Raw genomic sequence first — 72,089 nt, 5'->3', positions numbered from 1 at the left:
ACATCGAAAAAATACTCTCCGCGATGCCGTGAGAGTCTTGAGGACCTCAGCCAAACCAGTTTGCGGGTTTCGGATATAATATTCAGGTTTGATTTGCATCTCTAATCAAAACTGATCATTGCTTGTGACGAGTTATTATGTCTGGTTACCAAATAATATCAAATAATAAATGTAGAGTAGCAGCTTTGATACTGTGACCAGGATTCGCACCAATTTGCCATTACGCACTTGGCTATCGTCAGGTTTTGCTACCAGTGATTCTACCTTTCGTGCTCTTCAAAATTCTGCCTTTTGAAATATTCTGCCTTGTGTGTACGGTCATAGAGTTCTGCCTTTCATGATTCTGCCTTTCGTGCTTCTGCCTTTTGTGATTCTGCTTTCTGTGGCGAACCCGTCACGGCACCATAAGCTAAACTTGAAACTCGATATGGTGTTTTGCATATAATGGCTTTACCGAGTTACAGCCGGTTATCTTAAATTTTTATAAATGTTCGTTATTACCGTATTTGATCGAAATTAATTTTTAATAAACAAATAACTTTTTGCAATCGAATAACTGTACTATTGAAAAATCACAATTTCAATGCATATAAAAATTGCTACACACTTAAAAAAAATCCAAACTGCTCATTTTCCCGAGCAAAAACGTTTATAATCCCCATCATGTTCTTGACTTTTCCATAGTCTATCATCAATGAATTACAAAGGTTACTGCCTTATTCCATCACTTGACAACCTAATTTTGATGGCAATGCCATGACATTACAGAACTTATTGGACATGTAACTATAAAGTAAAGTTCATAATCAACTGACAGTGGTTTGGCTAGCGTTAAATTTTATTTACATGCTCTTTGAAACTATGTCTTTCCTACATCTTAAAATTGCCTTCCGCCCTTTATTACGTTTTTGGCGGTTTTGTCCGATGCACCTGCATCAGAACCTTTAGCCATGTGCTGATTTAACACGTGTGCCGAGTATAAGTTAAAACGCAGTTAGCTTTGATCTCCTTACGACTGGCTTCATACCAGGCGTGAGGAGGTGAGTGGAGGTCTAAAAGCAAAGGTAATTTGTAGTCAGAACAGAAGTGCTTGGTTGCTACACATGAAAAAATAACAAACTTTAGTGTATCTCAGGTTCAAAGTTTGCTTGGGAAAAAGACAATTTGAGTAATTCTCGTTTGTCGTGCGCGTGACTGAAAGACAAGCAAACTATATATATTCCGATGTTCGGTATAGTTGTGCTGTTGGCTACCAAAAATTTGTTGTTAAGAATGAATAACAAATCCAGAAGAAATTATCAAGGTGTGTTTTTTGAGCGTTGGAGTAAATCTATTTTAACAAATAATAAGTTCGAATGAGAAAGGCTGGGTCTCACCGCTACCCAGTGGTCTTAACTCGAAAAATCGTGATCGTTTTAGATTTGACTGTGAAATATTGATTTTATGTACCCAGTGTCTTCAGCAAGTTTGTTTCATATAACAAGGCCTTAGAACATCTTTAACTGTTTCAACTATTACAGAAAAGTTATGAACAAAAAACTAATTTTGAGGACTGTTCCTCGTAAAACTCTATTTCGTCATGTCAGACGTACAGATAGAAGATTACAGTGTTCAGCAATTCTTTTTCTTATAGATTTTCCTACAACTTTGCTGAAGAAAGCAATCGGGTATTTTGAAAATAAAAAAAATAATTTTTTTATCTAACTACTAGGGGGATTGATCAAAAACCGAAAACGTGCGGGGGCCTAGTGTGGTTGGTAACGTCTCCGCCAACCACGCTCGACGCCTGGGTTCGAATCCCACCGCCGACATAGGTGTCGATGGTTGTGAGGTGGCGTGATCCACTCACAACCAACCCAGCTGGGTCTAGATTCAATTCTAGCCGACACCGGGAGATTTTCTGAGGCGAAAAATCTCTGGGATCACGCCTTTCATCGCATGAGGAAGTAAAGCCGTTGGCACCGGTCCGTTAATAAACGGGTCGTGAGTTAGGGTCCTGGGTGTGGAGTCGCCTCCCCGGGCGTCGGTGATTGGCCACAACAGTGGCGGAACTAGACCGACGGAAAATAAGCGAGAATAAAAAAAAAACCGAAAACGCCAAAAGAAAGGCCTTGTTATATGGAAAAAACTTGCTGAAGACACTGGGTACATAAAATCAATATTTCACAGTCAAATCTAAAACGATCACGATTTTTCGAGTTTAGACCACTCTGTGCGCTAGGTGGATTAATTTAAGTTTTATTCTGTCTTCCGAGGATATTTTTTGTTGCTGTTAGTTCGTGATACCTATCAGCGCTGGCCGTCCGGTAGTCTCAAAAGCAAACAAAAAATGAACACCGTGTGTCGATTCGGCATTATTTGGAGGATGTATTCAAGATTGCGAATGTAGAAAAGAGAAGAAGCTGTTTTGCCTTTCTCCTAGAAAGGTATAGCAATCACTGAAAAAACCAAAGGTATAAAAGTGCTCCAAAGGATCGAATCTCGTCAATCAATCAATTTAGTTCGACGAGCTGAGCATTTTCTGTGTGTGTGTGTGCGTGTGTGTGTGTGTGTGTATGTAACGGTCTACCAATCTCACTCGATTTACTCAGAGATGGCTGGACCGATTTTCATGAAACTAATTGCAAATGAAAGGTCTAGTTGCCCCATACGACCCTATTGAATTTCATTGTAATCGGACTTTTGGTTTCGAGGTTATGTATCAAAATGTGAGAATCACAAAACTTCATTATCTCAGAAACTTCACATTCGATTTGAACAATATTGGTATCAGAACGGGCTTGTTTTTTGAACCATTTGTAACATAATTTTTTAATGATTGGACATGTAGTTCAAAGGTTATGCAAAGAAACGCGTTTCAAAGACTGTTTAAACTCACTCACTCTCCTCAGAGATGGCTGGACCGATTTTCAAAAATTAGTGTCATATGGAAGGTCTTGTTGCCCCATAAGACCCAATTGAATTTTATTGTTATTGGACTGTATCTTTGTCCGTTATGTATAATAATGTGAAATTAGTCTATGAAAAGAAACATGTTTCTAAGACTACTTGAACTCACCCACTTTTCTCAGAGATAAATGGACCGATTTTCACGAAATAAGTTGCAATAGAAAGGTCTAGTTGCATGATAAGACCCTATTGAATTTTATTATAATCAAACTGTAACTTTGTCTGTAATATCGGACTGTAACTTTGTCTGTAATATCAAAATGTAAAAGTTATGAAACTCTATTATCGCAGAAACTACTCAACCGATTTGAACAAAATAGGTATCAAATGAACGGTCTTCAAAACCACCAACTAACAAATTTTATGATGGTTGAACATCAAGTGCAAAGGTTATAAAAAGAAACGTGTTCAGAAAACTTTTAAAATTCACTCGTTTTGCCAAAGATTGCTGGACTGATTTCAACAATCTTAGTTTCAAATTAATGGTTTAGTTGCTTTATCAATACCCAATTCATTTGATTATAACACTGGTTGACAAAGTCAAAAAAATGCTGCTCTGGGGCTCACAATAGTTGCCCTAGAAAGAAAAAAAAAACACAGGAATGGTTAAAAAGCTATAATTTTTCATTTTTTCTCAGTTTGACCTTCTGGGCCACACTTGTGTTGACCAGTGCAGTCGGACTTATATTTTAACCGTTAGGTGTTAAGTTATGAAAATATTGAAAATCTATTCTCTCAAAAATTACACGACTTATTTAAAGAAAACTAGTGTTAAACGGACAGGTTGATCCTCAAACTTACAAACAAACAAAACCCAAAGGCTGTTTAAAACTAGCTGCTTTGATCAAAGTTCGAAATTAAGAGTCATTATGATAGAAAGACTATTTATGTAGTACAAGAGCAAGATCGCGCCAAATGACCTATGGTCGCATATCGACCGTTTTTGATTTGAATGAAACTTTGCTCACGTATTTGGCTTAGCAAACTGAGCATCACAGATGGAGAGATATTTTACACCCATGAGTTACATTCTAAAAGGACGTATGCTTTTTGGCATAGGTTTTATTCGAAGCATTGTAGCCCAGAAACCATTGGTTGTATAGAAAAACTGTCTGAGAATGAGTTGTAGGGAATTAAAAATGCACCATACAAAAAAAATATATACAAATATATAAAAAAGAGTTGAATTTTTTTTTTATATTTTTTTTAAAGAAACTTGACGTTAATACGCAACTTTTTAAAAAAAGTCCAGGATGGAGAAATGAAAAATAATTTTTTTATGGTAGATTAATTTTTTTATAAAAATTCTAATCTAAACATTTTTCAAAATATTTGTATTCTGATGATTTTAAAAGATGCAGAGAGTCATTTTGAATCATAAAGCTCTTGGTAGTAAACATTCTAAAGGCATCGGTTTTCGAGTTATTTTAAATTTAAGCTCGAACAATTATTAATATTTCGAAAAATACACGTTTTTCTTAATTTGTCCATGGTTCTCCAGCAAAAACCTTACGTTCATTGGAATGCTTGATCAAAAATATACAATTCATTCTTTGAAAACAAAACGATTGGATAAATAACTCAAGCGCTAAACCTTAGTCTACCTACACGTTCCTACCTACAGAAGTGGTCATCTGGACTGAAAATGGGGTTTGAGGTCGGATTCTGACCACTGGGTATAATCCAGGTTTCAAGAACCCATATTGATTGGTATTTGGCCATTCATTGGATGCCTCTAGAAAACGATCAATAATATCAACTGTGTTAAAGAATTTAACACAGTATATGAGTACAAATCGATTATACCACAATCAAAAACAAAATCGCATCATATATTTGAAAGAATTTAATGTTATTTGAATGTATATGTGGTAATGTATGTTTATATGTGTCTGAATGTTATATTTTAAATGCTCGGTATAGTTGTACTGTTGGCTACCAAAAAATCGTTGTTTAGAATGAATAACAAATCCAGCAGAAATTATCAAGGTGTATTTTTAAGTGTTGCTGTAAATATATTTTAACAAAAAATGTAGCAAGTACACATATAATGTAAATATAGAGTTTTCTTTTCTTATATTACGGGTCTATTCTTTCATATAAATGTTTATTAATTATTTAGTTTGTTATTGTCATCGAATATAATTTTCAAAGTAGAGTTACAGTTTAAATTATTATTAATATTTTTGCAAAAGATCTTTGACTCAAACATCACGAGCAAGATCACGGTCAAAGTAGTAATTGACATAAAAACGCAAAGAATGAGATCCCCGGTGCTCGAGTTCTCTAATTGCCTTTCTCCACCCATGCCACCGACGCGACGAGATGCTTGACCTAGCCGAAAAAGTCCATTGACCTTTACGTCTGCTGAGAGAGACACTTTTGCGCTCTATCCTTTGGGCTGGGACTGGCTGGCGAGATGAAAAACGATCGCTGGAAGAGGATCATCTTTCCTAGACAAGACGTTCTGCTTCTCAGCGCGGTTGGACGATTTTCGCGATACTAATTTCCGGAAACGAAGTTACCGAGAGGCGGTTTGTCTAAGGACTTCAATGCTAAGACCTTTCACTTTCGTCTGACTAGTGGTAGAGGTAGGAGTGGTTTTCGGTATCAGTAGATCGGTCGTGATAGGAATAAAGTTTGAACAGGTGAATTAGGCATGAAAAACTTAAATTAGCTTTGTGACAATTACCCTTTCCGTAGATAGTCAGATTGTGCCCGTGTGAAAGGACGTGAATGAGGTAAGCCGCCCATTCTCGGCCGGAAGGCAATTTTCCTAAAAGGTGTGGCTATCTTTTATGTAACTAGCTACAATCAGCACGGCGCACTAGTGACACCCAACCACTTCGTCAGCAACCGTCAACCCACCGACAGTCGGACAGAGATCCGGCTAGCCAAAAGGCCGGAAGAGGGCCAACCAGACCACGTGTGCCCGGAACAACCACCTATAGGCCGATCAGAGATCGGCAACTGTAGCCATCGACAACCGTGAAGCAATAGATTGACCAAACGAGCGAATACACGAGCGACGAGCAGCAGAGGAAAAGGGATCCGCGTGGGCGGATCGGACTAATCGACGCCTGGAACAACGAGTAACGGACATGATTTATCCATGCGCATGCGATACTAAATACCTCCATAATTACACGAGGTTGATAAGCAAGCGAGTTTGCCAACCGCTTACCCCTAGCTAGAATGAAAAGATAAAGAGGAAAGGGAATAGGCAAATAGTCATGTGATAAAAGACATAAAGTAATAAATGTTGAACCATGGTTTGGAAAACAAATTAGAATAAAAGTTTTCATTTAGGGCAAGCCAATCGAGGTGTTCTGATGCGCTTTATCACAGTTCTCTGTTAGGTTTTTTCATGCTGTTCGGTCCGTTTACTTTCTCGTTTTCTCGTGAGTTTACTGGAGAGGCTGACTCCGATATCAGCCAAGGCAACTCCCGATTCGCTGATAGGCAGTCGAGTGGGAAGTTGAAGCTTTGCCAGGGATGAGAAAACCCCCTTGTGTAGTATTTGTGAGGTCTAAAACGTCATTTGTGAGGTCGTCGCGTCAGTCAGGTTTTCCGACGCAGGTAACTGCGGAGTACAGCGATAGTTTTGAGTCTGCCAACTTGCTTCCCCTCCCTAGGATAGGGATAAAAAAAAAGAACCTTCTCCCAAAGATCTCAGGCCGGGCAATCGTTAATCGTGGTAGGTAGTCTCTCGCATGAGAGTGGCGCTTAAGCCACCCACTTAGCACCGGGGTGCCGGCAGGCGGACCAGTTACAAAAATAAGTTCGAATGAGAAAGGTTGGGTCTCACCGCTAGTTGGATTAATTCTGGTTTTCTATGGACGTTCGTGTCAGCTTTGAAAAATTCTTTTCTAAAAAGACGCTTGAACTTTTTCAGTTACATGCTCTTCTTTTTGTGCGATCCTTCGCTCATTTTCAACTTGTATCTGCAGCATGTTCAATTTCAAGAACGGTTCAAAGCAGAGCGAATATGGAACGAGCTGCGTGCAACGTTGCTTCCGAAAAAGGACCGCCGCTCCGTCTTCCATGTCCGTCATACAATCGTCCGCCGGCATACACATACCATTTTTCGTTTGCGTTCATGATCGACCGAAAAAACAGTCAATCAGTTTTCAATATTCAGCACTATCGCAGCACGTTTAATTTACACGAAAGGTTCAAAACAGAACGAATATGCAACGGGCTGCGTGCAAGGTTGTTTCCGCGAAAGGAGCACCGCCTCGGTATTCGAGGCCGTTCGGGAAACTTTGTACAACGTTCTGTCTACATTACCATTCCGTCAATCAGTCTAAAGCATTCTTACATTTGAGGCGTAGCGAGAGAATTCCGAAATGATGCTTAACATTCGCATTGTTGTCAAATTTACGATTTGTGGTTGGAATAAGTTTTAAATATGTATTTCAAATAAATAGGGTATCGAACGTCTTCGTTAGTGATTTTCTTCGGCAGGTTTTCTGCAGCAATCTTATGCAAAAACCTGCCGATGTAAACCACTGACGAAGACGTTCGATACCCTAGCTCGCAACGTTTTGCCTTTCTCCTAGAAAGGTATAGCAATCACTGAAAAAAAACTAAAGGTATAAAAGTGCTCCAAAGGGCCGAATTTCGTATATCACTCGACTCAGTTCGACAAGCTGAGCATTTTCTGTATGTGTGTGTGTGTGTGTGTGTGTGTGTGTGTGTGTGTGTGTAACGCTCTCCCAATCTCACTCGATTTTTTCAGAGATGGCTGGACCGATTTCAATGAAATTAATTGCAAATGAAAGGTCTATTTGCCCCATAAGACCCTATTGAATTTTATTGTAATCTGATTTCTAGTTTGGAGGTTATGTATCAAAATGTAAAAACGAAACATCAATATCTCAGAAACTACGCAACCGATTTGAACAAAAATAGTTTCAAATAAACGGGCTACCTGAAAACCCTTAACTTTTGAATTTCATTAAGATTGAACATGTGGTTCAAAAGTTATGGAAAGAAACGTGTTCACGAGACTATTTAATCTCACTCATGTTTCTCAGAGATGGCTGAACCGATTTTCGTGATATCGGTGTCAAATGAAAGGTCTAGTTGCCTCATAAAACCCCAATGATTTTTTTTGCAACCGGACTAATACTTTGCCTGTTATGTTTAAAAATGTGAAATCCAGCTATGGAAAGTAAAATATTTACAAGACTACTTAAACTCACTCACTTTTCTCAGAGATGGCTGAACCGATTTTCACTAAATTAGTGTCAAATGAGAGGTCCAGCTGCCCCATAACACCCTATTAACTGTAATCCGACTGTAACTTCGTCTGTAATGTATCGAAATATGAAAATCACGAAACTTTATATCTCAGAAACTACACAACCGATTTGAACAATATTGATATCAGCTGAACGGGCTAGTTAAAGGTTAACTGATGAATTATGATTGAACAAGTGGTTTCATAATCCGGCTGCTCTTTACGTTCCCATTTCATTCGATTATAATCGAACTTGAGCAGCCGTTATACATTAAATTGTTAAAACAACGCGTCTATTATCTCAAAGATTACACGATTTATTCAACATAACTAGCGTCATACGAACGAGTTATCTCTTAAACTTACAAACAACTATCTTCATAACAACTTGATATGTGTTTCAAAAGTTATAGAACGAAAAAAAAATTCAAAGACTATTTCAAATTATACCTGCTGTGATCAATATACGTGGACTCAACATAATTTAAATGCGGTTTCGTACTATTTGAACGTTGCCGGTATCGCTCGTGATGAAATTGTTCGAATCTAAGAGTCATTTCTTTTATTTCGCTATTTCTTAAGCACTAACATTACGTCAAATTTCATATTTTATACATCAATTACAACATCAATATTTTAGAACCCAAAGAGTGAATATACTTTTATTGGATTGAAGCGTCCATGTAAATCTATTTACAAATGATAAGTTTGAATGAGAAAGACTAGGCCTGACCGCTAGGTGGATTAATTTAGGTTTTTTTGCATCCGTTGTTTTTGCCTTTCTCCTGGAAAGGTATAGCAATCACTGGAAAAATCTAAGGTATAAAAGTGCTCCAGAGGGTCGAATCTCGTATATCAATCGACTTAGTTCGACGAGCTGAGCATTTTCTGTATGTGTGTGTATGTATGTAACGGTCTCCCAACCTCACTTAATTTTCTCAGAGATGGCTGGACCGATTTTCATGAAACTAATTGCAAATGAAAGGTCTAGCTGCCTCATAGAACCCTATTCAATTTCATCGTAATCGGATTTTTAGTTTCGAGGCTATGTATCCAAATGTGAAAATCACAAAACTTCAATATCTCAGTAACTACACAACCGATTTGAACAAAATTGGTATCAAAGAACGGGTTTGTTTTTTGAACCATTTGTAAATTAACTTTTCAGTGTTTGAACATGTAATTCAAAAGTTATGCAAAGAAACGTGTTTCGAAGACTGTTTAATCTCACTCACTTTTCTCAGAGATGGCAAGACCGATTTTCACAGAATTAGTGTCATATGGAAGGTCTAGTTGCCCCATAAGACCCTATTGAATTTTATTGTAATAGGACTTTAACTTTGTTCGTTATGCATAATAATGTGAAATCAGGCTATGACAAAAACCTAATTTAATCCACCTAGCGGTCAGACCCAGCCTTTCTCATTCAAACTTTCATTTGTAGAAATAGATTTATATGAACGCTTAAAATAAAATATAATAACGAATAATGTGATATAATATTTATTTATTTATTTATTTATTTATTTATTTATTCTTCATCTGACTTTTTAGGTCTTAATGAAATGTGGCGGGGAAAAGCCCATTTGAGGAATTCCTTGCGAAACCCTCAAGTGCGCGTAAAAACCCCGCATCTTTTGATTTAACATTTACAAATCATGAATTAAGTCTAACAATGGCACATTAATACTACAAAGCTGACACTGACTAAGCTTAACTATAGTAAATCTAGAAGTTAAGGCTAACACATTATAACATTCGCTTAAGTCTATTTTTAAAAGTAACACTTGATTCATTGAAGTCAAACAATTCAAACACATTATTAAAGAGAAAGATAAATGTATATTCACTCTTTAGGTTCTAAAATATTGATGTTGTAGTCTATACATATAAAAATGCAATCCGGTCTTTCAGTCTGTATGAACCATATGCCTCGAAAACTAAACAACCGATCGACGTGAAAATTTGTATGTAGGAGTTTTTGGTGCCGATAAAGGTTCCTATGATAGTTTGAGACTCCTCCTTTTTCGATAAGGGAGGGGTCCAATACAAATGAAACATAAATTTCTACACAACTCAAGAATGAACCAAGAAAATGAAACCGAATTTGGCATGTGGATGTTTTAAGAGGTAACAAATATGTCCATAATAGTTGGACGCCCTTCCCTTTTCTGGAAGGGAGGGGTTCCATACAAATGAAACACAGATTTCTGCACATCTCGAGAACAAATCAACTATATGGAACCAAATTTGGCAGGTAAATGTTTTAGTGGAAAATATATGTTCATAATGTTTTGACACCACTCCTTCGTTTGGAAGAAAAGGATGCCATACAAATCAAACACAAATTTCTGCACATCTCGAGAGCCAACCAACTAAATGGAACCAAATTTGGCTGGTAAATGTTTTTAGAGGTAACAAATATGTGCATAATGATTTGACACCCCTACCTCTTCTATAAGGGAGTGGTCCCATACAAATGAAACACAAAGTTCGCACAGCTTAAGAACTAATCAAGAAAATACAACCAAATTTGGTATTTGAATGTTTTTAGAGGTAGCAAATATGTCCACAATGGTTCGACGCCCCTCCCTCTTCTGGAAGCACATGTTTCTGCACAAATTTCTGCACATCTCGCGAACTAATCAACTAAATGGAACCATATTTAGTAGGTGAGTGTTTTCAGTGGTAACAAATATGTTCCATAATCGACCTCAGGCAACAGTATGGATTGTAAGATGGCAACTTTCGGTTTCTGGAAAACAGCCAAAAATGGGCGATTTCACCCAATATAATAATATCCGGATCTAGAATGATACACAAGAGCTAAAATCGACCACAGATAGCATTTTGAATTGTAATATGGCGACTTTCGGTTTCTGAAAACAGCTGAAAATGACCAAATATCACCAAATATGAGTTTTTCTTTAACCAGTATCACGTTCCAAAAATTGTCTCCAAATGCCATTATGAAATCCAAAATGGCGACTTCCGGTTTCGGAAAAACAGCGACAAATGACCAAATACCACCCGGAATCGTAACGATGCACTGGAGCAACAAATCAACTTCAGACAACATTTTGAATTGTAAGATGGCAGCTTCCGGTTTCTAGAAAAGAGCCTGAAATGGCAATTCCCATTGAATATGAGTATCTCCGGAACCAGAAAGATGCACAGAAGCTAAAAACTGATCACAGACACAATCTTGAATTTTAAGATGGTGACTTCCGGTGTCTGGTACTAAATACCATTCAGTATGAATGTTTACGGAACCAGAATTACGCCCAGATGACAGAAATTGATTTCACAGGCAATTTTAAAGTCTAAAATGACTACTTTCGGTTTCTGAAAAACAGTCCCAATATGAGTATCTCCGGAGCCAGAATGTTGCAAGAAGCTAAAAATTGACTCAGACACCATTATGAATTTTAGGATGGCAACTTCTGGTTTCTGGAAAACAGCCAAAAATGGCCGATTTCCGTCTACCACCCAATTTGAATATATTCAGAATTAAAGCGATATACAGAAGCCAAAAGTCGAGTATGTTGTCATTTCGATAAAACCAATCATTTCAAGCGATTTGTTATTTGACTTTGGTCATATCCTATGGCCGATTCGTCGTGCATTTGCAAACTTTAAACACATCGCAAGAAATCAATGAATTTGGAACGTTCAAATAGTACGACAAGCAGGTATAGTTTTAAATAGTCTCTGAATTTCTTTTCTGTACATAACTTTTGAGCCACATATCAAATTGATATGAAGTTTGTTATTTGTAAGTTTGAGAGATGACTCTTTCGTATGACACTAGTTATGTTCAAATAAGTCATGTAATCTCTGAGATAATAGACTTTCGTTATTTTATCAACAATTTAATACGTAACGGTTGCTTAAGCTCGATTATAATCAAATGAAATGGGAACGTATAGGGCAGTCAAACTTTGAAACCACGTGTTCAATCATAATTCATCAGTTAACCTTTAACTAGCCCGCTCATCCGATAATAATATTGATCGAATCGGTTGTGTAGTTTCTGAGATAATGAAGTTTCGTGATTTTCACATTCCAATACATTACAGACGAAGTTACAGTTCGATTACAATAAAATTCAATAGGGTGTTATGAGGCAGCTAGTCTTATTATTTGACACTAATTTTGTGGAAATCGGGTCAGCAATCTCTGAGAAAAGTGATTGAGTCCAAGTAATCTTCGGAATATGTTCCTTTTCATAGCTGGATTTCACATTTTTGAACATAACAGGCAAAGTAATTGTCCGATTGCAAAACAAATCAATAGGGTCTTATGGGGCAACTAGACCTTCCATTGGACACTGATTTTATGAAAATCGGTTCAGCCATCTCTGAGAAACATGAGTGAGATTAAGTAGTCTTTAAAAAACGTTTCTTGTCATAACTTTTGAATCACAAGTTCAATCTTCATGAAATTTAAAAGTTAAGGGTATTTTAGGTAGCCCGTTCATTTGAAATCAATTTTGTTCAAATCGGTTGTGTAGTTTTCGAGATAATGATGTTTCATGATTTTTACATTTTGATACATAACCTCTAAACTAAAAATTCGATTACAATGAAATTTAATAGGGTCTTATGGGACAATTAGACCTTTTATTTGCAATTAGTTTCATGAAAATCGGTCCAGACATCTCTGAGAAAAGTGAGTGAGAATAAAAATCTGCACATACACACACATACATACACACACACACACACACACACACACACACACACACACATATGCAGAAAATGCTCAGCTCGTCGAGCTGAGTCGAGTGATATATGCCATTCGGCCCTTTGGAGCACTTTTATACTTTCGGTTTTGCAAGTGATTGCTATACCTTTCTAGGAGAAAGGCAAAAACAAACATTCGTGTATGGGAAACTAGACGGCAACGTTATAGTCACAGTATATTTTATCTGTCGGCTGTCTTCATTTTGCCAATACCAACACTGTCATAAAGGGGCGCTCTAGGATGTCATCAAATAACTGTCATCGCTCAGTATATTTTTCCCCTGACTGGGTCTCTATCGTTAACAAAGCAAACACTCACGGAACGCGACGAGAGACAGGACACAACACCTATTGTTCTTACAAAACATAAAAAAGGAATTTAATTTACCTTTTAAGTCGACCGGTTTCGGGCAGCGATCTTGCCCATCAGCTGGACGATGTCCGACTAGTTGCGCATAGTTGTTGTTGTTTCCTAGATATTACAATTTCACCACTGTTACAGCTTCGTCAGGTGGAAGAGGGAAAAGAGTATTGGGGGATCATCCTCTTTCATTAATGGATTGTCGGCGTTGGTGATGTACATTGATTCCCATGCGTTTAGGTTCGATGTTTTGCGTACATTTTTTAATAATTTAGCATTTTCCCAGTCGATGGCATGGTTTTGGGATATGGTGTGTGCTGCCACACTCGATTCATTAGCCCGATCGTTTTCAACTGCATTCTTATGCTCTCGCAGTCGCACTTTGAATTTTCGTCGTGTTTGGCCAATGTAAACCGCGGAGCAGTTTTTGCAGGGGATTTGGTAGATACCTGATTTTTCATCCTGGGGTACTTTGTCTTTTGAATTACACAACAGATCTTTCAAAGTGTTTTTACTTTTGTAAACAGCATAGAAGTCATGTTTCTGTAGTACGGATTGGACGGGGTTAGTTATTTTTGGATTTTTATGAGTGACTTTGAGGTAGCACTATCGACCGAGAAATACTTCCTTCGAGTGTGGAAACGCTATGTGGACGATATTTTTGCAGTCGTGAAAGAACGCTACCTAATACAAACACTCGAGTTGTTGAACTCCCGTCACAGAACGATAAAGTTTACGGTAGAGAAAGAAACCGATGGGTCACTGCCATTCTTGGATCTGACGATAAAGAGAAACGGAGATAACACACTGAAATTCTCAATATACCGAAAACCAACAGCCACAGACAGATACATAACATCCGACTCTAACCATTACGGCGCCCAGAAGCTAGCAGCATTCCATTCTATGGCACACCGCCTATACAACATACCGATGGACAGAGAAGATTTTGAAACCGAGAGAAACAGGATACATGAAGCTGCTGAGTTGAATGGGTATGACAAAGACTTCGTAAACAAAATTCTCCGAAAACACCAACGGAAAAAACACAGGCTAAATTGCACAACACTAAAACCGGAAAAAGAAGAACAGCATAGAATCAGCCTTCCATTTTATCCAAAAATAACTAACCCCGTCCAATCCGTACTACAGAAACATGACTTCTATGCTGTTTACAAAAGTAAAAACACTTTGAAAGATCTGTTGTGTAGTTCAAAAGACAAAGTACCCCCGGATGAAAAATCAGGTATCTACCAAATCCCCTGCAAAAACTGCTCCGCGGTTTACATTGGCCAAACACGACGAAAATTCAAAGTGCGACTGCGAGAGCATAAGAATGCAGTTGGAAACGATCAGGCTAATGAATCGAGTGTGGCAGCACACACCATATCCCAAAACCATGCCATCGACTGGGAAAATGCTAAATTATTAAAAAATATACGCAAAACATCGAACCTAAACGCATGGGAATCAATGTACATCACCAACGCCGACAATCCATCAATGAATGAGGATGATCCCCCAATACTCTTTTCCCTCTTCCACCTGACGTAGCTGTAACAGTGGTGAAATTGTAATATCTAGGAAACAACAACTACTATGCGCAACTATTCGGACATCGTCCAGCTGATGGGCAAGATCGCTGCCCGAAACCGGTCGACTTAAAAGGTAAATTAAATTCCTTTTTTATGTTTTGTAAGAACAATAAGTGTTGTAACCTGTCTCTCGTCGCGTTCCGTGAGTGTTATCGGGGTTCTTACGTTGGCACAAACCAATGAATATTGTGATATGAAGGCTACAACCTGGAAGTGTTTTCGCCTTTATGGCCGATAAGTTACGAAGAAAAGAAAGTTGTTGTTGGATATACAATTCCTCACAAAATATCAGAGAAGAGGTTTAATCTCCAAGTTTATTCAAATTAAACCGTGCGTGATAAGTGAATCTAGTGAGAAAGCCGTCAAAAGTGCTAGGAAGATTTGGCTGGCCGAAGAAATAAAATTCAAAGACAAAGCTCTATCCATAGCCGAAGAGCAGTTATATTCACTTCACTTAGAGCTGCTTAAGCAAACCGTCTACCATAATGCCACAGAGTGTATTGTTCATCAGTGTGTGGAGGGAAAGAAAGAGTGCTGGCAAACTATGATGTGTAGAACAAGTCGCAATCTCCGTTGGCACGTCATAGCTACGAAGAGAAGACACCGTAAAAAATTGTTGGCCCTCTCACAAACGCAAGTACCAAGAAAAGCAAAGCGATCCCCACAACACATCGATAATTTTGTCGTCAATTTATCGTCCACCCAACTCACACAGCCGGAGTTGGAGTTGTTGAACAAGGGATTGAATTTTGCTGTTTCCCCATCGTGCCCCCCTGTTGCCGATACAGTAAATAATATTGAAAGTGCCATTCAGTACAACAGTTCCGCATCTAAATCAGCAATTCGTCATGATGTTGAACGTTGTATGTCGAATGTAACACACGCACAGAAGAACGATAAACAGCTGAGTTTTGATGCGTGGTGTACGATACGCCAGCTTAAGGCCCGTGATTTTGTATACTCTCGTGCGGATAAGGGGAATGCAGTGGTGATCATGGATAAACAAGATTACGATGCTCGCGTAAATATATTTTTACAAATGATAAGTTTGAATGAGAAAGACTAGGCCTGACCGCTAGGTGGATTAATTTAGGTTTTTTTGTATCCGTTGTTTTTGCCTTTCTCCTGGAAAGGTATAGCAATCACTGGAAAAATCTAAGGTATAAAAGTGCTCCAGAGGGTCGAATCTCGTATATCAATCGACTTAGTTCGACGAGCTGAGCATTTTCTGTATGTGTGTGTGTATGTATGTAACGGTCTCCCAATCTCACTCAATTTTTTCAGAGATGGCTGAACCGATTTTCATGAAACTAATTGCAAATGAAAGGTCTAGCTGCCCCATAGAACCCTATTCAATTTCATCGTAATCGGATTTTTAGTTTCGAGGCTATGTATCAAAATGTGAAAATCACAAAACTTAAATATCTCAGTAACTACACAACCGATTTGAACAAAATTGGTATCAAAAGAACGGGTTTGTTTTTTGAACCATTTGTGAATTAACCTTTTCAGTGTTTGAACATGTAATTCAAAAGTTATGCAAAGAAACGTGTTTCGAAGACTGTTTAATCTCACTCACTTTTCTCAGAGATGGCAAAACCGATTTTCACAGAATTAGTGTCATATGGAAGGTCTAGTTGCCCCATAAGACCCTATTGAATTTTATTGTAATTGGACTTTAGCTTTGTTCGTTATGCATAATAATGTGAAATCAGGCTATGACAAAAACCTAATTTAATCCACCTAGCGGTCAGACCCAGCCTTTCTCATTCAAACTTTAATTTGTAGAAATAGATTTATATGAACGCTTAAGATAAAATATAATAACGAATAATGTGATATAATATAAATGTATATTCACTCTTTAGGTTCTAAAATATTGATGTTGTAGTCTATACATATAAGAATGCAATCCGGTCTGTCAGTCTGTATGAACCATATAGGCTCGAAAACTAAACAACCGATCGACGTGAAAATTTGTATGTAGGAGTTTTTGGTGCCAATAAAGGTTCCTATGATAGTTTGAGACTCCTCCTTTTTCGATAAGGGAGGGGTCCAATACAAATGAAACATAAATTTCTACACAACTCAAGAATGAACCAAGAAAATGAAACCGAATTTGGCATGTGGATGTTTTAAGAGGTAACAAATATGTCCATAATAGTTGGACGCCCTTCCCTTTCCTGGAAGGGAGGGGTTCCATACAAATGAAACACAGATTTCTGCACATCTCGAGAACAAATCAACTATATGGAACCAAATTTGGCAGGTAAATGTTTTAGTGGAAAATATATGTTCATAATGTTTTGACACCACTCCTTCGTTTGGAAGAAAAGGGTGCCATACAAATCAAACACAAATTTCTGCACATCTCGAGAGCCAACCAACTAAATGGAACCAAATTTGGCTGGTAAATGTTTTTAGAGGTAACAAATATGTGCATAATGATTTGACACCCCTACCTCTTCTATAAGGGAGTGGTCCCATACAAATGAAACACAAAGTTCGCACAGCTTAAGAACTAATCAAGAAAATACAACCAAATTTGGTATTTGAATGTTTTTAGAGGTAGCAAATATGTCCACAATGGTTCGACGCCCCTCGCTCTTCTGGGAGCACATGTTTCTGCACAAATTTCTGCACATCTCGCGAACTAATCAACTAAATGGAACCATATTTGGCAGGTGAGTGTTTTTAGTGGTAACAAATATGTTCCATAATCGACCTCAGGCAACAGTATGGATTGTAAGATGGCAACTTTCGGTTTCTGGAAAACAGCCAAAAATGGGCGATTTCACCCAATATAATAATATCCGGATCTAGAATGATACACAAGAGCTAAAATCGACCACAGATAGCATTTTGAATTGTAATATGGCGACTTTCGGTTTCTGAAAACAGCTGAAAATAACCAAATACCACCAAATATGACCACCATTCTTTAACCAGTATCACGTTCAAAATCCAAAAGTTGTCTCCAAATGGCATTATGAAATCCAAAATGGCGACTTCCGGTTTCGGAAAAACAGCGGCAAATGACCAAATACCACCCGGAATCGTAACGATGCACTGGAGCAACAAATCAACTTCAGACAACATTTTGAATTGTAAGATGGCAGCTTCCGGTTTCTAGAAAAGAGCCTGAAATGGCAATTCCCATTGAATATGAGTATCTCCGGAACCAGAAAGATGCACAGAAGCTAAAAACTGATCACAGACACAATCTTGAATTTTAAGATGGTGACTTCCGGTGTCTGGTACTAAATACCATTCAGTATGAATGTTTTCGGAACCAGAATTACGCCCAGATGACAGAAATTGATTTCACAGGCAATTTTAAAGTCTAAAATGACTACTTTCGGTTTCTGAAAAACAGTCCCAATATGAGTATCTCAGGAGCCAGAATGTTGCAAGAAGCTAAAAATTGACTCAGACACCATTATGAATTTTAGGATGGCAACTTCTGGTTTCTGGAAAACAGCCAAAAATGGCCGATTTCCGTCTAACATGAGTATCTACGGATCTAGAATGATACACAGCAGCTAAAATCGACCACAGACCCCATTTTGCACTCTAGGTTGGCGACTTTCGGTTCCTGGGAAACAGCCGAAAATGATCGAATAACACCCAATATGGATGTTTCTTCAACCAGAATGACGCTCAGAAGCTAGAAATTATCTTAAATACCATTTTGAAATCCAAGATGGCGACTCCCGGTTTGTGAAAAATAGCCTAAAGTAACCAATGAGTATCTCTGAAACCAGAATGATGCAATGAGCTAACAATTGACCTCAGTCACCATTTTGAATTGCTAAATGGCAACTTCTTGGAAACAGCCGAAAATGACCGAATAATACTCAAAATGGATATTTCAGTAATCGAGATGATGCATAGAAACCAAACATTAACCCTTGACACCATTTTGAATTTAAAGACGACCACTTTTAGTTTTTGGAAAACAACCAAAATAACAAAATACCTCCCAATATGGGTATTTTCGGTGTCAGATTGATGCCAGAAAATCTGCTGAAAATGACCGAATACCACCCAATTTGAATATATTCAGAATTAAAGCGATATACAGAAGCCAAAAGTCGAGTATGTTGTCATTTCGATAAAACCAATCATTTCAAGCGATTTGTTATTTGACTTTGGTCATATCCTATGGCCGATTCGTCGTGCATTTGCAAACTTTAAACACATCGCAAGAAATCAATGAATTTGGAACGTTCAAATAGTACGACAAGCAGGTATAGTTTTAAATAGTCTCTGAATTTCTTTTCTGTACATAACTTTTGAGCCACATATCAAATTGATATAAAGTTTGTTATTTGTAAGTTTGAGAGATGACTCTTTCGTATGACACTAGTTATGTTCAAATAAGTCATGTAATCTTTGAGATAATAGACTTTCGTTATTTTATCAACAATTTAATACGTAACGGTTGCTTAAGCTCGATTATAATCAAATGAAATGGGAACGTATAGGGCAGCCAAACTTTGAAACCACGTGTTCAATCATAATTCATCAGTTAACCTTTAACTAGCCCGCTCATCCGATAATAATATTGATCAAATCGGTTGTGTAGTTTCTGAGATAATGAAGTTGCGTGATTTTCACATTCCGGTACATTACAGACGAAGTTACAGTTCGATTACAATAAAATTCAATAGGGTGTTATGAGGCAGCTAGTCTTATTATTTGACACTAATTTTGTGAAAATCGGGTTAGCAATCTCTGAGAAAAGTGATTGAGTCCAAGTAATCTTCGGAATATGTTCCTTTTCATAGCTGGATTTCACATTTTTGAACATAACAGGCAAAGTAATTGTCCGATTGCAAAACAAATCAATAGGGTCTTATGGGGCAACTAGACCTTCCATTTGACACTGATTTTATGAAAATCGGTTCAGCCATCTCTGAGAAACATGAGTGAGATTAAGTAGTCTTTAAAAAACGTTTCTTGTCATAACTTTTGAATCACAAGTTTAATCTTCATGAAATTTAAAAGTTAAGGGTATTTTAGGTAGCCCGTTCATTTTAAATCAATTTTGTTCAAATCGGTTGTGTAGTTTTCGAGATAATGATGTTTCATGATTTTTACATTTTGATACATAACCTCTAAACTAAAAATCCGATTACAATGAAATCTAATAGGGTCTTATGGGACAATTAGACCTTTTATTTGCAATTAATTTCATGAAAATCGGTCCAGACATCTCTGAGATAAGTGAGTGAGAATAAAAATCTGCACATACACACACACGTCGAGCTGAGTCGAGTGATATATGCCATTCGGCCCTTTGGAGCACTTTTATACTTTCGATTTTGCAAGTGATTGCTATACCTTTCTAGGAGAAAGGCAAAAACAAACATTCGTGTATGAGAAACTAGACGGCAACGTTATAGTCACAGTATATTTTATCTGTCGGCTGTCTTCATTTTGCCAATACCAACACTGTCATAAAGGGGCGCTCTAGGATGTCATCAAATAACTGTCATCGCTCAGTATATGACTGGGTCTCTATCGTTAACAAAGCAAACACTCACGGAACGCGACGAGAGACAGGACACAACACCTATTGTTCTCACAAAACATAAAAAAGGAATTTAATTTACCTTTTAAGTCGACCGGTTTCGGGCAGCGATCTTGCCCATCAACTGGACGATGTCCGACTAGTTGCGCATAGTTGTTGTTGTTTCCTAGATATTACAATTTCACCACTGTTACAGCTTCGTCAGGTGGAAGAGGGAAAAGAGTATTGGGGGATCTTCCTCTTTCATTAATGGATTGTCGGCGTTGGTGATGTACATTGATTCCCATGCGTTTAGGTTCGATGTTTTGCGTACATTTTTTAATAATTTAGCATTTTCCCAGTCGATGGCATGGTTTTGGGATATGGTGTGTGCTGCCACACTCGATTCATTAGCCCGATCGTTTTCAACTGCATTCTGCACTTTGAATTTTCGTCGTGTTTGGCCAATGTAAACCGCGGAGCAGTTTTTGCAGGGGATTTGGTAGACCTGATTTTTCATCCTGGGGTACTTTGTCTTTTGAATTACACAACAGATCTTTCAAAGTGTTTTTACTTTTGTAAACAGCATAGAAGTCATGTTTCTGTAGTACGGATTGGACGGGGTTAGTTATTTTTGGATTTGCCCGCTGCCCGAAACCGGTCGACTAAAAAGGTAAATTAAATTCCTTTTTTATGTTTTGTAAGAACAATAAGTGTTGTGTCCTGTCTCTCGTCGCGTTCCGTGAGTGTTATCGGGGTTCTTACGTTGGCACAAACCAATTGAATATTGTGCTTTCGCCTTTATGGCCGATTAGTTACGAAGAAAAGAAAGTTGTTGTTGGATATACAATTCCTCACAAAATATCAGAGAAGAGGTTTAATCTCCAAGTTTATTCAAATTAAACCGTGCGTGATAAGTGAATCTAGTGAGAAAGCCGCCAAAAGTGCTAGGAAGATTTGGCTGGCCGAAGAAATAAAATTCAAACACAAAGCTCTATCCATAGTCGAAGAGCAGTTATATTCACTTCACTTAGAGCTGCTTAAGCAAACCGTCTACCATAATGCCACAGAGTGTATCGTTCATCAGTGTGTGGAGGGAAAGAAAGAGTGCTGGCAATTTAGGATGTGTAGAACAAGTCGCAATCTCCGTTGGCACGTCATAGCTACGAAGAGAAGACACCGTAAAAAATTGTTGGTCCTCTCACAAACGCAAGTACCAAGAAAAGCAAAGCGATCCCCACAACACATCGATAATTTTGTCGTCAATTTATCGTCCACCCAACTCACACAGCCGGAGTTGGAGTTGTTGAACAAGGGATTGAATTTTGCTGTTTCCCCATCGTGCCCCCCTGTTGCCGATACAGTAAATAATATTGAAAGTGCCATTCAGTACAACAGTTCCGCATCTAAATCAGCAATTCGTCATGATGTTGAACGTTGTATGTCGAATGTAACACACGCACAGAAGAACGATAAACAGCTGAGTTTTGATGCGAGGTGTACGATACGCCAGCTTAAGGCCCGTGATGCTGTATACTCTCGTGCGGATAAGGGGAATGCAGTGGTGATCATGGATAAACAAGATTACGATGCTCGCGTTTTGGATATGATCGCTGCTGGCCCGTACGAAGAGTACAAGTTTAAAAACGGGAAACCCAGAGATCCACTGAATACAATGATAGGAGAAGCTAACACCGTTCGGCAAAAGGTTGCGCGTCTGATGGGAGAGGATAAATTCTAATTCTAAACGTAAGTTTCATGTCCCCAACCCGAAAGTTGCGTCCTTGTATTGCCTGCCAAAAATCCATAAAAGTCCACTGGCGATGCGTCCTATATCGTCAAACATTTGCACACCGACGGAAAAAATGGCTGCATGGCTGGTGGACAAAATGAAAAATTACCCCGTAACATATGGTATGAGTGTTAAAAACTCCGTAGAGCTGGTGGATTATCTTAAAGATGTAGAGATAAGAAGGGGTGAAGCTCTAGTTTCATTTGATGTCACTGCTCTATTCCCCAGCGTACCAGTGACTGATGCATTGAACAGCTTGCGCAGACACCTAGAACGGAAAAAAGCACCACCCAATCACATCGAAGCATACCTGCTGATTACCGAAACCTGTATGAACCAAAACTTCTTTTCGTTCAGAGGGAGGTTTTACAGGCAAGTATTTGGGCTCAGTTAGGCAACAAGTTATCCCCACTTTTGGCAGACCTTTTTATGAGTGACTTTGAGGTAGCACTATCGACCGAGAAATACTTCCCTCGAGTGTGGAAACGCTACGTGGACGATATTTTTGCAGTCGTGAAAGAACGCTACCTTATACAAACACTCGAGTTGTTGAACTCCCGTCACAGAACGATAAAGTTTACGGTAGAGAAAGAAACCGATGGGTCACTGCCATTCTTGGATCTGACGATAAAGAGAAACGGAGATAACACACTGAAATTCTCAATATACCGAAAACCAACAGCCACAGACAGATACATAACATCCGACTCTAACCATTACGGCGCCCAGAAGCAAGCAGCATTCCATTCTATGGCACACCGCCTATACAACATACCGATGGACAGAGAAGATTTTGAAACCGAGAGAAACAGGATACATGAAGCTGAGTTGAATGGGTATGACAAAGACTTCGTAAACAAAATTCTTCGAAAACACCAACGGAAAAAACACAGGCTAAATTGCACAACACTAAAACCGGAAAAAGAAGAACAGCATAGAATCAGCCTTCCATTTTATCCAAAAATAACTAACCCCGTCCAATCCGTACTACAGAAACATGACTTCTATGCTGTTTACAAAAGTAAAAACACTTTGAAAGATCTGTTGTGTAATTCAAAAGACAAAGTGAAAAATCAGGTATCTACCAAATCCCCTGCAAAAACTGCTCCGCGGTTTACATTGGCCAAACACGACGAAAATTCAAAGTGCAGAATGCAGTTGAAAACGATCGGGCTAATGAATCGAGTGTGGCAGCACACACCATATCCCAAAACCATGCCATCGACTGGGAAAATGCTAAATTATTAAAAAATGTACGCAAAACATCGAACCTAAACGCATGGGAATCAATGTACATCACCACCGCCGACAATCCATTAATGAATGAGGATGATTCCCCAATACTCTCTTCCCTCTTCCACCTGACGAAGCTGTAACAGTGGTGAAATTGTAATATCTAGGAAACAACAACTACTATGCGCAACTAGTCGGACATCGTCCAGCTGATGGGCAAGATCGCTGCCCGAAACCGGTCGACTAAAAAGGTAAATTAAATTCCTTTTTTATGTTTTGTAAGACCAATAAGTGTTGTGTCCTGTCTCTCGTCGCGTTCGGTGAGTGTTATCGGGGTTCTTACGTTGGCACAAACCAATGAATATTGTGGAACAAAGCAAACCTCTGCAAAAAAACAGCGTTTCGTGGAAACGGTCATAACTACACAAACAATTGGTATTTCTTATGAATAAACATCTTCTTTGTTGATGTTGATTAACAGAACATTCAAAAAATTAGCTACACGCTTAGAAACCATATAACCCCTTAATGTATGTTTCAGTGTTCACAGTATCTTTTGTAATGAAGCGCTGAGAAAGTTTACCACACTCGCATATTACTTGCCATACCATAGCCTTTTTTCAAAATTGTTTGGTGTAAATATACGTCTTCCCTTTCTCAAAGGTTTTTTCCTTCCGTACCGTGCAGAACTGTGGTCCTGGTAAAGTTTTATAGTCCAGTTCTACGTAGGTCTCATCATCCATTTTAATACAGGCATTATTTTTGCAAAAGATGTCGTTGTACAACTTTCTGGCTCTTGGTTTGACCGGTGCTGCTTGTTTTGAACTTCTTTTCGGCTCACGTTCCTTCTTGTTTTTCTTCATATTAAATCTTTTCTTAGCACGTACAACGTTCGATACAGATGTACCCACCTTTTGCGCCACATCACGTACATGCTGAGCTTTCACGATCAACCATTATCTTGATTTTCTTGTCAGTTTCCGGACATACTGGACCACGTTTTCGGTCACTTCTCGGCAAATCTTGGAAAGAGCTCTTTTCAGCATACTTGCGGAACGCAGTACGAACGACTTTGACGCTAATTTCTTCATCTTTCGCCAACAGTCTTGGCACAGTACTCAGTACCCTGGCACAGTATTTGTGCACTATTTTACGGTGTTCTAGCGAAAGTCCTCGCTGTTTAAAACTACACTGAAAAAACACTGTGTTCGAACGTAGATGACTGAAGTAATGTAAACAAACGTACGCAGCCCATTCGAAGCACATAGATCACTCACATTTGAAAGGCGCCATTTTTTCAGTGTACCCATACTTTCAGGTTCGGTCTATAGATTTCGCTGAAAATTTAGATAATCACTCTTACCAGAAAATACGCCATTTAGAGTAAAACGTTCCTTGAAGATTTTTTTTTTCGAATACCGTCAATATCATTAAAATTACAAGAAATGCTAAATTCGGGTTTTGGACCTTTTTCTGTAGAGAAAACAGTATCCCGAAAATCGCCAAGTCTTTTTCAAGAAACATATTTTTTACGTCATGTAAATATACGTGTCACTTTTGTCACCTTGCCTTAAAGTTCTCATTTAACTAAAACAATAATCCAAAATGTTTAGCAAATCTATCAAGTATAACCTGAGCTCTTGCAATTTTAGTGGTTTTGACGGCATATAGGAAATGAAAATTATTCAAGGAACGTTTTACCCCAAACAGTGTATGTTCTAGTATTACTTCGTTGCCATATATTGTGATTGTGATCTCAGCCCAATCAGAGAACATAAAAACAACATGCGCGCCTCTCGCGGAATGGCTCTTAATTATTAATTCTCTACAATGAATTTTTTATACAGTTTTTATGTACAACCAAAGGTTTTTGAGCTGCAATACTTTGAATAAACCTATGTCAAATTCCTTCTCCCCTTTCAGAAAGTTACTCTTAAGCCTGAAAAATTCAGTCCTGTGGAAATACTCAGTTTGCTTAACCTAAGACGTGCGCAAAGTTTCGTTCAATTGAAAAAATGGTCGGTTGAATTTTCCGTACTTTCAAATCATTTGGCATTGAAACACTCAAATAGTTGTTTTATTGTATTTTGTATACATTTCAGGTTGGATTTTTTCCCAAGGAGTATGTGAGAGAAAACCCTATAATTGTAGATGATCAATGACACTACGTCAAAAATATGTTACCTGGAGAGTGGCCTCGTTTTTATCGGAAAACAAAGTATTAAATGTTGTTTTTGTTAATTAATATGGCATGCAGATTTGTATTGAACTAGGACATGAAATAAACCAAAATGCTTTAGTGTTACTACTTGGATGTGTAATTTCATTGTATATCATATGCCCTTGAGGTGGTAGTGTGTAGAAGCCGCCACGTGGTCGACTACGAATTTTTAGCGTAACTAGGCTCGGGAATATTTAATGCGTTGTAGCCGTCGCGAACCGATCATGCTTAAGCGAGTAGTTGAGACGCCACTCCTTACGGAGACTACCGCCGAAATGAAGTTTGCCCGGATGAGACTGCTTTTTATGCAAGTCCAAATTGAGCCCTTTCCTAGAAAAGGATCCAGATCGGTTCAGCGCGCTACACGAGTTTTCGTCAAAACAGGTGCAAACTCGAAAGAAAACTTAACGAAGCCCTAGATCGCCTTCCGTAATTCCCGACATAAAAAGTTCCATCACTTAAGCTTTTCTCATCACTGGAAGCTTCCCGAACCCACCACCAGACAGCGCCGAAATGGAACCGAACTTATGTTCTTTCGCATGCTGCGAATCAAAGCGGACCGGACAAAACTAAGGTGACTAGGGAAACATTTCATTGTCTAAAAGGCCTGCATTACTCGGAAAGCGGGTTTATTCACGACGTAACATAATTTGGTTTGAATCAGACTTTGACTTATTTTATTTGTACATTATCTTGACTTATAACTTTCCACTCTCTATCGTGTGCGAATTCTCCTTCATCCTGGAAAAAGGATGCATCAACACCACTCATCGTGCGAAGGCAACGAGACTACCGCCGAGCACCGATGACCTGAATACGACGCAACACATGTTGCCAACGAGTAGACCGTCATCGGGCATCAGTGACCTAGTCACATCGCACCACATGCTGGCGATAGCATTCTGGGCGTTTACAAACATCGGGCGAACACGACAGCATGAAGTGAACTGTAGGTTTAGGGTAATATAATTTTGAGAAGAAATAAAGTAGCATTCGATATTTGACTATAGCAATATGTCGTCTTTCCTTCAATAGTAAAGAAAGCTAACTGGCGCCCAGCGTGAAGCCTTCGTCGCAAGTGAGGAACTGTATAAGTTAGTGTTGATAATTCTAGTGAAGTGCAGAAAAACCCTGTGCAACCTCTGGTCCAAGGAGCCAGATCAACATCGACGAACGAAGTAGCGAGACACGGAGTGAAACATCTCGATTGGCACAAGGACCCGTAGTAGCAGACCGCAAAAAGGATCATCCGAAGTACCTGCTCCTGCTTCCCCGCGAACGACGAAGGATAACACCCCCGGACAAAAAAAATCCAGTATTGAACTATGCTGGTAAAATTCATGTGAGTAATTTTTCAATTCTCATTTTTTAATCTCTCTTTCTCTCGAACTCTCGCGGTGCGTGCGGGCATAACGACTCTAATTAACCATTCATACTCTATTCCCGAGAGCCAAGGATAGATCGACTTGATCTCCCGGGAGCGATCGCAATTTACGTTACGGCGCGTCCGTAACTTCGGTTACATGTGACGAATCGTGTCACTTGAGCTCTAATTTTTCTATCAATTTTGTTCTGCCCGACCAAAGCGAGAACTTCAAAATGGCCGGCTTCACATACGCCTCGTGGCGTCTTCTTTCAGCGGTACTTTATAATATAAGTGGAACGGACTCACCGAATCTCTCTCTGGGAATCAGTTGCTGCTGCTGCTGTTGGTGGAATCTGGCTGTTATTCTATCGATGCATGTGGTGCTGGTTTCTCTCTATCGCCGCCTGTGGCGGCTGGCGGGGATTTCTAATTATCCGCCGGTGACGAATGGTATGCGGCATTTGCCGCCAACGTAACTGCAGGGGCCGGCCGGAAAGGGTTGATTCGGGCCAGCAGAAGTGTTTTCTGGACGAATCCGGCGAATCTGTCGGTGTTGACTCAACGTGGTAGCGGGTAACGGGTGGCGCGAGTTAGCAACGAAGATTCATCCTGGAAAAAGGATGCATCAACACCACTCACCGTGCGAAGGCAACGAGACCACCGCCGAGCATCGATGACCTGAATACGACGCAACACATGTTGCCAACGAGTAGACCGTCATCGGGCATCAGTGACCTAGTCACATCGCACCACATGCTGGCGATAGCATTCTGGGCGTTTACAAACATCGGGTGAACACGACAGCATGAAGTGAACTGTAGGTTTAGGGTAATATAATTCTGAGTAGAAATAAAGTAGCATTCGATATTTTACTATAGCAGTAAGAAGTCGTCTTTCTTTCAATAGTAAAGAAAGCTAAGTGGCGCCCAACGTAAAGCCTTCGTCGCGAGTGAGGAACTGTATAAGTTAGTGTTGATAATTCTAGTGAAGTGCAGAAAAACCCTGTGCAACCTCTGGTCCAAGGAGCCAGATCAACATCGACGAACGAAGTAGCGAGACACGGAGTGAAACATCTCGATTGGCACAAGGACCCGTAGTAGCAGACCGCAAAAAGGATCATCCGAAGTACCTGCTCCTGCTTCCCCGCGAACGACGAAGGATAACACCCCCGGACAAAAAAAATCCAGTATTGAACTATGCTGGTAAAATTCATGTGAGTAATTTTTCAATTCTCATTTTTTAATTTGTTGTGAATATTAAAAAAGTCCAGACTAGCTGGCAAAGTGAAACGTATTTTATTTATATAAGTAGCAGAAAAAAGTTATTTCATAATTAAGAAAAAGAGTCGATTAGACTTTTTCTTCGGTAGAATAATGTCGAATCCAGCTCCGAGCCCTGTAGAGGAAGAAACCCCTCCATTAACGATGCAGCAGTTCATTGATATTGGACGGCTTCCGGATTTCATCCGTGACCTCCAACCTTTTGATGGGAAACCAACAGAATTATTGGCTTGGTTAACCGATGTGGAAGGTATTTTTGGCATGTACCGAGAAGCCGGTGCAACTAATGCTCAACTCGAGCTAATACAACGTTCGGTTCGTAGGAAGATTAGAGGCGAAGCCGCCGATATCTTGAACTCGAACAATGTTTATTATGATTGGGCGGGAATGAAAAGAACTCTACTTCTCTATTATAGAGATAAAAGAGATCTAAAAACTCTTGATTATGAATTAAGTTCGGTGAGAAAGTATTCCAACGAAAGTTTGAGTGGGTATTTTTCAAGGGTTAACGAACTATTATCATCTATAGTAGCACAGCTACAAACAGACGAAAGATTTTTCCAACACGCGGAGTCACACATTAATTATTTTCGTGACAAAGCGACGGACGCTTTTATTAGAGGTCTAGAAAAACCTCTCTGTCAGCTGTTGAAAACATTTAACCCAAAAACGCTGAATCAGGCGTACCAGTTTTGTTTAGAGTACTATAATGTAGATGTCAGATCAGCTCCTTTTCGGAACGAACATGCGACCATAATACCCAAACCGAGAGACTGAACGGAAGTTGATAGAGCACCTCCAAGAACACCCCTAAGAAGATACCCTCCCGCACCGCCACCAATTCCAGCACCAAGACATTTTGAGCAACATAGAATGCCACCGCACCCCAGGCAAAGCTGCCGACCTTTCTTTCAGAATCAACAAGCAATACAACCTCCTCCTAGGCCATTTTACCCGAAACCTCAGCCTAGGCCGGAACCAATGGATATTGATTATAGTATCCGCACGCGAAACGTCAACTATGGTAATCGCCCGAACGACATGCAGAGATTTCACCCACAACCAAATCAGGTGCCTTTCAAAAGGCAAGCCCACCCAATTGACACCTTACCCGAAGCTCAAGCAGAACAATTTAATGATAATGAGCATTACAATACTCAAGCGTTCGACCCATATTCACAGTGCGACGAACATCAGCATGGTGAATTTCATAATGAATACGAAGAGCAAGCGGAACATTTTTCATACAGTGACCAAATGCCTTCAACTTCAGCGAACTTTTTAGATTGGAACCCAAGTTGGTGAGGCCTAGTTTACCTTACATCAACTTGAAAACGACAACAGGATCATTTCCATTTGTAATCGACACAGGAGCAAATATAAACCTAATTAACCCGAAACTTGCATGGGCTTACAAAAGCAGCAGACCATACAACTTCAGTGCCAACGACATAACCAGTGCCAATGGTACATTCAATGCCACATCTGCTATCGATATAAATTTTTTCTCACCAAAAATCAACCATGTAGGTACATTTTTGTTACATAAATTTCACCCATTCTTCTTTGGAATTGTTGGAACTGAAATTCTAAACGCACTCAACGCAGTTATAGACCTTTCTAACAATATACTACACCTCTCAAAAGGAAACGAAAAATTACATGTTCCACACGAATCTTATTGTCCACAGAAGAAAACGTCCAATAATTTAACACGACAAACGCCACACAGCGAAAACCATATGCAACAGACAATTAAAAATGACCTACTCCAAGACAACAATTCAGGCAAAACACAACCTACATTCAGAACGGCTCATCTTTCAACCAGCGTAAAAAAACAGTTACTCGAAGTACTGAACGAACATGTGGAAGCATTCCACACACCCGACTCAAAGTTGACCTGCAGTACCGAAGTAGAGTGTGTCATAAAGACAACCGACAACATACCAGTCCACCAAAAGGTTTATATGTATCCGAGGGCATATGCCGAGGAAGAAAACAATCAAATCAAAAAATTGCTTCAAGACGGAATGATACGACCATCACGTTCTGCCTGGACGTCACCTGTCTGGGTAGTGCCGAAAAAATCTGATGCGTCAGGAAAAAAGAAATTTCAAATGGTAGTGGACTACCGTAAACTGAATGAAAAAACTGTGTCAGACCGGTACCCAATGCCAGAAATTAATTATGTAATCGACCAACTGTGTCAAATCTCTTAAAGGGGGAGAGAACCCCTAACTCTAATAAAAAAATGTCATTGAATGATAAAGAAAGGCAATGTTTTCAGAAAATGAAAAGCCTGCTTTCGTCATCTGATGTACTCATTTACCCAGAATATAATCAAGCTTTCATTCTGACAACAAACGCTTCCGATTTTGCAATTGGTGCAGTTTTGTCACAAGGAGAATTAGGGAAAGACAAACCTATTCACTTTGCCTCTAGAACACTTTCAAAAACCGAAGATGGGTATTCAGTACCAGAAAAAGAAATGCTTGCCATTGTTTGGGCATTGCAAACGTTTAGAAACTATCTCTATGGATCGAAATTTCAAATCTTAACCGATCATCAGCCACTACCGTTCGCTTCATCTCCAAGAAACACGAACGCCAAGCTAAAGCGCTGGAAGGCATATTTGGAAGAGCACGACTACAAGATCGTGTACAAACCGGGGAAGACTAATGTAGTTGCGGACGCACTCAGCAGAATTGTTTGTTCAATGACGGGAACACAACACTCCACAGATACTAGTGATGACTTCTGTATCGTTTCCACAGAAGCACCGCTTAACGTATTCAAACACCAAGTGATTATTAAAGAAGGACCAGGCCAAATAGCAACAGAAGAGCCATTTCCAGGCTTTACTAGAATTACAGTACAAATTAACGAAATTAATGATTCTACTTTATTTCAGGCCCTGAAAGCTCATTTCGATCCCACCAAGGTTAACGGATTGTTAACGTCTGAAAAAATAATGGGGAAAATCCAAGAAGTCTTCAAAGATAAATTTGGAAGCAGTAAGACGTTAAAAATTCGTTTCACCCAAAAGCTTTTACAGGACGTCAAATAGGAAAATCTGCAATGGGACGTTATAAAAAACGAACATCTAAGAGCCCACAGAGGTGCAGATGAAAATAAACAACAAATTCTTTGGCAATTTTATTTTCCTAGAATTCAGCCAAAGATCAAAGAATTCATCGCAACCTGTCGCATTTGGCGCGGCAAGCGTATGGAAAACGTGCTCTCTCGTGGATTCTCCGATTCCTAGGATAGAAATTGCCTGATGGCATACACAAAAAGGGGTCGTTAGCCTCTCGCACGGGTCGTTAGACTCTACGCACATGGTTACCTTCTTTTTTTCTATCCTGCACACGAATCGGGTTAACACTTGAACTATTTCGCACGTTCTATTCTACCTCCTGAGAAAATACAAGAACTTTTAAGCACATGCTCTATTTCCCTAGACCTAACTGCTTATACCTTCAAGCAGCAAAATAAATAACGCGAATTCACTTCCACTACTTTTGACGGTTTGGAAAGAAATGAACGAGAAACTTTGGCCCTCAGAAAAAGCAGGGAACCTGAGTACTTGCCGGAAGTACATAACCGAAAATCCTTCGGGATCACTCGGGATTCGCTGAGGAATTCTTTCGGCTCGTTTTGGCTTACGCAAGTGGATTTGCCTTCCCTTTCCTTTAGTTTTACCAGGACGGTTCGCTTTGAACTTGTCTGTAAAGCAATCTCACTCGGGTCACCTTATATAATTTACTTCGGCTATCTAAGGGATCGGCGCATGGGCGTGCGACGCGTGTCCTACAATTTAGCGATCCTATCTTAGACACAATCAATGCACTAATCAAGGTGAATATTTACAGGACTTAAGTGTTATATTCTAAATTTTATAGTATGAATATTTTATCGCTTCCAACTCAACCGTACTGCATTATGTTGTAACCGGCACCGGTTACATCACTCCGTGCTTAAATTACGAAAATTTTGTTGAAACAATTCAACTAAATTTTCGTAAGGGGAAAACTTACGAAAACATCAAACGCGAAAACTAACAACTAAAACTTTATTTATAAAGTATCAAAATTTAGCATAGCAATTCGAAAGTCATCAACCATTCGGAGTCATATGTGTTCATCATCAACCCGAAGGCTGACTCTTCCTCTATTTCCAAATCATGATCCATCACAGATCATGTTCGTACTGACCTTCAACGTTATGTAACTCGGGTCTTCAACGAATGTCGAACACTCTCTCTATGCTCATTTAGTACTTTATGGATTTTCTAGATATCCTGAACAGTGTGTTTTTGAAACGGTTTTCGCTTCTGATTCTGTATTCGCAAGCACTGCACAAACTTTCCCTTACGCGAATTAAACTTCAAAACTAGTAACTCCTCTACTACCCTTATAGTATTGATGAGGGTAATACCGAAAACTGCATAATATACCTAAATTAGGTTCATTCAGCTCTGCGCTATCTCAATCATGGTGTTGAGTACCTCGTACCAAACTGAATAACCGCAAAAAAAAATCATCATTAAGGGGAGACCCTACTCTGGAAAGTTGAAAAATAATGAATTTTCGTGATATTTTTTTCGGATGTTTAGAGAAAGGTGAGGTGTTCGGGCATTTCGGCTATGGATTAAGGTATATTTGAAGATGTATTTTGTGTACCGTGGGTGCAAATATAGTGAGTATTACGCTATTGGCAGTGTTTTTCTCGAAACCATGTTTTTTCAACTGGTGGTAAGTTTTTCTCAGCATCTACTGAACCGATTTTGCTGAATTTTTTTTTAACATGTAAAAATGGATTATCTAACTTGTTACGTAGCCGTTTTTTGATATCTGAGTTTTTCAATGTTTTATGATTTTTTAAATAGTGATTTTTCATGAAAAAAAAACCATTTTTTTACTAAAATGGCCGCCATTTTGGCAATTTTTGGAATTTTCAAAAACGGCTACGTAACAAGATAGATAATATGTTTCTATATACTGAAAAAAAATTTCAGCCCGACCGGTTTACTAGAAGCTGAGAAAAACTTACCACCAGTTAGGTTGTTGCGAATACTGGGCGCACTGATATCTGATTTATATAAAGACCCTCGTTCAACGATCTTTCTTGAAATATTATCATTATCTTATAACATAATGATCAACCATGATACCGAACGGAAATAAAAAAGATTAGAATACATAAACGATTGCGTGAAGGCGTCAAATAAATATTCTTTCTATTTTCAAGTTAGATCCAGAACGTACAGTTGATCAGATTTAGCAGATAACAGATTTATGATCGGTAAATAAGTGTAATTCGTTAAAATAGATGAAATAATTTACGCTCCTAAATTTTAGAGCAGTTTAAAACTGCTGATTTATAAAAAGTTTAGTTGGGATCCAAATCAAAGAGACCAAATTGTAGGTTAACATTTTTCCACATTTTTCCACATTGTTCAATCATTAATAAAATTAATTACAGCTTTAAGAATACAGCAACGAATATTCTGCGTTTCTATAAAGAGGTCGAACAGTCCCAACAAAAGCTTAAAGAATTTGTCCGGAAGATGCCGGACAGAAACGATTGCAAGATTTGTAGGCGATCCAACAATGTGGAGGACATGGTATTATGTCCGGGTTGCGAAGAGTGGTTCCACTTCGGTTGTGCAAACGTCGATCAGAGTGTCACTCACAACGAAGAGTGGATGTGTGACTCTTGCCTTCATGCCCCAACAAATACATTGCCACCGAAACCACCCGGATCTAATCTCTTGAATCTTCAGACTTCCATCGCCCCGGTCTCATCTGCACCTGAAATTGAACCGGGAGTGGATAATCAGTCAGCCTCATCCGCAGTTGTAGATAAAATGAAAAAAAATCTGCAATGGTTCCAGTATCAGCGGGATCAGTTGGAGAGAGAGATGGAGTATCAGCACCAGCTAGAGATGGAGAGAAAACGGGCCGAGCTACAAAGAATCGCAACAAAGGCGATGAGAGACATCGTAACGAGAGTCCAGAGCGAGGTTATGAACAGTATCAACGAGGAATCGGTAGCGGCAGGTTTAGGTAGAGTAGAGGAATGGATGCAACGAATGGTCAACGAGATGAGGGATATTTCCGTCGCTCAACCGAGCGCAGTGGAGGTGGCCACATCGTCCCGACGTGCACACAATCTTAATTCTACGCCGAAAACTACAGGAGCGACTAATTTCAGTGTGATGGATTATTCTACACCCGATCGTCAACGGATTGACGCGATTAGTAATTCGATGGCGAATGTTTACATACCGGCCAGTTCGTTGGCAACAGCTTCAGTGACACACTATCCTAATAGTATGATCGACTCGTTTATAGGTGGTGTACACAGTAGGGTAAATGCGACAGTAACTTCGGCAAGGGTTGCTCAAACACAAACAGTGTCCGCTTGTTCGGTAGCTCTAACCATATCTCCGCCGTCTGTATATGGGACCGGTAATTATAATGTTAACATTGGGAACAATCCAACAGTTAGTGCACTATCGCAAGCTTATCCTCATTCGGCGACAGGGCCCGTGATTAATTCTTTTGTGCGACCCATTGTTACTACTGGGTCTACGCCAGTTGTGCCTGGTGCAGGTGTAATACCCAATTATTTATCAGGAGGATTGGGACATTTAAATAGCATTGTCCATCCCGGTACGACATCAATAGTCAGTGGCACAGGTTCGATACCAAATTTTATGCCAGGAAGCCTGGGGCAAAACGATTTGCGCAGCCAGCTTCCAGATATGCGCACTCGAGAGCAGTTGATGGCTAGGCAAGTTATTCCGAAAGAGTTACCATTTTTTGCTGGTGATCCAGAAGATTGGCCGCTATTTTATAGCGCCTTTGTCAATTCGACCGCTACCTGTGGGTTTTCCCACGACGAAAATTTAAGCCGACTTCAGAAGGCATTAAAAGGTGACGCTTTGGCGGCGGTTAAGAGTAAATTACTTCTCCCGCAATGCGTACCACAGGTTATGAATACATTATACATGCGCTTCGGTAGGCCAGAATTAATAATACAAACGCTGCTGGATAAAATCGAGGAGGCTCCTCCACCAAAACTCAATGATTTCGATTCGCTTGTTACCTTTGGAACACTGGTAGAAAATCTCTGCGACCACATAGTGGCTTCAGAACAATTGACACATTTATGTAACCCACACCTACTACAGAAAATGGTGAACAAACTCCCAGCCCATTTGCGATTGGATTGGGGGCTATTCAAACGCCAGATAGTAGCGGTAGACCTTCGAACTTTCGCGGCGTACATGTCGACATTAGTGTCCGCAGCTTTAGACGTCACAGTGACAACCAACAAATCGAAACAGGTGAAAGGTGGAAAAAGTGATCGAGATAGAGGAAAAAATTTTCTTTACGCGCATTCAGAAAGTGAGCTGCCGAAGAGGGAACGAAATAGCGACAGCGATTTAAACCAGTCGCTGTTGTGTTTGGCTTGCAACGGTGTAAATCACAAAGTTAAAGATTGTGTGATTTTCAAAAGGTGGGGATCGGATAATCGTTGGAAAACGGTAATAGATCATCATCTTTGTCGTACTTGCCTCGGCAGGCATGGAAGACGTTCTTGTCGTCGTTCTTGTTCGTCAGCGAAATGTGGAATTGATGGTTGCGATAAACGACACCACCCAATGCTTCATGCGGAGAAAAATGCTCAGAATGCTGTCAGAAGTTTTGGTCAGGTTGAGCAAGGACAACCACAAAAATTAAACCCGACCAACAATGTAAGTGAAGGGGTGAATGCGCATCATGCCAATGAGCAGTCAACACTATTTCGCATGCTGCCTGTGAAACTGTTTTGGAACGGAAAATCAGTAGACACGTTCGCATTTCTCGACGACGGATCGTCGATGACGCTGGTGGAACAAAGCATCGCAAATCATTTAGGCGTTGATGATGGAGAGCCACTACCTCTATGTTTAACGTGGACTAGCAACGTAACACGCAAGGAGGCCACGTCACAAAGAATAGTGCTGGAAATTGCCGGCGTTGGAAAGCACGAACGGTTCACGCTGTGCGACACCCGTACAGCTGAAAATCTGAGCCTACCAAAACAGACGCTGAAATATGAAGATTTAGCACAGTGTTACGCACATTTACGAGGTTTGCCGGTGAAAATTTATAACGCAATCTCACCTGGGATCCTAATAGGGTCTAATAATGCCAGCCTAATTGCAACATTAAAACTGCGAGAGGGGCAACTTGGCGACCCAGTCGCGGCCAAAACTCGATTGGGCTGGTCGATCTTCGGTTGTACACCGAACAAAAAAGAGGTGGCAAATTTTACCTTCTACGTTTGCGAGTGCTCCCCGGATGAGGAGCTGCATAATCTGGTCAAGAAGCATTTCTCGCTTGAAAGCATAGGCGTTAGTATAGAAAAGGGTCCAGAGTCAGAAGAGGATAAGCGAGCTCGACAAATCTTAACTCAAACAACCAAACGCTTGACTAACGGCTTCGAAACTGGCCTATAGTGGCGTCACGAAGAGATCAATCTTCCTAACAGCTACCCTATCGCGGTAAGCCGATGGAAGTGCTTCGAGAGAAAAATGGAATGGGATCCTGAGTTGCGTGAGAGCATACGACGCCAGATTTCAGAGTACATAGCAAGCGGTTACATCCATGAAGCAACAAAAGAGGAGCTGAAAAACGCGAACCCTGCAAGAGTGTGGTATCTGCCATTGGGTGCCGTACGTCACGCTAAAAAGCCAGGTAAAATCAGGCTCGTCTGGGATGCGGCAGCCAAAGTAGGGAGTATTTCACTGAACAGTGTACTTCTCAAAGGACCCGATTTTCTTGTCCCCTTACCGGCAGTGTTATGCGGTTTTCGGCAGTATAAGGTAGCGGTTTGCGAAGATTTGAAACAAATGTTTCATCAGTTCCGAATTAGATCAGAGGATATTCATAGTCAGCGTTTTATTTATCGAGACAGTCCATCGCAAGCAATAAAAATATTCATAATTGATGTCGGAACGTTTGGCATTACGTGTTCTCCAAGTCAGGCACAGTACATTAAGAATTGTAATGCTCAAGATTACGAAGCGAATTTTCCTAGGGCAGCCAAAGCTATCAAAGAAAGACATTATGTCGATGATTACTAAAATATCGCTGGAGGTGGAAGAAATCCACGCTCGTGGCGGCTTTGTGATACGTAATTGGCATTCAAACTCAATTGAACTTTTGAGACGCGTAGGAGAAGAAAACCAGCAGTCTAAATCCATCGATGTATACGCCTAGGGTAAGGCAGAACGGGTCTTAGGGCTGCTATGGCTGCCAGCTGAGGATAGCTTAGTGTATGCAACTTCGCTGCAAGTAGAAGGCATGGTACCGACAAAGCGCAACATTCTGCGGTGCGTAATGAGTATTTTTGATTCGCAAGGAATTTTGACACACATAACAGTGCAAGGGCGCATGATAATCCAGGAAACCTGGCGTATCCCAATTAAATGGGATGAGGAGGTGATGGAACCAACTAAAACGCGTTGGAACAGATGGGTTGCGCTTTTCAAAAGAGTAGGCCAAATCAAAATATCCAGAGCTTACTTTCCAGGATTCTCGGCTGCGGAAATTGGCTCAGTAGAACTACACATATTTACAGACGCCAGTGAGCATGCCTTTGCATGCTGTGCATATTTCAGAACGGTAATTAACGGTACAGTACATTGCGCATTAGTTATGGCCAAAGCAAAAGTGGCACCAATAGAATCAATATCGGTCCCTCGATTGGAGCTTATGGGGGCCGTGCTGGGGGCTAGATTAGCAAAGACAGCAGGAGAGTACCACACGTATCCTATCTCACGATGTGTTTTGTGGACGGATTCAGCTGTTACGCTAGCATGGATTCAATCGGAGCACCGGCGGTATCTACAATTTGTGGCATTCAGAGTAGGCGAAATTTTAAGTAAAACTGATGCAGAGCAATGGAGATGGGTTCCCACACAACACAACGTGGCCGATGAAGCCACAAAGTGGGGCAAAGGCCCAGTACTGACGTTAATACTCGCTGGTTTCAGGGACCTCAGTTTCTTCACATGCCGGAAACTGAGTGGCCGGGAAAACAATCTTCTGCCTCATTTGATACCGATGAAGAGTTACGGCCCTGTTTGGTCGCGCGAAAGAGAAATCATTCGTTACGAACGATTTTCAAAATGGGAAAGGCTTTTACGAATGGTGGGGTGGATCCACCGTTTTATGATGAATTTCCGTATTAGAAAAAATGGTAAAAAAATGGTGTAACTGGTTGTCTAAAGCAAGATGAAATTCAAAAGGCTGAAAATAGCCTGTGGCGTTCTATACAGATGGAGGCGTATCCAGATGAGGTAATACTGCTAAAACGTGGGAAAGCGAGCAGTATCGATAACTACAGCAAACTTTACAAGCTGTCACCGTTTATGGACGAACACAATGTCATTCGTATTGATAGCCGGATTGGAGCGGCACCTTTCGTTTCACAAGAATTCAAGTATCCTGTCATCTTACCTCGTGAGCATCGTGCAACTGAATTAGTTGTTGATTGGTGCCATCGCAAATTCCACCATGCCAATCACGAGACAGTGTGTAACGAGATCCGACAACGTTTTCATATATCAAAGCTTCGATCCGTGATTCGAACGGTGGTTAAAAAGTGTCAAACATGAATTATCAACAAAGCAAAGCCGCGAATCCCAAGACAAGCACCATTGCCAGAAGCTCGCCTAGCAGCAATGGTTCGCCCATTTTCATACGTTGGTTTAGATTATTTCGGTCCGATTCAAGTAAAAGTTGGCCGAAGTCTCGCAAAAAGGTGGGTGGCTCTGTTCACGTGCTTGACGGTTAGAGCTGTACACCTTGAAGTTGTACATACGATGTCTAATCAGTCGTGCATAATGGCTGTCCGAAGATTTTTAGGGCGTCGTGGTGCACCGTTGGAGATATATTCGGACAACGGGACGAACTTTAAAGGAGCCAATAGAGAGCTACGTAGAGAAATTGCGGCCATCGGGGAGAACTTGGAAGCAACATTTACAAACGGCGCAACCAAATGGATTTTCAATCCACCTTCGGCCCCACATTTCGGAGGCTCTTGGGAAAGGCTTGTTAGGTCGGTCAAAGTAGCAATGGCTACCATTAATACGTCAAGGGCGCCAGACGATGAAACGTTGCTGACAATTGTCACGGAGGCCGAATCGATTGTGAACTCTAGGCCATTGACATATATACCATTGGATCATGCATCCCAGGAGTCTCTTACCCTTAACCATTTCATGCTGTTGAGTTCCAACGGAGTCAAGCAGCCCCCCAGAGAAATCGGTGAGATGGAGAAAGCAGCGCGTACTAATTACGACGTTGCTCGACAGGTGTTAGATCAGTTCTGGAGGCGCTGGGTGAGAGAGTATCTCCCAACCCTCACAAAACGAACAAGATGGTTTGCGGAAGTAGAGCCAGCTAAGGTAGGTGATTTGGTCATCATTATAGAAGAAGGACAACGAAATGGTTGGATGAGAGGACGAATTGTTTCTGTGGTTCCTGGAGCTGATGGTCGCGTGAGGCAAGCGTGTGTGCAGATAGCAGATGGTAGAATTCATCGCAGACCTATATCAAAGTTAGCAGTGCTAAAGGTTGACCCGATTGGTAACGCGAAAGTAAAATGCAACCCGAAGTAGCGCGTTACGGGCTGGGGGTTGTTGCGAATACTGGGCGCACTGATATCTGATTCATATAAAGACCCTCATTCAACGATCTTTCTTGACATATTATCATTATCTTATAACATAATTATCAACCCTGATACCGAACGGAAATAAAAAAGATTAGAATACATATACGATTGCGTGAAGGCGTCAAATAAAGATTCTTTCTATTGTCAAGTTAAATCCAGAACGTACAGTTGATCAGATTTAGCAGATAACAGATTTATAGCAGACAACAGATTTATAATCGGTAAATAAGTGTAATTCGTTAAAATAGATTAACTAATTTACGCTCCTAAATTTTAGGGCAGTTTAAAACTGCTGATTTATAAAAAGTTTAGTTGGGATCCAGATCAAAGAGACCAAATTGTAGGTTAACATTTTTCCACATTTTTCCACATTGTTCAATCATTAATAAAATTAATTACAGCTTTAAGAATACAGCAACGAATATTCTGCGTTTCTATAAAGAGGTCGAACAGTCCCAACATAGGTACTGATTTAGAGAGAGCATCCACGTTCCCAGCTGCCAACAGTGTAATACTCACTATATTTACATTCACGACATGGAAAATACATCTTCAAATATACCTTAATCAATAGTCAAAATTTCCAAACACTTCACTTTACTCTAGACAGCCAAAAAAAATATGAAAATTCATGATTCTTCGACCTTCTAGAGTAGCGTCCCCCCTTAAACCTTAACTCCAGGCTCATTCAAAAAGAAACACCTCAATCATTCGTTGAGAACATCGTTTCAATATGAATTTACCGCAAACTGTTTCCCAAAAGTTCAGTCTCCCCCGAAATTATACTTCAGGCAATAACCGACCTCTCTTCCGAAACTTACATCACTAAACCTATTTTATGCTTCGATCTCTGCATCATAAATAATGATCAAAAGAAATCTCATAAAATATCCACAACCCTGAAATATTTCGCATCTTCTACACGAAAGTTTATGCGCAGCCCTTGCAAACGCAGACGCAGAAACGTCAACCAAACGAAACTACAAAACAAAGTGCAATCAATCGGGAAAAAACTTACAACGTGTCCATACTGTTTTACTCTTTCGCGATAATTATTTACAAATATGATGGATTTTCAACTTAAATTACGACTTAAAATGATAATGGAGCTGCAACTATTACGGGGGGAGTATTTTATACAAAATTCTCTCTAAAAAAATCTGAGTGCCTTGTGATTTTACTTTCAGGAGCTGCGTCGTGGGATTAACCAATTAAGCGAATCTCCCGAGCGTTGAACACCCACTATCTTCAGTAAATGGATACTAATAATTGGGTTGTTTAGCTATATCTGTTTTTTATGTCATCTGAAAGAGCTGAATTTTCTGAGCAAAACGTGATTTTCAAAAATTTTCTATCGTCATTCAATTTTTAAATCACGAAATAAAACTGCTCAAAATCGGTTCGAACACGCAAAAGTTGGAGTGTGCGTAACCAGATCATTTATGAGCGAAATTAGCGCATTTACTGATTAAAATTGGAACCAGTACAACGCATGTGCGTTTGACATAACGCATTTGATGCTCTAGCGTATTTTGAATGTATTGCGCAGCTCCAAACCATTACACTTATAAAGCATCAGCCGATGTTCAGAAGGTTGGCATCGTTAAAACAGTGCAACCAGCAATCAATACTGATAAGTTGGGTACTGACTCCATTGAGGAAATTATTGTCTGATCGATTCACTTTCATGAATCAGGACATTTGAAAACATCATTCAATCATTAACAATAAACAAAAACATGAGATTAGTCCAAAACATTTTGCATTTAATTATGACTCTGGTTTCATTCACATGCATTCGGTTCTGCGTTACTGGCACCAGCGTCATTAACTTCCGCGGCAACAAGGCTCACTATTGGCTGTATCGGTTGCTGACGATTTTTAGGGATGCACGAGCCGTTGATACGCACCGGCTCGCGAAAGTAAAGAACGGTTTTTCGAGCGCCTCGAAACTGATCGTCCGAAGCCGAAGTTTACCGAGACAATACGATTTTTGTGTATATGATTCATATTCTTATTTTGATCTCTGTCAATGTATTCCTTGTACAAGATTTGCGTTATGTGTATCACGCATTGGTTGTGCGAAGTCAGAGCAAATTCTGTGCGAATTGAAAGAAAACATTGGAAGATTAAAGCTTGAACTTTTGCGTGAAATCGCTACAATGACAGTTCGCCCATATACCAACTGTCATTGTAGCGGTTTGGAGCGATTTTTTATTTTTCATTTAAAAATCGAAGGACAATGATATTAAATTTTTAAAAATCAGGTTTTGCTCAGAAAATTTCACTCTTTTACCTGATATATAAAAATCATGAATCCGTGAGTAGCTAAACAACCCAATTACAAAACTAGCTTAATGGAAATATTCCCGTTAAAAAATTTTGACAGATACATTTCTACGCATGTATCAACTGAATCGGGTACGTATGTGATCGACCTACTAATCAACTAATTTCGTCGAATCGGATATGTTGACTGATATCTTCGCCTAATAAATCGAAAAAGTAAATTGGTTAACGTAGTGTTACCAAGGAGGCAAAGGAACTGGCAACTTTGCTCGCCGTTAATAAACGGCTAATGCCGTGATCGCTGATCGGGGATCAGCTTATCTCTTTGGCTTTGAGAAGACAACGACAGTTTATAAGGTGACGTAGGTTAGCTTGAAGTAATTGATTGTTAAATTAATTGAATAATTAAGAGTTCATCCTGCAGCAGGTAAATAAATAACGTATTTACCGTTCTTATTATTACATACCGTACATTTCGATAAAGCTAGCTTATAAAGCACTTATAAAACCAATACAGTTTTTCGGATACACGTGTGTAGGGCTCACTGATTTGTAAGTACTTTCACATTTCTACTCGACTTAGCGCACAACATTTATAAATTTATATTTATAGCTTTGAAGCTTTTTCTATAATTAAACTGCTACAAACATCAGTGTGGGCTCTTACTCTACAATCCGAAACAACATTTCTTCAAAGAAATCACTATGGCCAGTGAACCTAACTTGAGACGGCTCCGGAACAGGGAGGTAATTCGAGTTGCAGGGCATGTAAGAGAACCGATTCTGCAGAAACGATGGTGGCATGTGATCGGTGTGACTTTTGGTGGCACTTTTCGTGTGCCGGAGTTACCTCGTCTGTTCAGACAAAGGAATGGTTGTGTTCATTGTGCACTCGCTCTCGTGCCAGTTCTCTGTCTGGGCTTTCAGCTACATCATCTCGTGCGGCTTTATACGAACTAAATCTAAAGCGTATCGAGGAACAAAAACGACTGGAGATGAAGCGTCTGGACATCGAAGAAAAACATCTGAATGAAAAGTATCGTCTTCTAGAGTACACTTTACAGGAAGAAAATCGTAGTATTCACAGTCAAAAAAGTATTGGCCATTCAAAGGTTGCAGAGTGGATGGCAAATTTGCCTATTTCGACGAATGAATCAAACACAGCAAATAATAAAACGGTTATCGAAGAGGAAGGCGCAGTCGGACGTGTTGATATACATGAGCGACAGTCCCAGCAAGACGCTCCATCGAAACAGCCGAATCCTGACAATAAAAAAGTGCGAAACGAAAATCATTCGTTGATAAACTTACCACATCCCGGAGGTAAAAAAAATCCCAGTACGAGTAATGCCATAAACGAATTTCAGCTGAGCAAGGCACTCTTACAGCAGCTGCACAAGTTTCAGACGGAACCGTCAGGTGATGATGAAGAGAAGATGAGAAGGTTGATAGAGCGGTATAGAAACTGTCAGCTACAAGCAAATTCTAAAGGACAGCCACACGAGCAGTGGACTGCTAGAGTTTCGACTGGCGCTGTTCCTAAAAATGCGCCCACTAAATACACAGTCGACGCGATCGGCCCGATAGGACAAACAGACAACCCTTGCTCGTGCATCTCACTGTGCCACTCCCAATAACAGGATAGGAGGCGATATATTTTCTGATTCAAACGATACTGATGCGACAGAAGTAGATGAGGCAAGATCAGATGCCAGTGAAACTGGCATGATGAGTACGCTATCGAAGCAAAGGTTTCCGTTGGATAAAATGCGACAGAGTAAGGCCTCCGGTCAAGCACTGGATCCCCCGCAGTTGTACTCTTCTGAAGCTGAACAGCGACTGACACATCAGTAATTGGCAGCCAGGCAGGTTCTACCACGTAGCTAACCGGTGTTTTCCGGCAATCCGGCGGATTGGCCGGTTTTCATTAGCAACTACAATTACACCACCGAGGCGTGTGGCTATAGCGAAGTTGAAAACATGATTCGTTTGCAACAGTGTCTCAAAAGACCTGCATGGGAATCAGTACGAAGCAGACGTCCGTGCCACATGTCATCGAGGCACTTCTAATGCGATACGGGAGATCGGAGATGTTAATTAAATCATTAATAATAAAAGTAAAAAATGCTCCTTCGCCTAGGTCTGATAAGTTAGAAACTATCATAGAATTTGGTATGCTCGTTCAGACGTTGCATGACCATATCGTTGCGTCCAACTTATTGGACCATATTGCCAATCCGACTTTGCTGAAAGATTTAGTAATAAAATTACTTGCCGAATACAAAATGCGGTGGGCCGCGTACCGAAGAAACTTTGTTGCAGCTAACATAGGAACGTTTAGCGAATTTATGGATGAGATCGTTAACGATGCTTATAGCGTATCCTGTCCGACAAGTTTTGATAAATCTGAGAAGCGGGAGGGAGCGCGATCAATCGGAAAGAGCAACCGGTAATTCAATCAACAGTGCGGGCTCTTACTCTACAATCCGAAACAACACGTAGGGTGCAGATTTAGTCGTTTGATAAATCAGTAATTATTTTTTTACATTATCACGTGTCATTGTGAACGATCAATCAATCCTCAGGCGGAATAGACTCTTGTGGTGTTTACATAAATACTGTCGATTTACTAAAAAGTGTCTTTAGAAACCTAAATGGCGGAATAAGAAAAAACTTAATCGATTTGAAGAATATGACAAAATTTATCGAAGTTGTTTGAATAGTTCAACAAGCTCAGAGGAAAGCGATAGTTAGGAAAGGGCGATATTAAACCCAGCTCCAGAACAACGAGAAGGTAAATCCTGCCATGCCTAATATACTGTAAGTTTACTTTTAAAGAAACTCTTTTTTATAGAATACTCGGAGCAGATTCTACAACAAAACGACGATAACGATATTGGAAGTAGAGAAATGAACCTTAATAGCAGAGATGACGAAGACATCGGAAGAGATAGTATAGCACAGACTATTACTTTGCCTGTTATGTTTAAAAATGTGAAATCCAGCTTTGAAAAGGAACATATTCCGAAGACTACTCACTCACTTTTCTCAGAGATGGCTGACCCGATTTCCACAAAATGAATGTCAACTAATAAGTCTAGCTGCCTCGTAACACACTATTGAATTTTATTGTAATCGATATGAAACTTTGTCTGTAAAGCACCGAAATGTGAAAATCACGAAACTTCATTATCTCAGTAACTACACAACCGATTTTATCAATATTATTATGAGATGAGCGGGCTAGTTAAGGGTTAACTAATGAACTATGATTGAACACGTGGTTTCAAAGTTTGGCTGCCCTATACGTTCCCATTTCATTTGATTATAATCAAACTTAAGCAACCGTTATGTATTAAATTGTTGATAAAACAACGAAAGTCTATTATCTCAAAGATTACATGGCTTATTTGAACATAACTAGTGTCATACGAACGAGTCATCTCTCGAACTTAAAAATAACAAACTTCATAACAATTTGATATGTGGCTCAAAAGTTATGGAAAGAAAAGAAATTCAAAGACTATTTAAAACTAAACCTGCTTTGATCGATATATGTGGCTTCAACATAAATTAAATGTGGTATCGTACTATTTGAACGTTCCAAATTCATTGATTCCTTGCGATGTGTTTAAAGTCTGAAAACGCACGACGAATCGGTCATAGGATAAGATCAAAGTCTAATAACAAATCGTTTGAAATGATTGGTTTTATCGAAATGACAACATCCTCGACTTTTGGCTTCTGTACATCACCTTAATTCTGAATATATTCATATTGGGTGGTGTTCGGTCATTTTCAGCAAATTGGGAGGTTTTTAGTTATTTTGGTTGTTTTCCAAAAACTAAAAGTAGTCGTCTTTTAATTCAAAATGGTTTCAAGGGTCAATGTTTGGCTTCTATGCATCATCTCGATTACGGAAATATCCATTTTGAGTATTATTTGGTCATTTTCGACTGTTTCCAATAAGTTGCCATTCAGCGATTCAAAATGGTGCCTGAGATAAATTGTTAGCTCATTGCATCATTCTGGCTCCAGAGATACTCATATTGTATGGTATTTGGTTATTTTAGACTGTTTTTCACAAACCGGATTGCCATCTTGGATTCAAAATGGTATTTAAGATAATTTCTGGCCTCTGAGCGTCATTCTGGTTGAAGAAACACCCATATTTGGTGTAATTCGATCATTTTCGGCTATTTCCCAGGAACCGGAAGTCGCCTACCTAGAATCCAAAATGAGGTCTGCCGTCGATTTCAGCTGCTGTGTATCATTATAGATCCGGAGATACTAATGTTAGACGGAAATCGGCCATTTTTGGCTGTTTTCCAGAAACCAGAAGTTGCCATCCTTACCAGTGCATCATTACGATTCCAGAAATACAATCGAATCCCATTATAGCGACATCGCAAGGGACTGTCGTTATACAAACAAAGAATTTTAGTAAAAAACTGGGAGGCCTTTGAGAATGTCGCTATAGCGAGATTTGCCGATATAAAAAATGTCGTTTTAGAGGGATTCAACTGTACCCATATTGGGTGGTATTTGGTCGTTTGCCGCTGTTTTTCCGAAATCGGAAGTCGCCATCTTAGAATTCAAAATGGTATCTGTGGTCCTGTGCTCCTGTGTATAATATTTTTATCGGGATATTATTATGTTGGGTGGTAATCGTCCATTTTTGGCTTTTTTCCAGAAACCGGAAGTTGCCATCTTACAATCCAAAATGTTGCCTGAGGTCGATTACGGAACATATTTGTTACCACTAAAATCATTCTCCTGCCAAATATGGTTCCATTTAGTTGACTAGTTCGCAAGATTTGCAGGAATTTGTGCAGAAACATGTGTTTCCAGAAGAGGAAGGGGCGTCGAACCATTGTGGACATATTTATTTCCCTTTAAAACATCCACATGCCAAATTCGGTTTCATTTGCTTGGTTTGTCCTTGAGTTGTGCAGAAATTTATGTTTTATTTGTATTGGACCCCTCCTTTCCAGAAGAGAGAAGGGCCTCAAACTATTATGGGAACCTTTATCAGGACCAAAAACCCCTACATACAAATTTTCACGTCGATCGGTTCGGTAGTTTTCTAGCCTATATGGATCAAACAGACAGACCGAACTACATTTTTTTTATATGTGTAGATCACATCATCAATATTTTAAAACCGAAAGAGTGAATATACATTTATTGGATTGAAGCGTTCATGTAAATCTATTTTTACAAATAAAAGTTTGAATGAGAAAGGCTGGGTCTGACCGCTAGGTGGATGAATTTAGGTTTTTCTTGATACGATCATTTGTTAAGGGGTAATATCTACCAAAAAATTTTGTTTCTTGTCATTTTTTTTATTGGCTTAAATCATGCTAAAACTATCCTAGAATCAAAATCTACATCGCCCAAGTACTGATCTAAACTCAAAATTCGTTTAAATTAATTTTCACCGAACAACTTTTATGCTCCAAAATAACATTTTTCGTTTATTTTAGCCATGCTTGTTTTTGTTTTTAATTTGTAAACCAGTAGAAGTTACGTATGCTCGATGTCGTGTTGCAAATGTGAAGTATAGAGGTCGCTGCATCAAGCGTTCTCGTGGTGTACGTTCCTTGTTTGAGTTTTTTGATACTTTTTAGCTGTGAGTTATCCTCAAAAGTACTTAAATATGAGTGACAAGTTTGAGTTTTGCGTGGGATCGGAGGCCAACTGCGTCAAAGTCACTGAGCGTCGCATGTCTGATACCGCGAAAGAGAGTAGGCGCAGCCTTAGATTAGATAAAAATAGTAGGAGTGTGGTATCCAAGACACGACCGCATAGTTGACGTAGGACTACAATAATTTTATATATTTATTTTGCAGCTATGTTTGATTTGAGCTCGTTTTACTTTTATAGTTTGCTTGATTTATTTTAACAAATTTAAGATCAACATCTTCCAAAAGGAAGGTATTTTGGTTTCGGTTCTAATATCAAATATCTAGGTCGTCAGCCCAATTTCATCAAGCGACACCTCAAACGACTTGGAACTTAAACTAGTACATTGGTGGCCATTTCTACTGTTAAGGTCGTCTTTGACCATTCGAAAAGTCAAAAAAGTCATGAAAAAAGAACCGTTCATTATTGGCATGGTTTGATTTTGGCAACAGAAAAAATTCTGGCGTGTTGCAAAAGTCGAACGGGGTCTGTATTTTGTATATTTCTTTGCAACACTCTATCTTAGAAGAAAAAATATTCTCTTTAACATTCAAAATGGTAAAGAAACCAAATTTAGGGAGAAATTTGGGTCTAGAGCTCTATAGCAATGATTCAGAGAAAAACTTTTTTTACAAAGTTACTTAAAATTATTGGAGCTATGAAATTGTAGAACAAGGTTTTCTATCTACAAAATAAAAAAGTTAGATACTTGATAGCATCGAAAGTTTTGGTCACCCTAATTTTTGATACTTTTTCAATAAGCTCTTTATCATATGTAAGGGCATCCTTAACGGTGCGCTTCTATACCCCGTTTGGCAGTGCTTTATCTTCACTCCACACCGTACCGGTCGCTGCTAAACGCGCTAGAGAAATAGTAGCCGAGCTTCCGGGAAGTATCGCGCTCTCAAATTTAGCAGCCCGATAATAGCGCTGCTAAAGGATTATGCTGGATGAAACGTCAAACTGAAACGATAGCAACGACCGGTGTGAAAACGGGTGAGTGAGCAAAATAGCCGCGCTGTACACAGCCGCCATAACAACTTAAATGGTACCGCACTGTTAAGGATGCCCTAACAACTTTGTAGAAGAAAGTTTTTCTCTGAAATATTGCTATAGAGCTCTAGACCCAAATTTCCCCCTAAATTTGGTTTCTGGACCATTGATGAAAACCTTACTTTCTAATACAGCGAATTTTCTTCAATACGCGAAAAGGCAACCAAATATCTTAAATACCAATATAGTTCACTTACGTGAAATTATGAAGACAAATTGAAATTGACAGAAGCGTTAGTCACCTTTTCGACCGCTAGGTGCGCCACTTCTGATTTTGTTCTACACGACATGCGAAAAAGAGTAACTTTTGACAATAATATTACCCTAATGGGTACACCGAAAAAAATGCACATTTTATTGTGAAGTGGACTCGGCCGAATATTTTATAATAATAAAGTTCGCCTATGTATGAGGCAATCCATGGGTGGTGTTCCACGGTTTGTACGTTTGTCGATCTCCAACAATATTTTGAGTTGTAAAATGGCGACTTCCGGTGACTGGAAAACTGCCGAAAATGACCAAATAGCACCTAATGTGGGTGTTTTTTTTAACCAGAATGACGCTCAGAGGCCAGAAATTGTCTCCAAATGACATTTTTTAATCCAAGATGGCGACTTCCGGTTTCTGAAAAACAGCGGCAAATGACCAAATATGGGTATTTCCGCGATTGTTATGATACACTGAAGCCACAAATCGACCTCAGACAACATTTTGAATTGGAACTGGAAGTCCCCATCTTACTTCCAGTGACTGGAAAAGGGACGAAAATGACCAAATACCACCTAATATAGATGTTTCTTTAACCAGAATGACGCTCAGAGGCCAGAAATTGTCTCTGAATACCATTTTGAAATCCAAGATGGCGACTTCCGGTTTCTGTAAAACAGCGAGATATGACCAAATACCACCCAATGTGGGTATTTCCGAAATCGTGATGATGCACTGAAACCACAAATCGACCTCAGACAAAATTTTGTGTTGTAAAATGGCGACTCTTGGTGACTGGAAAACTGCCGAAAATGACCCAAAAACAACCCAATATGAGTGTTTCTTTAACCAGAATGATGCATGGAGCTAAAAATTGACCTCAGACACCATTTTGAATTGTAAGATGGCAACTTTTGGGAAACAGCCGAATACTACTGCATATGAATATTTCCGTAATCGAAATAATGTATAGAAGCCAAGCATTGACCCTGGACACCATCTTGAATTCGAAGATGACCACTTTCAGTTTCTGGAAAACAACGAAAATAACTGAATACCACCCAATATGAGTGTTTCCGGAATAGAGGTGATGTACTAAAGGCAAAAGTCGAGGATGTTGTCATTCCGATAAAACCAATAATTTCAAACGATATAAACAAATCGCAAGAAATCAATGAATTTGGAACGCTGAAAATTATTAAATTAAACACAAAAATAGGCGGGACGAAGTTTGCCGGGTCAGCTAGTAAATACATAAATATGCTGGTTAAAGCAAAGCTGCAAGTGATGAATACGAAGGTTAGAACTCGAGAGCAAAAATTCGGAGGTAAAAAAAAAACAAAAAAATACTTTCAAAACGAAGAAAACTAAACATTAAATAATAGTTTTTGCATAACAGTTGTTATCACTAATTATGTTTGTTTTGTTGAATATCTTTTATATATAATATAACTAAAGCTTTTAAACCAATTACAACATTATATGTATCCATACCTAAATTTTTAAATTGATGGAACATTCAAGTGTTATCTAAGGTAAAAGTTGCACAACAACCATATACGACTATTGACAACCATTGTGCGGTTTCTCCTTTTATCTATTCCACGAGGTAATTGAAACATTCATTTAATTGTACACTTCGTGGCCTAATTATTGAGCTTGAGCTTGACGGCCGCACATTTCGTAGTTGCTTTCCATGATGGATATGAGCTAGTGAAGTTACACAGGGAACCACGTATATAGCAACTTGGGATTAGTTTACCATTTACACGTCGTGACCTGATTATTTGAATATTTCTTCTCCGTGCCTCGATAAGCTACATATATTATATTATCAATATTTAACTCCCGTAATGGCGTTAGTTTTACACAAAGTTGCTGATTATCACAATCATTCATGATTCATCATCGTCGCTGCTCACTAGTGACTTGGTACTAGAGCTGCAGCCTATCGCATCATCAAGTGCGAATAACAGTGCTTACTGAACTGTTTGGGTGTATTCTATCCTTTACTTCTTCTCCTGCTATTGTATCTCACTGAGTTAACACATTCAGTCACCCGAAAAAAAGTTACTCACCATAAGTTCGACTAACAGCTGAAGCGAACGAATCTAACGAAGCGAACGAAGCGTCGGGAAAGACCAATGACGTTTGCAAAGGAAAAAAAACACCGTTGGTTTTGGTAAGAATAGATTCGTACAAGACCCAAGCAAACGTCGCCGCCTAGGGTGGGCAAGCGAATTATCTGTTTATAGAATAGGGTGTTCGATACATCTGAGAAGGGATGTATTCTTGACAAAATAAATTTTGCGGAATATAGTTTAAGGAATTAGTTTAGATGTTCACACGTATTGTTCGAGATGTTTGAAAAGGAAAAAATGACCTTCTTTCAATGTATGTTTTTATTTTTATGTTTCTTGAAGTCAACTGATTATTGGTTTCTGAAATTTAAAATGAATTTAACAAAACAAATAAAATGAATTTAACAGAAAGCATCGATAAGGCACCCATATTCTATTGCCCCTGTACCAGCACCTTTTCCTCCACAACATCCTTCATCTTCGTTTTTAACACGCGGCAGTTCATCACTGCTAGACTCTTCCTATTTTCACAACTACAACTACGCAGCACTGTTGGCTGGAGAAAGCTAATCGCTTCGGTTCACCCAAAAAAAAAGACCCGAAGAATATGACTGATGCAAATCGTGCGAACGATGCAAATGAAGTGAATGATGCGAATCATCTGACTATTCTAAGTGATGAGATTACAGCGGAAAAAAAACCTCTGTCTTCCCTAGTGATCTGATCAGGTCCGAAGCGAAGATGGTGCGAAGAGAAAAAAAACTTCTCATACGTGAGTCACTCACCATGGCACGGGACAATCAACGCGTTCGTTTCATTTATGAGTGCATGCTTTGTTGCCACTGAACTGAGTACTTCTGGTTGCAGACAACGGTTGCAGTGTAATGAAGTGATAATCAGCAACACTGGTTTTACATACGAACAATATACGCATGAAATCTGCAACATGTTTTTTTTCTGTGAAAGTATGAAATTGAGTCAACTAAATCTAAAATTGAGTGAATTCAGTTTCGTGTGTGAGAGTGTCGGTCAAACGCTCACAGAAATTCAACAACAATGCACAGTGGTACTACAGTAAGGCAATGTAGGTGGACATGAGTTTTTCGATGCGATTTTGTGGTTTTAGAGTAATTTTTTTTCTAAGAACTTGTTTCTTATATTAGTCTATTTTTTATGTGCAAATGAAAATAAGGGTGGTCCTGAAATCGACTAAATAAAAAAACTAACTTTTTTATTTGCAGAAATAAATGTATTCATTCATCGGCACAGTTATAGATCAACTAAACTTCACAATATTTATTCAATATTTGTTCTTTCAAATGATACCAAAAAATATTATTTTTGTTTGCCCTAAACGGAGGCATCATTATATCAAAAGGCCTATTTTTAAAATGGAAATATTGAAAACTCTTCATCTGTACAATATATCGACAATGCTTTTTCGTCAAAATTGGCGTATTTTTTATTAAAGTTACCGAAGAAAACTTTGTTTTTAAATTTGAATTGAAAAAATAGAGCGAAACGACTGTTTTTGGAAACCAAATTTAATGTCTACAAAAAAGTTTCTGTTGCGGCAGAACGCAGTTTGTCGCAGCTCCCCAGCCGGTGATCAAATCTCATTATTGTATATCAAGACGATCAGAAGAAACACACAATAAACTAATTCTAGTCAGTTCACTCGCAGCCACCGCCGCTGGCGGCTGGTCATGCTACCGACAGCAGCTATTGTTTTATTTTATATCACCGTTCCGTTTGTGTGTTCGTTTGCTGCTGTTGGTTTTAACAACGGGTCCTATCGTGCGCGATCATATTTGGTGCCGTGACCAGGATACCAGCCTGAACACTGATACTAGCCGCGACTTCATTACCTGCGTTTAAACTGTGCGCTAGTAGAACGCGTGTGAAATTTCGGTAATCGAATTGTGGAAGTTCCCGGCAAAATCGATAACAATGGCCGACTCAACGAGAGTGCGGCATTGTTTGTAACTGGCTTCGAATATAATTTCTTGGCACTTCAGCTTTTGCCGGTACAGGCGATTTCGCAGCCGCTTAGCAATAATTCCCCCAGCGGAGCTATGCCGGTGTGGGCGATTCGTAACCGCTTAGCATGATACATTCAGCTCCTGGATTCACTGGTCTCGGATTCAGCGCAGTAGTAGGATGGCTCTACGGCATCGAGGCTTACAGCATCCGAGAATGTACTCAACCCAGCAAGTGTTCAGTGGAAAGATCATCCGGAGTCAGGTCGGGATATACCATAATCAATCATCATCTTTAACGCAATATTCAGCCAACCTGATGGATATTTAATTGTGAACCGAATTTGAAAACCTTCGGTTTTGGGGGGGACTATGTTGCGGCAGAACGCAGTTTGTCGCAGCTCCCCAGCCGGTGATCAAATCTCATTATTGTATATCAAGACGATCAGAAGAAACACACAATAAACTAATTCTAGTCAGTTCACTTGCAGCCACCGCCGCTGGCGGCTGGTCATGCTACCGACAGCAGCTATTGTTTTATTTTATATCACCGTTCCGTTTGTGTGTTCGTTTGCTGCTGTTGGTTTTAACAACGGGTCCTATCGTGCGCGATCAGTTTCTTTGCAAAGCTACTTAGAATTAGTTGGTCTACAAGTTTGCCAAAGAATGTTGACAATTATTTATGCAAATAAAACCAAGTTAGTTTGTTTTTATTTCTCATTCGCACATAAATAGAGGACTTTGTATTAGAAACAGCTTTTTACAAAAACTATGGCTTTAAACCGCAAACCAAAATCGCCAGGAAAAGCTCATGTCCACCTAAATTGCCTTACTGTACCACTGTGCAATGAGTTTAGTTACCTTTTTCACCACAAGAGGGGGTGTTCCCTGTCTGTCTTCACTGAAATATATGGGAAATTCGAGAGTGAACTATATTGTTATTTTAAGATATTTGACAAAATTATCCAAGCGTACCAGTGACGCATAGTTTACCTACTCCTTTGCATACCCGTTTAACTTATGCACAGGTTACAGGTAGTTCGAACATTATACCGCCTAGTGTTGGTAGTTGGAAAATGACCGTTAATATGGGTAAGCAAAACACGCTAGAAAATAATTGTACACCTATTACTCCAGCTAATATTGCTGCCGAAAATATTTTTTCTAATGTCAACTGCCTGGGGCCTATTACGGCAGGTAACGTTTCTTTTTTGCAACAGGCAATGTTCGATCTTATGAACGCCATGCTGCAGGCAAAATCAATGTTTGAAACCATTCAAATAGGCACAAATTTTACAATTAAAATTGTTTCTAATTTAAAATTTAGCAATGATTTTAAATAAAACAATTAAAATATTAAATTGGAATGCTCGCTCATTGAAGGCCAAAGAGAATGAGCTTATTAATTTTTTAACAGTAAATAATGTGCACATTGCAATTATTACTGAAACATTTTTGAAACCTATCATGAAATTAAAATATGATCCCAATTACGTGGTTCATAGATATGATAGGATTCAGGGTAGTTCGGCGGTGGAGTTGCAATTGTTATTCATCGCCGAATCAAACATCGTGCTCTTCCCCGTCTTGAGACGAAAGTTATTGAAACTTTGGAAATTGAAGTTCAAACTGAACTTGGGATTTTATTTTTTGCCGCATCATATTTACCATTCCAATGCACACGCGAGCAGAAAAATTATTTCAAAGGTGATTTAAAAAAACTCACCAGGAATCGTTCAAAATTTTTTATAATCGGCGATTTTAACGCTAAAAATCGATCATGGAATAATTCTCAAAGTAATTCCAACGGCAAAATTTTATTCAATGATTGTTCTTCAGGATACTATTTTATTTTGTCTCCGAATAGTCCTACATGCTTTTCTTCTGTAAGAAATCCATCAACAATTGATTTGGTGCTAACAGATCAAAGTCATGTATGTAGTGAATTGATCACACATGCTGACTTTGATTCTGACCATCTTCCAATTACTTTTTCCATATCACATGAATCAATTTTAAACCCCATAAGCTCTGTTTTCAACTATCACACGGCTAATTGGGAAAGATATAAAACTCATATTGAAAATAATTTCAATGATGAGCTAGAATTGCAAAGTGAAGTGAATATTGATTCCGCTTTGGAAGCATTGAAATGCGCAATTATTGATGCCAGGAATTATTCTGTTCCAAAGGCTCAAGTGAAATTTGATACACCAATAATTGACGAAAATCTTCAACTTCTAATTCGTTTGAAAAATGTCCGCAGACGTCAGTATCAACGTTCTCGTGACCCAGCTTTTAAAATTATTTATAAAGATTTACAGAAAGAGATTGAACGTAGATTTACTCTTCTGAGAAATCAAAATTTTGAGACTAAAGTTGAAAAATTGAAACCATATTCAAAACCCTTTTGGAAGCTGTCGAAGATTTTTAAGAAACCTTCAAAGCCTGGTGACGATGGAATCTTTAATAACTAATCAATTCCTGAGAGCAAAATGGAATTTTTAGTGAAAATTTTCAATTGCTGCTTCAAAATTGCATATTTTCCCAAATTATGGAAAAATGCAAAAATTACTCCAATTTTAAAGCCGGATAAGAATCCAGCTGAAGGTTCAAGTTATCGACCAATCAGTTTGCTTACTTCAATAAGTAAACTGTTTGAGAGAATTACTCTTAACAGAATGATGTCACACATCAACGAAAATTCAATTTTGGCAGATGAACAGTTTGGATTTCGCCATGGGCATTCTACTACTCATCAATTGCTCAGAGTTACTAATATGATACGAGCTAACAGTTCTGAAGGTTATTCCACTGAAGCTGCTCTTTCAGACATAGAAAAAGCATTCGACAGTGTTTGGCATAAAGGTTTGATTGCGAAATTGCAAACATTTAATTTTCCAATTTTCCTAATCAAAATTTTGAAAAAATATCTTACTGATCGAACTCTTTAGGTTGTCTATCAGAATTCAAAATCTGATAGATTTCCTGTCAGAGCAGGTGTGCCTCAAGGTTCAGTCTTGGGTCCAGTCCTGTACAACATATTCACTTCAGATCTTCCTGATTTGCCTCCAGGATGCACAAAGTCATTGTTCTGCGATGACACAAGCATTTCCGTAAAAGGAAAAGGCCTTCGTGTCATATGCAGTCGATTGCAGAAAAGTTTAGATATTTTTTCTTCCTACTTGCAAAAGTGGAAAATCTCTCCCAATGCTTCTAAAACTCAAATGATAATTTTTCCTCATAAGACTAGGGCTCCATTCCTCAAGCCAAACAATAATTACGTTGTCAAGATGAATGGGGTGATTATAAGTTGGTCTGACAAGGTTAAGTACTTGGGACTAATTCACGATAAAAAACTTATTTTCAAAGAGCACATTGAGAGTATACAAGCCAAGTGCATCAAATATACGAGATGTTTATATCCTCTCATTAACAGGAATTCTAAACTTTGTTTAAAGAACAAACTTTTGATTAACAAACAAATTTTTAGACCAGCAATGCTTTATGCTGTACCGATCTGGTCAAGTTGATGTTCAACAAGGAAGAAAACGCTCCAAAGGATTCAGAATAAAATTCTGAAAATGATTTTGAAGCGTCCTCCTTGGTTTGGTACACTCGAATTACATAGACTTACTGGTGTTGAACCATTAGAAACTATGTCAAATAAAATTATTAACAATTTTCGACAAAAATCGTTGCAATCCTCAATTGCTACGATAAGCTCTCTTTATAGCCAATAAGTTAGCAATTAAGTTAGTTATAAATTTACTTCCCCTTTTCTGACAAGTAGGTTTAAATCCCTACGAATGATAAGTCCTAATTGCGAAAGCAAACAAATCCTAACAATCAAAATTACAAATTTCTAACAGTGTTGAGAAGTCACCATTTGTGATTGGACACACATACTCATTATTTACTAATATTTATCATAAATACTTAAGCTACTAACAAATCCTCCTCTTAATAAAAAAAGAGAAAATTTATTTATTTTTCTTTTGGCTCTAACGGGTCCTTCCATTGAACACATTCCAAATGTTGTTCATTCTCCTATTAAATCCTAACGTTAGAAAGAGAAAGTAAACTTCTAATGCGCCTTGGTCCTCTCACATGGGAGTGGCTTATCCTAAAGACCTAACTAAACAAAACGTTTAAAATACACAATCTACATACACTCAATTCTAGAGGTCTCGCGCGAATCTAGCATGCTCCTAGTCAACTCGGTCGTGTCTTATGGTATGTTGCTATGCGATCTTATATTTTCTCTCGCTTCTTAGCGACACTAAATTATTAAATTGTAAAAATATCGCTTTCGGAGCGACAGTGATAATCTCATATATTTTACTTTACCTCATAGCTCTCACCCCGGAAAACTGGGAATTCATAGAGCACTACGTGCAAGCTTTCCAACCGCTATTTATTTGCACCAAGAATATGCAAGCAACCCACGTTCCGCTGAATGATTGCTTCTTAGCGTGGCTGATAGCGATAAACGAATTACAGAGAATGTCTTCCAATCCGTTTTCTAAGCCATTGATTAAAGCTCTAACAGATCGTCTTACAAAGTTGAAGACATCTCAAGCTTTTAAGATGGCATTATACCTCGATCCGCGCTTGAATTATTTGAATTCGAAACTGTTTAACAGTGATGAAAAGCTTTACATACACTGCCCCTGTTTACATAGTTGACGTAACAACCAACACCATCATTGCGAGAAAAACGCGTTTTTGTTATTTTAACCCAAATCATCATATTGAGATACAATTTCAACAAAATAGTCTGTCAATTTTATGAAGATTGATGTTTGAAAAGAGGCCCCATGGATTAAACGAGTCGGCCCGTGGTAATTGATCCAGAAAAACCGCTACGCTAGTTTATGCGAATAAACATGTATTTTTTCTCACAGATTGTTCGCATAGCTTGGCGTAAAAACTTGACTACTTCCTACTCTGCCTCGCAGTTGATTCAGTTTTATCAATCGTGTTTCGGTCAAACGTCAGTTATCGTCCATCGGCAGTTTCAATTAGACAAACACGCACAAACACACATACAAACACACACACACACAAACACATGCATAAAGACTTACATTTACGCTTAGGTGAATAATCGTTACATGGAAAAATGCAAACTTGACAGCACAGAGCCAGGACAAAGTTTTTCTTTGGTTCAATTTAGGCTCCCAGACAATGCTAAACCTGCTGGATATCGATTACTCGTGCCTCTGATTGGTGCATTACATATGCATGTACATAAATTTGTATGAAAATTAGTATAGGAAAACTTTTGCGCATGTTTCTTCCTAGAGAGCTATCGATCAATCCACTTCCGGTAGTGTCAGGATTGTTTGGGGCCCCAAATAGAACCTTAAAAACGTTCTGACAAATCGATTAAGTTTACCCACCGTATTATACACACACACATTTTAATTATTTCATCTGATGCAAATATCTACTAGTAGGGGGAAAGGACACGGTGACTTTACACCTTCCTGAGGCTGAGTGTTTTGTGAAAATATTCAATATTCAATCCCACTTTTCCTTTTACCCCTTTCCAAGGAATATTTGTCGAATTAAATGACTTAACTTAGACAAACAGACCGTAGTTAGACAGTCGAATAAAACGACTAAACATAAACAATTGCCCTTGTATGGAGTGACGCCAGTTTTTGCAACCAATTGGCAGTTACGCCAAAACGTTTTTCCAATATTTCTCAAAAGTTTCAGAACAAAATGGCTTTCTTTTTGTTTGTCGTGTATGTATCTTAGGGAAAAGAAGCTGAATCAACGAAAAAGTGCATTTTGGTCATTTTGGCTCTTACGTCAACTATGTAAACAGGGGCAGTACAGGTATGATCAATTTCACATTAGTCAGCCTACCCGATCAGAAGAGCATAACTAAAAAATGTACCCGCATATTTAGTCCCATATTGTCTTTTTTTTTCAAGTTATATAACGTATAATCAATTCCATCCATGGTTTTTGAAGTAGAATACTTCTCTCAGGAAGTTCGGCTACATAGGGATGTGAAATGAAAATCTAAAACCGAAAAAAAGTGAAAAATATGTCCAATTTCATAAATCGGTTAGTATTCGATGGATTTCCTTCGTTCTTGCAGTAATAGATTGGAAAATCTTCTAAGATTCTTCCCAAATGCAGATAATTGTAATTTTATTTTTCAAACTATTGTACTATTGAAAATAGTCAAGCCTTGTCAAAACGAAAACTTCGGCCTCTGATTGGTCGTTATATAATTGCTTCCCAAGCACGGTCGACAGAATCATAGACCTTGCCATTTGAAATGTGCTGTTTGGCCTATATAAGAGCCTGTTTAACCTGAAGCCGCTCATTATAATTCTAGATAGTGATGGGAAACTAAACGCCGGTCATCGATATTATCGTTAATTTTTTGACGTTAACGATAATTATCGATATTATAAGGGTGAGCACAAGTCAGTGCGGCTGGTTACTGGAGGAGACCCAAAAGAAGGAGACCTCTCCTACCCTACCCCAGGAGTTGCTTTTGCCGCTAGGTATTTGTTGGGTGCTGCTATTCGACAAGATTTAGCATTGTTGCGGGTGGTGTGAAGGTTCGTCCCGGGTGTCACTGAGTTTCTGAGAAATAATGGTAACTAAAAAGGTGTTTATAGTTTTTAGTTTCCTACGAACAGATGAATTATACAACTTAGTACTAGAGAACTTTAAAAAAATTTCCAAACTTTTTGCACCATCTCATAAAAAACAATGATACGAAATTGTAATAAAATGCATTTTCTATGGCTTGCCAACTCTTACAATATCATGGACATGCATAGCGGCAGTCTATTGGTGATTCTCTGGTAATTGTTTAGTTTAACTTGGAACTGTTTAAGTTTAAAGTATCTGTTACCCAACAAACAATTCTTAGTTCCACTAAAAAACCAAATCAACAAAATTGTTGCGCCAAAAAAGTATCCTGATTTATACAGGGGGTAGACAAAATAATTGAGATAAATAAAATTCTCTCGAATTTTAAATGGCCAGAACTTTACGAAAAATGGATCAATTTTGATAACCGGTTTCATTTCACTGGAAAACAGTTTTATATTAGTATTACTTGGGAACATGGTGTGACCAACCTACACTGAAAATGTTTCGGACTCAAGAGTGTGTGTCAAGGTGTACATTTTTGCAACGCATAGAACGTTTTAGGCAACTAAATTGTCTATCTAAAATACTTCATTTGAAAAAATCTGAGATCACCGATCTTTTCTAAAATCATTTTTTGTTTTTAAAATTATATTTTTTTTCAGAGTAGGATCTTTAACTCATTTTTTATATTTTTGAAGGAAAGTTCAGATAATTTTTACTAAAATATATTGTTTCATAAAAAAAAAGTTCAAATACAGTTAGGTTTTCTTACGCGGGGGATACATGCCTCGTGAAAAAACCATGTTTATTCAGAAATCCGATTGAAAAACCGCTTTAATTCAAAAATTCGCGTAAAAAACCACGTTAATTTGAAAATCTGCATAAATAACCTTTTAGAGAAAATCCGCGTGAAAATAAGCTGAACTTTTTAAATATTAATCCAGATAAATTTTAAAACGCAAGTTTGCAAAGTTGCTTGGTTTAATAAGACCTACACACCCACAATGTTCGATTGAATTCTGCTAGAGTGCTGCAAGCTCAAAACAAAATTAGTACCCAACAGGGGAAAAACCGCCAAAATCAACACCCATACTTAATAAATTTATACATCGATGATTCCTTGGCGAATTTTCAATCTTTGGTTACAAATGAACCCGAAATAAATTCTGATTTATTGACAACATATAAACTTAAGTGAAACAGAATGTCAGAAAAAGTTCTACGCGTTGCAAAAATGTACACTTTGGCACACACTCCTGAAATCCGAAACATTTCCAGTGACCCTTGGTCACGTCCAGTTCTCAAGTAATACTAGGAAACTAGGACAGTTTTCCAGTAAAATGAAACCTGTTTTGTCAGAATTGATTCATTTTTCGTGAAGTTTTGGCCATTTAAAATTTGACAGAATTTTGCCTGCTTCAATTATTTCCCTGATTATACAACCTTCAAAACGAACTTCGGCTTGAAACTATTCCGTAGAAAGGGTATGCCGGTTCTGGCATCTACAACATCTTGACACTATTGGCCAACGATCAGAGCATCGAAAGAAAGCCCGGTTCCGGACGGCAAACGACCCTGAGCGACAAGAAGCTTCAAAGGATGCTGAAGAGGAAGACCGAGAGGAAAAGTCGCTGCGTGCACTTGGCCGAGAGGTTGGTGCATGCTCTAAAACAGTGTGGAGAACATGGACATACATGCAGGAAGCGGCAGTCCCGTCCACTGGTCTCGGAGCTGCAGGCAATGACGCAGCAACAGCGGTTGAATAAGATGGTCAAGTCAATTTTCCCGGTGAATTGCGACGCGGCAGTGTTATTGGACGACTAGACCTATCTCACCATGGATGGCAACGACTAGCAGGGCTCTTCGTGTTTTACCTCCCCCACGAAGGAAGTGAGCACCGAGGTAAAGTTTATTTCACAGACCAAGTTCCCCAAGAAGGTGCGGCTTTGGCTGACAATCAGTGAGAAAGGTATTTCAAAGTTGCTCTTCTTTCGCTCCGAGCTGGCCGTGAACGGGGAAATTTATAGTACGAAGTGCCTGACAGAAGTTGCATCGTTCATCAAGAAATACCATAAGCGCGAAGACACGGTGTTCTGGCCAGATTCAACGTCGGCCAACTACTCGAAGCGATCGTTGGAGGAGATGGAGTGGCTGAATATCGATGTGGTACCGAAGTCGGCGAATCCGCCCAATGTCCCCCATCTCCCTTGTAGGAGGCTATGACCGCTGCTACCATTAGCTAGATATATTGTCCCCCATCTGCTTCCCATCGAGAATTTCTGGACAAACTTGAAGCGCAAGATCTACTCCAACAATTTTGTCGCGAAAACGGAGGAGGAATTATTAAAAAAGAAGAAGAAAGAGCTTAAAAACACGGCTACACGCATGTTTTCGTCCGCCATGGCGAATGTTCCTGTTAACTGCCGGAAGGCTGCAGGCAAGGACGTAATATTTTTTTGTGAGGAAGCTAACATGATTACCTTCCACGGGAAATTTATCCAACTCAATTATCTGTCTTAGTTTTTTTTTCATCACCATCTGAAATAGTTTTTTTCATCACCATCTGAAAAAAAAATTTACCGCAAACGTTGGCTGTCAAATTATCGATACTTATCGATAATATCAATAAAAGCCCCGGAATTATCGATTGTTATCGATGTCGGTTTTGGGCGATATTTCCCATCACTAATTCTAGACTGCACCAACAGCAGTCCTCCCTTAGCAGCAGCAGTGGATACAGCAGCAGTAGCAGTGCAGCGGATAACGGCCACAGTTGTGGTATGGCAACGGATAGCGGAGCGCGTCTCAGCATCGATAGCAGGACCTGGTGATGCAGGGCAGCGGATACTAATGGCAACGGAAGCGTCCACTACTGTGGCAACGGGGATAGCGCAGCGGTTTACGTTGGTCTCAGCATCAATATAAGCAGGGCCAGCTGATGCAGTGTGGCATTTCAGTAAAATGCTGTCTCTGAGCGATATCAGGCACACTAGCAAATGCATACAATGAAAAGAACGTTCTGGAAAGCTTTTCAGTGTTTATTTTCCCCCAAGGAATACTTTATTCGCACTGCCAGTAATAACGCAAAGATGTGATCGGCAGCTTATCAAACATTGAATTAAACAACAAATTGTCCTTTTCAGGATGGAATAAAAACCTAATTGACAGTTAATATTTTCTCTTAAATCAATTTACACTTTCAAGAAATTTGGAACATATATATTTGGTTTCATCTCCGTGTCTCAGAACGTACTGAATTATCTTTTCCCTCAGTCATGAGCACAACATCCGAAAAGCTTTCATTATCAGCATAAAAATTAATTTTTCGCATAATCAAAATTCAAAAATTATCAAGTCCAAATCATGACAAGCAACTATATTATTGAGAATGGTCAATCCTTGTTGAAGCGCGAAATTTGACTGATCTGATTAGTCGTTAATATGATTGCTTCCCAAGCACGGTCGACAGAATCATAGACCTTGCCATTTTAAATTTGTTATTCGTCTGTATAAGAGTAAGGATGGGGATTATCGACTGTTATGGCTATCGATAGTCATCGATGATTTCCTACTACTATCGATAGGTTTTTCATCCCTATATAAGAGCCTGTTTCAGTCGAAGCCGCCCATAATAGTTCTAGACAGCGACAACAGCAGTCCTCCCTTAGCAGCAGCAGTAGCAGTGCAGTGGATACCAGGTGGATAGCGGCCACAGCTGTGGCATGGCAATGGATAGTGCACTAGTTGCAGCGGATCTCAGCATCGATAGCAGCTGAGCCAGCTGATGCAGGGCAGCGGATACCAATAGCAGCGTATAGCGGCCAAAACATTAGCATGGCTACGGATAGCGTAGCAAATGCAGTGGGTTTAGCATCGATAGCAGCTAATGCAGTGAGGCACTTTAGTGAAACGCAGTCTCTGTGCGACAGCGGGCACTAGTAAATGCATTCAATGAAAAGTCGACTCATTTTGACAACACATGAGCCGTCTAGTTTTGAGTGTTAAATCAGCTTTTCACTGTTTATTTTCGCGCACTTTATTCGCATTGTCAGTGATAACGCTAAGATGTGATCGGTATCTTATCCGATATTGAATTGAACAACAAATTAAAATATGACTGACACACAAGCAGCCGGGTTTTCTCGTAAAAGTATTCTACTTTATCCTTGCGGTCGTAGCTTTGCACACAACCCTCCTGTGATTTTTGTTCTCAATGAGAAACTCGTGGTGCCATGAAACTGTTATCGTCATTGGTTCTGGATGTAATTGCTGGAAATCCGAAAATTCACGGAAAATATTAAATCGCCGTTTCCTCAACAGGTTGTTTTTCATTATGGGACAGTTATCCGGGTACCGGCAGTATAGGACTGTATCAAAGACACCTGGAGTCGAATAAAAGGGTGAAACCGTCAGCAAGCACCAGTGATAACGGCAAAGATCACAGTAATAGCAATCACATCGATGATTTTCTCTTAGATCTTCTAGGGGGCACTCTTTCGCAGTCGGTTAACTCGAATGGATCTTCATTTGAGCAACAACTAAAAGCTATCGATGCGGAACCGAGACAAAATCACACTTTCGATGTGTTCGATTATTGGTTGAAGCGACGTGAGACCCACCCAGAGCTTTTCGCAGTTGCCATGGTTGTAATGGCAACCCCTTCCAATTAGGTGTCCGTTGAACGCGTGTTCAGCGCTTTGGCATTGGTTCTAACGTCCCATAGAACTAGTTGAGGACAGTAAGTACACTAAAGTCGCTTTTTACGCGGGGGATACGTGCCGCGTAAATTCCGGAATCCGCGTAAAAAACCGCGTAAATTCCGGATTTCGCGTAAAAAAACGCGTAACAAAAACCGCGTAAATTCCGGAAAACGCGTAAATTCCGGAATCCGCGTAAAAAAACCATCGTTAATTTTGCATTCCGAGTGAAGGAAAACCGAAATCCGCGCAAAAAAAAATACCGCGTAAATTCCGGAATCCGCTTAAAAAAAACTGCGTAAATTCCGGAATCCGCGTTAAAAAAAACCGCGTAAATTCCGGAATCCGCGTAAAAAACCGGCGTGAAGGGAACCGCGTAAAAAGCGACCTTAGTGTACTGCAGGATATTTTGCTCATTAAGCTCAACCGAGAAATTCACAGAAAGGTTTCTGAAACATGTGATTGGTCCGAAATTGTGGCTTCACTTAAATAATTTACCACATCATAGTCTACAAACTGGCTCATTGCAGTGACGCAAACTGCTATTTTTTTTGTTTTGTTTAATTAAAATCTAGGTTGAGCAACTATACGCATTTTCTTTCAAATATACACTACCTCAAAGCAAAGAAAGAAACCGACTGATGAGTCATAGCCGTCATAGCTTTTGTATTTACTGGCATCGAGTTATACACTAAGACTTGTTGACTATTACACATTTATATGTCTGTTTTCCATTTTCCAAACCATATTTCATTTCCATTTACCACTGCATTTTTAGCTCGCCATTGTAAAACAATGACACATTATTGGGCGAATTGCCGTATATCATATCTTCGAAAAACTCTGTCATATCAAACTTTTTTTCAAACTTTCAAATTTTTTTTGAACATTCACTCAACACTGTACGGGTGAGCCAAAAAAGTATGTTCCAGTATATTCTAGAAATGGCTAAACAGGTTTCAACCAAGTACTTTTCAACACCATATAATGTACCGCTCGAGTAACCAATTGTGGAAGAACATCAATATTTATTTTGCTGTTTAGCCGATCGTTGCCACATTGCCATAGTATTAACTTTCCTGCACCAAATCTGCAAAACCAACTTCAATTATATCGGTATTCATAAATCAAATAAAGTAAAACACTTACCACCGATTGACTCCAATTGAAAATAGGTTTGATCCTCACGTTCTGATTATCACCAGCTTTTTTTTTCTGATTATCACTCTTAGATTATCTCTCCTTTTTATGGCGCAGACCAGATGATTCATAAATGCAGTTAGATTATCACTAGAGACTGTGTTATAAAGAGATACGCAAAGAGAAAGTAGTAAAAATGGCAACCCTTTGCTAATATTTTATTTTAAACAATTCTGGCAACCACATTTATTTTCGCATGACTTATGCATACGCGCTAGAAAGTGTAATGAAATTTTGAACATTGTAAGGATATATTACTGAGTTTCAATGCTCGTTCATACAGTTATTTAATTTAGAATGCATCACTCATTATATGAGAATAACGAACACATTTTATTTTGGAACCATAATTGTACGGGATTCACAGAATTTATACTGATTGCAACACACATTCTGTACGAAAAATAACACGCATTAGTTTGTTTACTTTGCACACTTGGAGCCTCGTTTTGACGGTTCACTTGGAGTTTTCGACCTCACTCTGCGTATCTGTTTAAAACACCGTCTGTAATGCATACGCACTAGAAAGTGTAATGAAATTTTGTAACATTGTAAGGATATATTACTGAGTTTCAATGCTCGTTCATACAGTTTTTTAATTTTCAATGCATCACTCATTATATGGGAATAATAAACACATTTTATGTTGGAACCATAATTGCACCTTCGTACAACAAACCTTCGTGAACAAATGAGTTAGTAACAACAATGAACAAACCTCAATTAACGTTAACCTGATAGAAACAATGAATAACATGACCCATACTCTGAACGATCTTATATCTGTCGACTCATCTAACCATTATAATTTCTCCAAAGAAATAGAACTAATAAAGGTCATTGTAAACTTAGACCTGATCGAAGAAGAGATAGAAGCCATCCAAAATGCAATATTATTTTCAAAATTACCGATCGAAGAAGAGATAGAAGCCATCCAAAATGCAATATTAAATTAAATTATCTTTCACAACTTTGGCAATCATCATCCTGGCAATCTACGTTTTTTTTTAATCGAGGCACCAAGAGACTTCGATTCAAATATCAACAAACAACCATCCTAAGGCTCAAACCGAACCACCCGCAGTTCACTATTATCAACCACGCAGGCACACATGACGTTGAGGAATTTGCTACATCAGGAAGTCGTTGAACCAGGAGGTTCAATACTTAACGAGGGAGCAGTTACCGCCGGAATCGTCACTGCACCGAGCAGCGACACAATTTTTGCTAATCAATCATTTTTAGTGTTCAATAGCGCGATCGTACCTCCGTGCGATCGCTGAGTTAGCATCAGGCAATTCCATAGACAGGTAGAATTAAGTAGAAACAATTTGAATAATTCAGTTTACTTTAGACTCCCGAATCATTCGGTTAATTTTTTAAAAAGTATCACACCCCGGTGATAACTTAATTTATATATTGTACATGGGCGCAACTACGGGGGGGCTAGGGGGCTTCAGCCCCCTCTAGAAAGTGTTTAGCCCCTCCTAGATTTTTCCAGAGAATGATTGTATTCAATATAAATACATTCCATACTACTTATCAGAGAATCAAAATCAACACAAATTGAGATGTCGTCATTCATTGGCTATGAACTAGTTCTGCACCCAGGATCGTTTCTCAAGCCTAGCTCTCTTACTCATCTTACCAGTCAGTCAAGAGCTGTAGTAACTCGTGCTGTATCAAGATGTTGTCGCCATTTTACTCGGTTTTGGGTTGTGTTTCACCAGTTCCTGCGCCCCTTACTTTCTGGTGCCGGTGGGGTTTGCTGAAGAGAAGTGATTTCACAGGGTTGTCGTCCGGCATCCTTACGACGTGACCGGCCTACCGCAACATATTGTCTTTCGCCAGGTGCGCAATGGGGTTCTCTCCAAGCAGCGCCTGTAGCTAATGGTTCATGCGCTGTCGCCGTTATCCGTCATCCGTTTGTACTCCACCGTAGATAGTCCACAGCACCTTCCGTTCGAAAACACCGAGAGGACTTCCGCAGAGGACTACCGGTTATATCAGGGTTTTGTAGTTTTTTGTATTGAAGTAGTCATGTCCGATCAGCACTGTGATTGATGCGTACGTATGTAATGTCTGTGAAGAACGTGGTCAATTGTTTTGCTGTACGTTGGTCGAGGAAACAAGGGATTTTGAACTGCCAGCCCGTGGGAAGCTGCGAAGTTGGTGCATAGCTAGCCGTTGTCGTTCGTCACGGTGTACAGGCTGTGCGGGCCGATCACCGGCTTATATAAATCTTTCCTTCCGTTCATGTCCCCAATGACGATCTTGATGTCTCTACGCGAGCAGCTATCGTAAAGTTTCTCCAGCTGTGCGTAGAACGTTTCTTTTTCTGCATCAGGGCTCCCTTCGTGAGGGCAGTGCACATTGGGAATAGTGTAGTTGTAGAACCAGCCTTTTATTCTCAACAAACACAACCTGTCTCTGATTGACTGCCACTTAATCACACGACTCTGCATCCTGCACAGCACTATAAAACCGCTACCAATCTCATTGGTTGTGCCTCCGCTTTGGTGGTACTGTGCCTTACGGTCACAAATCCACCGTACCTTCTCTCTTTTTAGGCAAAGCTCCTGGAGCGCAACGATGTCGAAATGGCGGGATTCTAGCTGATCCAGCGGAATCCAGTCGACATCCGGGGCGTTGAGCGATCTACTGTTACACCGAACTTTTAATCATCGTCCTTATTTCGTCGGCTGAGTCATTGCCTATTGTTCCGGTTCGTTTTGAATTCTTGATTCTTCGTAGTATGTTTATTTTAGTATGCTGCCTTACTAGGGCTGCGATGCCTAGTCTCGCGACGGGGCTGCCGACATAGGTGTAGCTGGTGAGACACCGCATTTCATAGTTCAGCCGTTCGGTCCAGATCAGTCGCTGTTTGAGCCGCCCCTAGCCTGTGGGGTTCAGACAAGCTGCTCTCTAAGGAGAACAACTCCCCCTTTCCTGTCAGCATACGACCAAGTTTCCATCGGTTCACCGGTTTTCCCTTGATTGTTCGTATCACAGTCGGTAACACGTGGAGGTAGGAATAGGGCATTATGCCTTGAGCCACACTGGGGTCTATTTTATTCCAGGTAGTATGGGTGTGCTGTTGAAAAGCACTGCCCAGCCATTTACCAAACCTGGCTCTCCTCAATATCAAGCCAGTGTTGCTGAAAGAGGTTGGCGTTGACGCTGTGCTCAAGATATTCAGTACATCTTCGGAGATTCTATCCCGAAGTGATTTTTTTCTGCTGTTACGACCCTATAATAAGCGTTATTAAATAAGCATATTAAAACTCCTTTTTCCGTTTTTTTTTTTCAAATTACATACATGAAAGCTAGCCCCCCCTAGAAATTTTCCTTAGTTGCGCCCATGATATTGTATATATCATATATTCTCGGAGATGAATCAGCCGAAGGCTGAAAATCTCCTTAAAAAAAAGAGAAATAAAATTAATAATAATATATATACCCAGCGTTGCCAACCCTCCAGTTTTTCCTGGATATCTCCAGTTTTTCTTGGGCACGCCAGCGAAACAGCTGAAGGTTGAATATCTCCAGTTTTTATAAAACGGTTCCAGTTTTATTCAGTTTTCTATCCGTCACCTTATTTATTAATTCATTTCCCTTAAATGTATGGTCTTGTCAATATTTCGTGCATTCACGTGCTTCGGTTTTCTGGTTTAAATCAAATTCCAGTCGCCACTTCAAAATTTCGAATACGCCGGACTTTATACCTAGTGACTATAATCTCCATCAGTAAAAATAGCAATGCATTGTCGTTCACCCTTTTTGTTTACATGAAATAATACGGTGCAATATATGTATATTATTATTATTTACACAACTATTTTGAACCGGAAATCAAACAAATTTCTTCTTTATATATCCAGTTTTATATTTTTGAATTCTTCCAGTTTTTCTTATAAAAAGGTTGGCATCGCTGTATGTGCCCCTTAAATACCCTATTGACATTTTGTATAGTTTCATTAGTAATAACTTCCATTTCACCGGCTTCTTGCTAAAAAGCAGGTAGTCTTGGTTTATACTGATGTGAAATAACTTTCAGGTAGTCTTCAAAAGCGTACTGACAAAACATAAACTTTGAAGCATAGGCACCCGGGTTAAATGCGCAAGGACAAATCGCGCAAGGACTTGCATGCAAGTCAGCTTTCAAGTTACGTAGTGAAAATAAATTCAAAATTTCTTTTAATTGAAAACGATCTCTAATACATCAGAAAAATGTTAAAAGAACAATTTCACTTTCATCTGCAGAATTTATTTAAGAAATTTCTGGTAGCGACCACCAAATTGAGTGTGTAGGTCACAAGTAGAGTAGGCAAATTATTAAAAAAATCGAATTTCTCAAGAACGGCCGGCCTAGCGGAAAATTGTGAGTATGAGCGAATGTTTGTCTCCTGGTAGGTCACCATTCCTGAAAATATCATTTTTGGGAATTTCCTTATAGTGGAGTAGTAGTCGAATAAGTGACCTACATACGAGTACAAGGCAAATTGTTGAAAAAAATGAATTTCCCAAGAACGGCCGGCCTAGCGGAAAATTGTGAGTATGAGCAAATGTTTGTCTACTGGTGGGTCACCATTCCTGAAAATATCATTTTTGGGAATTTTCTTATAGTGTAGTAGTAGTCGAATAAGTGACCTACATACGAGTACAAGGCAAATTATTGAAAAAAAGTCGAATTTCCCAAGAACGGCCGGCCTAGCTAGCGGAAAATTGTGAGTATGACCGAATGTTTGTCTTCTGGTGGGTCACCATTCCTGAAAATATCATTTTTGGGAATTTTCTTATAGTGGAGTAGTAGTCGAATAAGTGACCTTCCCAAGAACGGCCGGCCTAGCTAGCGGAAAATTGTGAGTATGAGCGAATATTTGTCTACTGGTGGGTCATCATTCCTGAAAATATCATTTTTGGGAATTTTCTTATAGTGGAGTAGTAGTCGAAAAAGTGACCTACATACGAGTACAAGGCAAATTAATTTACCGCTAGGCCGGCCGTTCTTGGGAAATTCGATTTTTTCAATAATTTGCCTTGTACTCGTATGTAGGTCATTTATTCGACTACTACTCCACTATAAGAAAATTCCCAAAAATGATATTTTCAGGAATGGTGACCCACTAGTAGACAAACATTCGCTCATACTCACAATTTTCCGCTAGGCCGGCCGTTCTTGAGAAATTCAATTTTTTCAATAATTTGCCTTGTACTCGTATGTAGGTCACTTATTCGACTACTACTCCACTATAAGGAAATTCCCAAAAATGATATTTTCAGGAATGGTGACCCACCAGTAGACAAACATTCGCTCATACTCACAATTTTCCGCTAGGCTGGCCTTTCTTGGGAAATTCGATTTTTTCAATAATTTGCCTTGTACTCGTATGTAGGTCACTTATTCGACTACTACTCCACTATAAGAAAATTCCCAAAAATGATATTTACAGGAATGCTGACCCACTAGTAGACAAACATTCGCTCATACTCACAATTTCCCGCTAGGCCGGCCGTTCTTGGAAAATTCAATTTTTTCAATAATTTGCCTTGTACTCTTATGTAGGTCACTTATTCGACTACTACTCCACTATAAGGAAATTCCCAAAAATGATATTTTCAGGAATGATGACCCACTAGTAGACCAACATTCGCTCATACTCACAATTTCCCGCTAGGCCGGCCGATCCTGGGAAATTCGATTTTTTCAATAATTTACCTTGTATACGTGTGTAGGTCACTTATTCGACTACTACTCCACTATAAGGAAATTCCAAAAATTGATATTTTCAGGACTGGTGACCCACTAGTAGACCAACATTCGCTCATACTCACAATTTTTCGCTAGGCCGGCCAATCCTGGGATATTCGATTTTTTCAATAATTTACTTTGTATACGTGTGTAGGTCACTTATTCGACTACAACTCCACTATAAGGAAATTCCCAAAAATGATCTTTTTAGGAATGGTGACCCACTAGAAGGCCAACACTCGCTCGTACTCACAATTTTCCGCTAGGCCGGCCGATCCTGGGAAATTCGATTTTTTAAATAATTTACCTTGTATACGTGTGTAGGTCACTTATTCGACTACTACTCCACTATAAGGAAATTCCCAAAAATGATATTTTCAGGAATGGTGACCCACTAGTAGACAAACATTCGCTCATACTCACAATTTTCCGCTAGGCCGGCCGATCCTGGGAAATTCGATTTTTTAAATAATTT

At 39.3% G+C, this 72,089-nt stretch overlaps 2 protein-coding genes and 1 long non-coding RNA gene across 12 annotated transcripts in view; all 3 read left to right on the top strand.

Moving 5' to 3' along the window:
• LOC129724161 (protein vav) overlaps positions 1 to 25,743 on the top strand; it is an 874,164-nt gene extending 848,421 nt beyond the window's left edge. For 4 of the 10 annotated variants that reach the window (XM_055678825.1, XM_055678820.1, XM_055678822.1 and 1 more), the window contains 2 exons: positions 25,359 to 25,453; positions 25,508 to 25,743. In XM_055678825.1, the coding sequence (XP_055534800.1) occupies positions 25,359 to 25,453; positions 25,508 to 25,565 (153 nt within the window). In that variant the 3' untranslated portion in view covers positions 25,566 to 25,743. The remainder of the gene's footprint in view (positions 1 to 25,358; positions 25,454 to 25,507) is intronic. The other 6 variants (XR_008727880.1, XM_055678827.1, XM_055678826.1 and 3 more) reach the window with 2 other exon arrangements.
• Positions 25,744 to 40,970: 15,227 nt separating this feature from the next.
• Positions 40,971 to 45,539, top strand: LOC129724170 (uncharacterized). The gene is made up of 3 exons (XR_008727882.1): positions 40,971 to 42,882; positions 42,944 to 45,124; positions 45,185 to 45,539. It is a non-coding gene; the product is annotated as an uncharacterized LOC129724170 (long non-coding RNA).
• Positions 45,540 to 57,841: 12,302 nt separating this feature from the next.
• On the top strand, positions 57,842 to 65,155 carry LOC129719908 (uncharacterized). Its single transcript, XM_055671322.1, is given in 4 exon segments — positions 57,842 to 58,010; positions 64,326 to 64,358; positions 64,361 to 64,703; positions 65,047 to 65,155. Coding segments are annotated over 4 exon segments (654 nt in total).
• Positions 65,156 to 72,089: the final 6,934 nt, after the last annotated feature.

Source organism: Wyeomyia smithii, chromosome 2 (assembly GCF_029784165.1).
Source record: "Wyeomyia smithii strain HCP4-BCI-WySm-NY-G18 chromosome 2, ASM2978416v1, whole genome shotgun sequence".
Classification (NCBI taxonomy): domain Eukaryota; kingdom Metazoa; phylum Arthropoda; class Insecta; order Diptera; family Culicidae; genus Wyeomyia; species Wyeomyia smithii.
Note: the sequence above shows the minus strand (reverse complement) of the source record. Positions and strands in the feature narration are given on the sequence as shown.